Source organism: Hemicordylus capensis, chromosome 4, assembly GCF_027244095.1.
Source record: "Hemicordylus capensis ecotype Gifberg chromosome 4, rHemCap1.1.pri, whole genome shotgun sequence".
NCBI classification, from domain to species: Eukaryota; Metazoa; Chordata; class Lepidosauria; order Squamata; family Cordylidae; genus Hemicordylus; species Hemicordylus capensis.
In genome coordinates this window covers 224,555,234-224,623,618 of record NC_069660.1, presented here as the reverse complement: position 1 = coordinate 224,623,618, position 68,385 = coordinate 224,555,234, and the positions used below count along the sequence as shown (strand labels likewise).

General features: G+C 43.2%; 1 protein-coding gene and 1 long non-coding RNA gene across 7 annotated transcripts; one reads left to right on the top strand and one right to left on the bottom strand.

The window, feature by feature from the left end:
- Window positions 1-20,085: 20,085 nt before the first annotated feature.
- Window positions 20,086-60,613, top strand: GALR1 (galanin receptor 1). 6 transcript variants are annotated; one of them, XR_008306874.1, is made up of 6 exons: window positions 20,086-21,971; window positions 41,298-41,363; window positions 49,889-50,162; window positions 52,191-52,252; window positions 57,799-57,897; window positions 60,074-60,349. XR_008306874.1 is itself a non-coding variant. In XM_053249071.1 (4 exons), the coding sequence occupies exons 1-4, from the start codon at window positions 21,258-21,260 to the stop codon at window positions 57,837-57,839; spliced, it is 1,095 nt and encodes a 364-aa protein (XP_053105046.1). In that variant the 5' UTR covers window positions 20,086-21,257; the 3' UTR covers window positions 57,840-58,491. The 6 variants fall into 6 exon arrangements, 3 of the variants coding, with proteins under 3 accessions (XP_053105046.1, XP_053105048.1, XP_053105045.1); XR_008306873.1 differs by lacking the exons at window positions 52,191-52,252; window positions 60,074-60,349 and adding an exon at window positions 60,595-60,613; XR_008306872.1 differs by lacking the exon at window positions 52,191-52,252.
- Window positions 60,614-61,294: 681 nt separating this feature from the next.
- On the bottom strand, window positions 61,295-64,518 carry LOC128325297 (uncharacterized). Its single transcript, XR_008307355.1, has 3 exons — window positions 64,454-64,518; window positions 63,252-63,301; window positions 61,295-61,367 (listed from the first exon to the last, which is right to left on the bottom strand). It is a non-coding gene; the product is annotated as an uncharacterized LOC128325297 (long non-coding RNA).
- Between the last annotated feature and the right edge of the window lie 3,867 nt (window positions 64,519-68,385).

Below are 68,385 nucleotides of genomic sequence, written 5' to 3'. Positions count from 1 at the left end.
ATTAAAAAAAAATCTCAAAGGAAACCCTAGATGATTTCATACTAGAGCCCTTTAGCCCTGCTGAGTGTGTCACTTTCCACAATTAGCTGCAAGCAAAATTAAAACATAGTTTTATACAGCATTTAATTTAGCATTATATTAACAAACAATGCCCTTCCCTATGACCAAGTTCCTTCTATAATGATTGGTCACAAGTTAGTTACATTCAGCAAATAGCCTTGCCAACTTCAAATACAAGTTTATTTTTTGTGCAGTCTGTTTGTTTTGCTTGTATTGCTCTTGGCTATAAGTGAGTAATTGCCCCTTGAAGCTCTTTGAATTGCCCCATTTTTACTCTCACGGGGAACAGGGAGTTTTGATTACTGAATTACTTCCATATTTTGTGCATGTGTGTGTTTTCTTTTAAAACACTGAAATAGAAATATATCACAAACATCTACTGTAAAATTTCACTATTTTAAAAAATGAGAGATCAGTAATTGAACACTTCCCCTGAAATGAAGCAATTCACGGGGAGACTGTTCAAAGGGCAATTATTAATCTGTCGGCCAGGATAAATGGGAGCAGTAAAATGTGCTAAGTGTACAAAGAGGAAGTGTTTAATTTACAAGCACAGGAGCTTTAAAGTTGCTTTGTCTGGACAGACTGTGGCTTTTATTATAAAAACCCCTCCACAAACCAGATTTGAAAAAATACGAAAGAAGAAGGCAGAAAAAGTAACAATTTGGAAACAACTTCATATGGATGTTCCATTAAAAAATGAATGGACAAGTCTCCATGCAATTGGAGAAAGCAAGTCAAAGATATGCAAACACCTCCATAAAAAGTGAGTGAACAAAAGATGACCATTTAAAAGAAAAGGGATAGTGCAGAAATGTTAACGGATTGAATAAGAGGTAATGGCAGACCTATTATGTTTGAATTCTTGATCCACAAATACTTAATAACTTTAAGCAGTGATCCATTCGATACTGAGAGGCGATGGTTTGAAATCTTAAGGCCCTAAAGAAAATTAAATGTGAAATAAAAATTTCAAGGCTATGTGTCTCTTTTTGTATACTGATATTATTTGGCAAATACTGAAAACAATATTTGTTCCATGTCTTGCAGTTATTTCATTCAATTTGATTTAACTTTTGAACTATGGATCACACACATTCAAATCCATACTTTAAACCTGAGGGATTTCAAGTAATGTTGGTATAGTGCCATGTAACAATGAGTTATTTGCAGGTGCAAATAATATTTCTCCCAACTGGCATCTTTTGGGATGTTTTGTGTCCATCACCGGCCAAAGATTTAACAAGCAAAAAATTGTTGGACATGTAAATTTGCAATGGGCATATACCTCATCTCTGCCTTCTGATATAAGGCAGGGGTTCCAAGAGATACAATAACAAAGATCTTATATTCAAGGTGGGGGATAGACAGAATGTGGGTAAAATTGGAACTAACTGGAGCAGGGTTTCTTAACCTTGGGCCCCCAGATGTTGTTGGACTACACCTCCCAGAAACCCCAGCCACAAAGGCTATGTCTGGGGATTCTGGGAGTTGTAGTCCAACAACATCTGGGGCCCCAAGGTTAACAAACCCTGAACTAGAGGATTAGGCACTAGGCAGGGAAATGAAGCCAAAATAAGGTCGGAGAGGGTGAGAAGACATGGGTAGATTGTGTCGGCTTCCCTGTCCTCTCCTGACAAACAACAGCCATCTCGCCGTGCCAGCACATACCTGACTTGACCAAAGAGGTTTGTTTTTGCAGCCCCGGACCTACTGAAAATTTGCTTGCTTGCAGGTTAATTGCACTCCTGTCCCACTTGTGCCTTCTACCTGAGTGCTTGACTGATTCCACCTGTCCCTGAGGACCAGAGATCTCTCATGAGAGGGGAGATTTCTGGAGCCCTTTGGAGCATAAGCTGGAAGAGAGCATGCCAGAGGTGGAGCCAAAGGTGGAGCCAGCGGACCACCTGCAAGCGGCCACGGAAGCCAGCCACCAACGGCGGCTGGCCTTTGGTGCCAGGCCTTCAATGTAGAACTGGGGTCTGGGGGGAAGACTAAGGTGGGGTTGGAGGTCTGGGTTAAAGTTTGTTCATCCTTTTATTGGGTTGTGCCAGGGCTTTTGTTGTAATGTGTTTGGGTTCTCTTAGGCAGGGTGATGCAGGGTGTGTGCCCAGCAGCTCTGGGGCAGCTGTTACTGTTGTGGGGAATAGAAGAACTGGCATTGGCAGAGCAGCTGGCTGTTACAGGGAAAGGGAAACCAGTAATTTAGCAACTGTTACCACTTCTTGCTGCCCTGTCAGCTCTCTAGCTTCGGGGAGCAGTTCCAACTACCCACAGAACCTAGCTTTGCAATGCCAGATTAGTTCAGAATAAGATTGAAATCGTCCATGACTTGATCATGGATGAGGGAGCTGACCTGGTTTGTATAACTGAGACCTGGTTGAGGGAGGTTAGTGACCCAGTTGTGACCCAGTTTGGGCCCACCAGGCTACTCTGTTGTGGAACAGCCTAGGGGAAGTGAGCAGAGGAAGCAGTGGCTGTGGTCCAAAAGAATACCATCTCCATTGTTAGGGCCCCTGTGAGACAGTTGACTTATATTGAGTGTAAACTTTTGAGGCTGGGAACTAGGGATAGATTGGGGATTCTGTTGGTGTACCGTCCACCCCACTGCCCATCTGACTCCCTAACTGAGCTGATGGAGCTGGTCTCAGAGTTAGTGTTGGAATCACCCAGACTCTTATTACTGGGGGACTTCAATATCCATTGTAAGGCTGACTTGTCTTTTGCAGCTCAGGAGTTCATAGTGGCCATGACAACTATGGGCCTATCCCAACTAGATTCAGGACCAACTCATGTTGCTGGCCATGCACTCAATTTAGTCTTTTATTCAGATCAGGGGGATGTTCCATGGGTGAGGGATCATGTGGTTTCCCCATTGTCATGGACGGACCACTACCTGGTTAAGGTTGGTTTCACAGCCACAACCCAGCCCTGCGGGGTAGAGGACCTAATAAGATGGTCTGCCCGAGACGACTACTGGACCCAGTAGAATCCCAAAAAGCCTTGAAAGGTTTTAATGTTGGTGCTGCCAGTGATTCTGTCTATGCCCTGGTGAGAACCTGGAATAGGCAACTCACCAGGGCAGTAGACACGATCGCTCCTAAGTGTCCCTTCTGACCTGCTTTAAAAGTGGCCCCTTGGTATACAGAGAAGTTGCGGGGTCTGAAGCAGCAATGTAGGTGACTGGAATGTGAGTGGAGGAGAACTCGGCTCAAAATTGACAGGACACATCATAGAGCCCATTTGAAGGTTTATGTGGAAGTGGTGTGTTTGGCAAGAATACCCAATTCTGGTCTGCACACTTTGCTTCTGCAGGTTCGTGTTCAGCAGAGCTGTCCCGGGTTGTGAGGAGTTTGATTCAGGCTCCTTCCATTTTGAACCAGTCCCTGGAAGACTTTGTTCTGCTGCAATGCTTTTAATGGGTTTTTTGTGGACAAAATCTCTTGTATTCTGGCCAATTTGGACTCCACTGTTTTTGCAGAGTCTATTAAGGTAGTATCCAGCAATCCCTCTTGCAGTATTAGATTGGATCAGTTTCAATCTGTGATGCCTGAGGACGTGGACAAGCTGTGTGAGGCGTGCGGCTCCAATCTCCCATGGTTGGGAAAGATGATTGAAAGAGTGGTGGCTAACCAGCATCAGGCAGTTCTGGAGGAAACCAATTATCTAAACCCATTTCAAACTGGTTTTAGAGCAGGCTATGGGACTGAGTCGGCCTGATGGGGATGAGTCAGCCTGATGCATGATCTTTACCAGGGAATCGACAGAGGGGGTGTGACTCTGTTGGTTCTTTTGGATCTCGTGGCAACATTTGATACCATCGGCCTTCTGGATTGTCTGGGAGAGTAAGAGGCACTGCTTTGCAGTGGTTCCGTTCCTATCTCTCAGGCAGATTTCATATGGAGCTTGGTGACAGCTGCTCTTCATAATGGGTGCTATTATATGGAGTCCCTCAAGGCTCCATTCTGTCAACAATGCTTTTTAACATCTACATGAAACCACTGGGTGAGGTCATCAGATATGGTGCAGGGTGTTATCAGTATGCTGATGACACCCAAATCTATCTTTCCTCCTGCTGCTTCTGCTCCTCCTCATCATGAAATGGCATTCACTCCCTAAATGCCTGCCTACGGGCAATAATGGGCTGGATGACGAATAACAAATTGAAACTGAATCCAAGAAAGATGGAGGTGCCCATTGTGGAGGATTGGAATTTAAGGGATGAGATAGATCTTCCTGTGCTGGATGGGATTACACTCCCCCAGAAGGAACAGGTATGCCACTTGGGAGTACTCTTGGATCCAGGCATCACCCTGGTATCTCAGATGGAGGCAATGGCCAGGAGTGCTTTCTATCAACTCTGACTGATTTGACAGCTGCGTCCATTCTTTGAAGAGAATGATCTCAAAACAGTGGTGCATCAGCTGGTAACCTCCAGGCTTGATTATTGCAATGCGCTCTATGTGGGGCTGCCTTTGTATGTAGTTCGGAAACTTCAGTTAGTTCAAAATGCAGCAGCAGACTGGTCTCTGGGGTAACCTGGAGAGACCGTATTATGCCTATTTTAAAACAGTTTCACTGGCTGCTGATATGTTTCTGGACAAAATACAAAGTGCTGCTTATTACCTTTAACGCCCTGAATGACTTGAGTTCAGGCTACCTTAGAGAGCGCCTTCTTCTGTATGATCCCCATCTTATGTTGAGTTCATCTAGAGATTTACCACTGGTATGTCTGGTGGCGACTTGGAACTGGACCTTCCCTGTAGCTGCTCCTGGCCTATGGAATGAACTCCTGGCAGATATCTACAATTTAGGCTCGCTGTTGGCCCTAAAGACTTACTTGTTTGGTTGCCTTCCAAGGTTTTTAAATTGTTCTTAAGTATTCTAATTGGTTTTAAATGGTTCTGAATTGTTTTAAACTTGTTTTTATATTGTTTTAAGCAGTGTATTTTAAATGGTGTTTGTTTTTATGTTTTTTAAACTTGTAGATGGGTGTGATCTAGAAATGAAACAAACAAATAAATATAGACAGAGTGAAAGTGAAAATGTTGAGTGAGAGCGTCCAACCCCAAATGTAAACAATGGCTGCCATCCTTTTTTTTTGCTTTAAATTTTTATTGATTTTAACAATATCTTGAAAATCTCATTACATCCAATTAAACAAAAATTGACTTCCAGCTCACCAATAAGCGCGAATCACTAACTATACTATTAACCCTTGCTATAATAATTCAAAACATATAACAATGGCTGACATCCTGAGTAAATTACTTAATAATAATACTTAGGAGTTACTCTAAAGTATGACTCAATTTCAATAGGACTTCCTCTAGTAAATTTAGTCAGTATGGCAGCCAATGATATAAAAGTGAAATAAACTAATACACAGATGATGGAGATGGAAATCGGCAATAGGAAGGGAATGAATAAATAACATTAAATGCTAAATGCCAAGACGTATGTGTCGTGCCCTATACAGAAAGTACTTCAATGCAGGAAAGAGCATGTATACCATGTGTAGATAATCATATGTGACAATCTATATCTGTTGTAGTAGTAGACCCCTGGGTAACCCCCACCATTATTACCAGTATTATTGTTAGTTTATGGTGTGGATTAACTATAGAGGCTTCCTGAATTTGGCAATTAAAGGGGGTAGTGATCTCCCCTCTCCTTTCTTTATTGGTTGTGGAGCATGTTCAGAAGGACCTTGAAATCCCCTGGAGGTTTCAAGCCCGACAGAAGCAGAAAGCTACAAAACTGAGAGGGAGAAAAGATTTGGAAACCCTGTTTTATGAACTTGCTTCTTTATTGCAGTTCCTCTTCAATCAAGTATACCAGTTTGAGACTCTGAACAAGCCCTATCAGCTCATCACATGTCTGTTTCGTTTTAGCTGCACACCCATGAGACCGCTTATAGGAGTGGTATGAACTGTGGTATGAAGTGCTATTGGGACAATTTTCTTAAAAGAAAGAGACTGGGAGCCGGGTCTCACGATCAGTGAGACCCGGTGCGTAAGAGTGAGCCAGGAGAGGGGGCTAAGCCCGCTTTCCCCGCTCATGATCAGAGCGCGAGCCCTGGGCAGCCAGATCGGCTGCCCACACTATTGCTGGCTCCATGACAGAGCCGGCGGGGGCTGGGGAGCTCGGGGGCCATGTGGCCCCCGGAAGCTCCAGTATGCCTTGCGCGAGCACGCAGGGCATACTGGGGAGACCCCCGGAGCCAGGAGGCGGCTTTTCACCTCCCCTCCAGGGGTCTGTCTACTCGTGAGTTACCACGGCATGGAGGCACGCCGTGGCTACTCGCAATCTTTAAAACCAGGTTTGCGGAGCGCTCGCACAGCAAACCTAGCTTTAGGGCAGGGGTAGTTAGGCAGGTTACCAGCCTAGGAACCACCGGGCTTTCAGCCTCCGCCTACCCGATTTCGCCCCATCGTGTGAATAGCCTCTGGGTATTTGTGTTTGGCTTGGCTTTCTTTATCAAGCCGCATGATGCTACTTTGTGGAAGAGAAGCTATCATAGAATAGCCTTATGATATCATTGTATGTATGGTTTATTATTTGTACAATTTTGTAAACAGGTATTTTACAGTTATCTTCATGTGTGCTTAACAAATTCATATGTACAAAGAAACTTTAAATGCTTATAAATCCTTGATTTTGGCATTAGAATGTGTCTTTATTGCAATTATTGGTGGAAAAACACTATCTCAGAAAAATATAGGGGCTTGGACCCAAATATAGAGACTTGAAAAACCCCACCACCACCTTTATGGAGTAAGAAGTGGGTTACACCAGCACTGAAGAAGGGGTTGAACTAAACCTCCAAGATCCCTCCACAGTCTGAATCCTCAGAAATACAGTTCTTCTTCTTCTTCCAAATAGTGCATCAAATGGTAATAGTGCATAAAATAACTAACGTGATTGTGGTGTGATTGTTCAGGGGCGTACCAAGGTGGGAGTGGGCCCAGGGACGAGATTTTTAAATGGGCCCCTCGCTGTCTTCTTCTCCTCACCTTCTACTAGGTGCAGAACAGATCTCAGTACGTGGGGTGGGGGCACTGGGACAAAGAAAAGTGTGGCTGCCCTACCCCACTTTAATATAAAATCTAGCAGTTAGTTGAATCTATGTCCAGCACTAAAAAACAAAAACAAACCCAGAGTTCTTTCAAGGCAGGCACCAACACCCCCGACTTAAGCCCTATCAGTCTTAACTTCCTGTATGCCATCTCAAGCCTAACACCAGGATTTGGGGCTTGTCCTTGTCTCTCTTTAACATCCAGCCTAAAAAGATAACTTCAACAGTTGCTTGTGATATTTTAGTTGGTCCCAAGGTACTACCTTACTTTGGATGTTTTCCCTTAATAGGCAGATGGCCACCTATGATTTTTGTATGCTACAAAAAATAGTGAGCCTGTATGGAATTGATTCAATGGAATTGATTCAATGTAATCTGCATTTGAGTGCTCCTCTTGAAGGAAGGTGATGAGCACTAATAGGCCGTTCTAGAGAACACAACACTAGACACACACAGTATTTTTAACACATGGATTCTTGAGGGCACAAACAGCAACTGCACTGACAAGAATGTAATAATGCAAAACAAGTATATTTATGCAAATATTCATTAGCAGAAACATTAGAATACAGTGGAGGGCTTTCTCTGTAAAGTTGTGTTAACTGTCTTGCCCATTTGCACATTGCATGAGGTCCCAGTTAGGAACATAGGAAGCTGCCTGCGTCATACCATGGGTTCCTATAGCTCGGTACTGACTGGCAGCAGCTTTCCGGGAATTTCAGAGGCCCTATCCCAAACCTGGGATTCCCCCTTCTGCATGCAAAACGTGCTCTTTTACAGAACTAGAGCCCCATGATCCCTAACAGACAAACGTACACCACAGTTAACACAGATTAGGGATTCTAAGATAAAACACAGAACACTGGAAAGCAGAACTGCACAAACACCCAGTCAAAGGGAACCATGCTGGTAATGAACATCAAGGCTGAAAGCTAAGCAATTAGCACAAGGCCAGCCTTGGTAGAGATGTGGTTGGGGTTTGTTTGTTTGTTTGTTTACTTGCTCTTGTTAAATTAGTGGGAATCATCAACTTTCTGATGCCAGTCTACCCAATGCCTGCTTCTGTTTTAACATGCCACAGGGCTCTTTGTCTGCTCTTTGCCCCTCTGCTCTGATTCTCACCCTGTGCTGCTGCTCTTTTGCTTTGGATGTCAGCCAGCCCTCAGCACCAGTATTCCACCTATTTTCTTTCACCCATGTGCAGAATTAGTTTTGTTTTGGGCAGCAGTGTCAAGGCAATGTGTGCAAATTTTGTCTGCCATTATAGAGACAAGTGTACACACACACATATCCACAAATATGTAAGAAAAAAATGGATTTCCCAGTTTTTTCCTTTCTTCCACTTCACATTGGCATGTATATCTCAACCAACTGACAGGGAACAGATTCAGTCCTGAACAAAAAATTATCTTGAGTTCATCCCAGTGAACACAGGTTTACTATGGAGTACATAAGATTCCATATGTGCCCCTATGAAAAAACACTATTGTATGGTGTGTGTGTGTTAGTTTATGCCAGCCAACATTAATAATGCTTAGTCACTCCAGTACTTGTTTCATAGCTAAAATAAGGAGTTTAGTCTCCTTTGTTTCTTTCCTGCACCTGGTAACCCACTTAGTTAAAAGCCAGTGTGGTGTACTGGTTAGAGAACTGGGGATGAGAACTGGGGAGAATTGGGTTCAAATCCTTCCATACTCAGCCAGGAAGCTCAGGGGATAACCTTAAACCAGATACTCTCTCTCATCCTAGTCTACCTCACAGGATTGTTGTAAGAATAAAAGTAGGAAGAAATAATCATACAAACACTACCCTGAGCTTAGCTATGCCAAACAGAAAGAAAAGCTATCCACCAGCAATCAGTTTAGACAATCTCTCTCTCTCTCCACTAATTCGATTTCAAACGAGACAACAGAATGGAATACATGGAGTCATCCCAGTTTCTTGGGATTTAAGTAGTAAGCATTTCAGGGGCAGGAGAGAAAAGCAGCTTAAAAAAAATCCCCATCAAGTGATTTGCAAAGTCTTATTTTGATGCAAGTCTTTTTAAAAAGCATTTATTCAGCATCTTTAGCCCCTTATCAGATGGGTGACTCAGCCTGCAATATCCCAATATTGAACACCAACTGTTCTCTCTACCTCCATCATGCTTACTTTTAAAAATACAAGTTTCTTTTACCTTCCGTTCCTCAGTACCAAGGCAGCCCCCACCTCTTTCTCATCATCTCTCCCTCTTTTTTTATTTGTCTTCTTCACATTCCACTTGTTCTCTCCAGATGATGGTTACTTTTAAAAACACAAGTTTCTTTTACCCTCCTCCCCCTGCCTTGCCTTCTTGAGGGTCAATCAGCACAGCAGAACAATGTGATTATGCAGCCCTCAGGCAGTTCCTTTTCCTTCACATTCTTCTTCCCCCTCCCCCTGCCTAATACAACTTTCATTTACATTACCCTCTGCCATCTTATGAGTTAGTCTTTCAGCAACGAAAATGAAACAATGCTTTTATGCAGCCCCCCAGGGGGTTTTACAGACAGGGCTCTCCTCACAATCCAATCCTGATTACAGTGTGCCAGTCCACATATTTGCTGGATATAATCTGACCTCCCTGTGGGCTATCAGGGACCAGGACAGACAGGACTTTGATTCTCCCTGAATGGAGGCTGCGAGTTCTGGCTTAGCCCAAGTTATGTCCAGGGTAAAAAAAAATCCTCTATTTCCAGCAGCTTTTTGGAAAAACGCTGGGGTTTCTGCTTTCTCTGAAGGTGTTGATGGAGGTGCTGATGGCTAAGTTGTGAAGAAGCAGATTTGCTCTTCAGATACCCCAAGGCATAGAGCCATGTGTGAAAAACCTCCAGCCAGCAGCTCCGCTTCAAAGCCCCAGCACTCCCTCTCGCTGCTGCTGCTGCTGCTGCTGCCTGATTCGTGTGTGTTTGTGTTTGCTGCGCCTGCGTGAAGTCACTCAGTTGGCATGCTCTCAGTTTCAATGAGTGAGTCTGAGCAGAGCACAGCCGGGAGCAGGCACGCTGGGAGGCAGGCAGGAGGTAAAGGAAAAGTGGGTTTGGGTCACTTTGCTGCTGCTGCAGCAATAGAAAAAGGGAAAGAGGAGACACAGGGGGAAGAGAAAGGGCAAGGACTGGCCGGGGTGGAGGCAGGGCTCAGAGGCTGTGGGTCAGAAGACATTTGTCTCTCTTTGCCTAATTAACGCCCTGTGATTGTTGCTGTGTGGTTGTCAAGATAAAAGTGTCACAAGCACTTATTAAGGCTATTCAAGTGCTCGCTGCGGGGACAGTCAGCACAGCAGGGGTGGGGGATGCACCCACATTCCTCCCAAATGACCTCCTGCTGAACCTTTGGTGCACCAACATGGGCCCTGATGACCCACGCTGCTCTGTGCAGCGGAGATCAGTGGGGTCCAGTACTCATTCTGCCCGCTTCCACGTATCCCCAATGCACCATGCAATGAGCAGGGTCCGTTGCGGGATACTCCAATGCGATGGGCACTCTAGGCGCCTGTCTCTGTGTATGCTCGGGTTTCAAGCCCGATTTTAATAGAGCTTCTTAAATTTTTTTCCGTGTATGTTGACATCTATTTTGATTTTAAAAACACTCTTCTTTAGTGGCTTGTCACTAGCAGCTCCACCTTCTGCTTTTTGTTGTTGTTTTGTTGAAGTCCATGCATTCCCTTCACCAGTGCTGGGATGCCCATCTACTTAAAAAAAAAAATGAATCAGATAGCAGTTTGGTTATTTGCTTAACATAACGCCCATCCATTACATGTGGACAGGATACTGCATTATTTCTCCTTAAATATGGATTTGTGTGACAATCACAAAACAATTTTGTGACAATCACAAAACAGTGATTAACAATCACTGTTAATCTGGTTAACTTGAAGGATGCTTCTCTTCTATGAGGAGGGCGAGGGTCAGCAATATCTTTTCGGTGCTCTGTCTGACCAGAAGCCTACAAAAATAACCTCTGAATCTCTTATTCTAAAATGAAAATTCCCGCCCTTTGAAATATTGTCTATCTTTAAAACAATAACATCTTTTATTTTTATTTTACAAAAATACATTTTCACTGTTTGAACACATTCTTTTATCACCTTGTGGATCTGATCACAAAAAGCCTCACAGCAACATATAAACCTCATTGTGTTCCATTGTGCTGTAATTCCAAACATGAGACTCTTTTTCTTGTAAAATCAATTTACATGAATAATAAAGTGAAAAATAATCACTGAAATGTCTTTGCTTTTTAAAATATACTTTTTATTTTTCATTTTTTGCAGAATTATACAAAACAAAACAAACTTCAGATAGCAGTTAACTATATCAGCCCAGAAATGAACAATTAAACACAACACTCCGTGGTTTCGAGCTATTACTTTGTTTTACCTCTCTATATTTCCTCTATATTTAGAATATTTATTATAAAATAAAACATATTCAACTTTTCATGTCTTGCATAAACAGGTATTTTGGTAATTTAAATTATATTATATAATCTTAGAATGGTAACCAACATTCTAAAAAGAAACACATATAACTGGGATGAGCAGAGGAGGCCTTTAGTTGGGAACAGAGCTTGTCCAGCAAGTCTCCCAGTTGTTATCAAAGCAATATTTAATCTTTGTAGTGTTCTTCCTTTAACATTCTTTGGCAATGCAAAGTTTGGCTGCCAATAATATTCCCTAGATATATTGCCCACATAAAGCAGATATTGGTGGCTCCTAAAATGCATTTGGCAAAATTATTTCATATTTCCACCAGGAGCAACACAGGTATAGTTTCTTTCTTTAACATATTGGATTACTCTGTGCCAAAATAATTTAATTCATGGGGGAAACCGCTACATATGAAGATATTCCCACTTCACCACAAAGTTGTCACCAACACTTATGTAGGAATCATATAGGAATGATATTTGGCAAGTGTTCTGTACCATCTAGACAGATTCTTATAAGCAGATTCTCTTACATTTAAGGAAAATGCGGAAAACAAACCTTTAGACCATATAGCTGCTCATATAAATTCGTCTCAACTCCTAAGCCTGTTCCTAATTTTCTCACATAACCAGTGGAATTTTGTCCCATTTTAACATAACGAGAGAGCTGTAAGTTCTAGTAATAAAAACTTTAAACCCTTGTGATCCGTCTATTTGCAGTTTTTCAAAGTCTGTTAATTCTCTTTTGAACTGCAATAAGATGTTAGCATATTTGGGAGAAATCTAAGCTGGAAAAATTCAAACCAGGAAATATTTTGCTGATCTGCCTGTTCTGTCAAAATAGCCCTAGATAGAATACCATCTCTGTCTATAATTGAATGTAAACAATGTAAGAAATTCAATCTCCAGGATGCAAGAATCGCTTTCAAAAAAAGAACAAATGTTGTCCAAGAAAAGTTGAAGTTGTAGACCTTTTAGGAGCAAGTTATTGTCTCATCAGTCCCAGACACATAGTGTTGAGGAAATAAAAGGGTGAAGTTTTATATCTTTGTGTCTCACATTTTTAGTTTGCCACAGAGATTCCTCTGAAAAACAGCCTCTCTGCTTTTTATGTCCAACCATGAAGGATTCTTATCCTTATGGACAAAATTAAAAAGATTTACCAATTGGCAGGAACAGGGGTGTAGCTAAATTGAAAAAGGGGAAATGCTCTTGGGTCCATGAGGGAGGAGGTCCCACTAGCTGGGTGACAGCTTGTCCTTTATTCTCCCTTTTGCGCCTCTCTGAAGTAGAAGGCAGTGGTGGAGGGCAGGGGCCAATTTTTACTTTTTGTCCTAGGCCCACTATAAGCTTGCTACACGTCTGGACAGGAATCATAATATCGTTGAACTCTCAGACCACCTTATTTTGTGCATCTTCTCACTGCTACTAGCTGATCCAGCGCAGAGCGCCCTAGGTCTCCCTGTCTCTCCTCCCCATTTTCATTCCTCCTCCTTCAGCCCCAGTTCATTTTCCCTTTCCCAGTCTACTTCCCCTCGCCAGCCAGCCTGGCCAGTGCTTTCCCTTCCCACAAGTGGGCTTGGCTGGTGCTTTCCCTCACTGCCCGCTGGTGGCGCTTTCCCTCATCAGCCGGACTGGCCAGAGCTTTCTAGTTCTCCCTGCCGCCATTTCCTCTGCTGCTTGCCCACCCTTCCCATCCCCACCATCATTTTCTCCTACCTGCCCATGCCTTCTCCCGCCTACCCCTGCCTTCTCTGGTCACTGGCCAGCCAGCCACCTTCTCCTCGTACTCGCTAGTGCCATTGTTTGCCCGCCGCCACTGTTATTTCCCTGGCCCACCATCTGGATGGCTGCCGCCACCACCACAATTTTCTTTCCCCCACCCCCGTCCGTTCCCCATCGCTATCTGGCAGCTCTCTGAACTCTCACGAGAGCTGCCACTCATGGGATTAGCCACAGGTATGTCTTAGATAATTATATATAAAGAAGATTCTGGTGTGTTTCTTTTCCTATATGAATTTAGCCAATATAGCCTGCCAGTTTTAAGTTAAAGGCTTGGAAGCAGTATGGGAATAGTCTAGAAAAAGAAATCTGGGTAATATCAGCATTTTAACCACCTGAAAACTTGCCAGTCAGGATAGATGTATTTATTTATTTCTAGTTGTCAGAAATGGAAATGCTCTTATTTCAGCAGGGAGGGCATTGCAGAGTTTCAGGGCAGCAACAGAGAAGGCCCGTCCCTGTGTAGCCACCAAATGAGCCTTTTGACCATTGCAACAAATCCTTCTTGATCTTATAAAATAATTTTGTAAAATTCTCTGAGATCATTTGATTTATCTGTTTTTTTCAAAAGACAATACAAATACTTTTGGGATTTATTTTTTTTTAAATAGCCTAACCCACGCAGAGCATCTGCGTGCTAGTATTTGATTACTCCCCTCACTCCCTGACACAGCCCCCACCACCTCAGAGATCTCTCCACTCTCAACTGAGCCACACTCCTGCTCCTCCTCTTCCATCTGATTGCTCCTATCCCCCTCACCCCTCTTGGTCACGGCTGTAGCATTGCTGGTGCCTATTGGCCAAGCTGCAGCCTCCTATCCCCAGAGACCTCCCCACCTGAGCCCGAGCCTGAGCCCCACTCCCGCTTCTCCCCACAGGAGCAGCAGCAGCGGCAGCATTTGACCAGGCCCTTCCTCGCTACTGACACCATCATGGCCACCATTCCCCTCAGGCCGCTGACAGACCCAGGCCAGTCACTTGCCCGCCTGCTTCCCTCCACCAATGGCCTCGGTAGCCCCAAACAGCAGCAATGGTTGGCTGGTCCTTTCCTTGCTGCCACCGCCCCGACTGCTCGTTCCCTTCAGGCCACTGATAGGCTCAGGCCTGTCACTTGCCCTTCCTTCTTTCTCTCTTCCCTTCCCTTCCTTTTCTGTCTTTCTCTCTCATCCACTCACTCTTCCCCCTGTCTTTCTTCCCCTCCCTTCTTTTTTCTTTCTTTCTCCTGAGTTAACAGATCTTGTTCATCTTGTTTCCTCATCTAATTCACACAACAGCAGCCTCCTTCTCCTGAAGGGGTTCTTTCCTCCATCAGGACCTCGCTCTTCACAGACCCCTGCTCACTAACCTTTTATATAGAGAGATTCCTCTCCTCTACGATCAAGAACATTTTCTGACCAGTAACAGTTGCATTCCAACTAACCTTAAGCATCACAGGCTCCCTATCTGCATATGGAATCCCCACTGCCCAACAACCATGGTGCTTCTGCTCTCACAGGCTCCTCCTCCCTATCTGCATATGGAATCTCCACTGCCCATTCACCATGGTGCTTCTGTTTGTGAACTTTTGCGAGAGCTGCCACACATGGGATTAACCACCGGTATGCCTTAGAGAATTACTAGCTGACCCTGCACAGAGCATCTGTGCGATCGTGCACTGAGCCTGTGGCACACCCCCCCACAACTCTCTCACTTGCTCTTGCCACCCACCACAACTCTCTCGCTTGCTCTCACCACCCCCATAACTCTCTCGCCGCCCCCCAACAACACTCTTGCTTGCTCTCGCTGCCTGCACAATGCTCTTGCTCGCTCTCGCCATCCCACACAATGCTCTCACTCGCTCTTACCGCCCCCACAACGTTCTCGCTTGCTCTCGCTGCCCCCACAATGCTCTCACTTGCTCTCGCCACCTCCGCAACTCTCTCACTCAGTCTCGCCCCCGCAACTCTCTCACTCGCTCTTGCCCCCCACAATTCTCTCGCTTGCTCTTGCCCCCCGTAATGCTCTTGTTCACTCTCATCCCCCACAATGGTCTCGCTCACTCTCACCCCTGCAACTCTCTCGCTCGCTCGTGCCCCCCCGCAACTCGCTCGCACCGCCCCCGCAACTCGCACGCTTGCCCCGCCCCCGCAACTCTCACGCTCACTCTCCCCGCCCCCTCAACTCTCTCGCTCGCTCTCCCCACAGCCCTCGCTCTCTCTCTCACCTCTGTCTTTCTATCTCTGTCTCACCTGACAGCCTCTGAGCTCCCTGCTGCTTCACGGCACAGCTCAGCCAACCGTCTGCTGCCCGCAGCCCCCAGAGCCAACTGTCCAGCTCTCAAAGCTGCCCCTGGCCTCTGAGCTCCCTGACGCTTCACGGAGCCCCCGAGCCAACTGTCAAACTGCTTTGAGGCCACCCCGCAAAACTTCCTGCTGCTCCGGAACTCTCTCCCCCTCTGTCAGCCAATCGCCTCCTTTCTGCCACGTCCCCATACATGGCCCATCTCGGAGAATTTTATCTATCTATCTATCTATCTATAGAGAGAGATGTAACATGACTTCTTTCCTAGTTTGATCTGGTCAAGAGATGTGTCAGTGTTAAAAAGTCTCTCAAGGAACAGAATGTAATTTCAGGAATAGGAAGCCAAAAAGATCCACTTATGGGCGTTTTCCAGATTACATGCTGCAATGTACTCACAATGTATCTGCTAAGTGCCCCTCCATATTGCCTGTATTTCCACATCGGTGTCACTGCATTGTCAGCAGGGTGCCATCCACAATTCCCTTGCCTTGATTCAAATGTTAATGATGCGTTTCTGCCCTACAACCTTGTAAATCCGTTGCAGGAAAACAGCTGTATTTTTCCATTGTGGGGAGCCTTTCTCCTCATTTTATGCGTTGTAGCCTTTTGCAGTATGGACAGTTCTTTGCCCCCACACACCCGACCCTGGGAGACAAACAGGCAGAGAGAAATCTCAGCTTTCCCCTACTTTCCTACCCACAGACCCTAAACCACACACCTCCCTCCTGCTCTGCTTGCTTCCAACATAACTTGAGTTTGTGAACAGAGAAGGGGACTGGAGAGCAGCTGAGCAGATTTGTGAATCTAGCCCTTTCTCGTGCACATTTTACTGAAGAGGAAGCCCATTGAACTAAATCATTTACTTCTGTGCAATCCCACTTGCTTAAGATCCTCTCCATCTCTTACAACCTTTAAAAAGGCAGTCGGGACACATTTGTTCACCCAGGCTTTTAATTAGATACTGTTTTAATTGTTTGATTTTTAATAGTTTTAACATTTTAAATTTTAAATTGTTGTAATGTTTAAACCTTTTTATTTGTTGCTTTTATTGTAAACCACATTTATCATTTGTTAAATAAATAAATAATAAATATTCCAAGGCACTTACTTAAAAGGAAGCCCATTGAACTGAATCATGATTCATTTACTTCTGTGCAATCCCACAGCCCTCACTGGAGGAGCGCTTCCACCCCTTCCATCTCTTCCGCTCTGCTCCCCTCCCCTCCGCCTCTAGGAGTATTTATATTTGACTTTCCTTTCCAGCTCTTTTCCTTGTGGCCATCACACTCCCTTCCTGCCCTCTTGGCAACTGCCGAGTGGGAGAGGAACACAACTCAAGGACAGAGGACCAATAACTGGGCTAGTTTAATCCTATCCTTTCTCAGCAGCTGTCATCCTCCTGCCTGAAAAAAGAGAAACACCTTGCTGGCCATGATTGGGAATCACACAGCTGGAGGGTGGGGAGAAAAACAGCTGGGAGGGTGGGGCAATGTCACTCCCTGGTCATGGGTCTTTAGAGCCTTGTGGGGGCCCTTTACCCTCTGGGCCCAGGTGCAAATGCACCCTCTTATCCAATGGACCCTATGCCCCTGATCAATGGACTTTGTGCATTAGGTTTGCACTGTTTAAATAGGGTTTTGGAGTGCATGTAGAGGGTGATTCAACTGATCACCCCTTTCATGTGATTAAAGAATGCCCTGACAACACATCACAATGTCCTGCAATGAAGATGTAGGGGAAGAATGGCAGTTAAGTCCCCAAATAGCAGAGCAAAACCAGTTTGGTGAGAAAGCAGCAAAGCAAGAGGTCTGGAGACAGACCTACAAGGATTTACTTATAAGTTACAAAAGAATAGGAAAGCTGAGCTTAGGGCTGAAAGAAGAGAGAGACTAAACAAATAGCCATATCTGAAGAGATAAAAATGGAGATTAACACTGGAAGAACAAAGATAGGAGGAGTCCAGCACTTTTATCCATGACCCTAAAAACCCCAAGTGGTCACTATGAGACATTGCAGCTGAGAACTGATGTTGCTAGGGTCCTAGCCCAACAGACGACAGGGTGCGTGCACTCTCACTGTGTCCCTTCGCATATTGCACGATGAGACAGGTGATAGGGGTGTGCACAAACTGCTGGATGCTGAACTGGTTCACCTTGAACCATGCCAACTTGGTGGTTCGATCATGAACCAAACCAGGGGTGGTTTGGTCCATGATCGAACTGAACCAAATCTGGTTAAAGGCAAAACAGTTCAGTATCAAAGGGAGGCTGGAGGGGCAGTGAGAAAAGTAATGTAAAGTGCCTGAAGATCTGCTAGCGCTGGTGCTAGCCCCCTGGTGCAGCCCAAGCACGCGGCAATCTGTGTTTAGCATCCGTGGAGGCTGTAACTGCGCTGCCACCTCATGTGCGACCTGCTAAACACAGATTGGTTCATGCTTCAGCTGTGCCAGGGGGTGAGTGCCAGCAGCTGCACTGGCACTTTAAATTACTTTTCTCGCTGCCCCTGGCCACCCCTTACTAGATCCCCCCACCCCTTACTTGTAAAGGGGAATCCTCACAAGAATCCTCTTTACAAATATAGCTGCTTAAACTGCCAAACTGTTTCAGTGAAACAGACTGGACCGGCCAGTCAATTCAACTGAACCATGTCAGTGGCACATGGTTCAGTTTGAATTAGAACCAAATAGTGACTTTTGGTTCTAGCACACCACTACCATGAGATCATCTGAACCAGTTCATTAAGAAGTAGAGATATGCACAAAAATAGTTTTTTCCAGTTTGATTTTGCGCCCCACCCCAGGGCCTGGCTCAAATTCAAGCCGGTTTGGGTCCAGCTCAAGGAGGGTCGGGCGGGCTTCACTTAAGTGTCGTATTAGTTAGAAAAATGGAAGTATTTACTCCTGCAAGCAGCTGCGGGGGTGCTGTGGTGGCCAAGGGGTTGGGTTGGCAGCTCCCCCTACCCCCGCCAGCCTTCCCCCAAGTCTTCTGGGCCCATTTTGGCCCTCGCACACATGCATGGAGGCCAAAAATATGGCCTCCTCTTGCACACAGTGGGCTGAAATGGGCCTGAACTGTGCCTGGGAGCCTTGGGGGAGTCCGGCAGGGGTAGAGGGAGTTGCCAATCTCCCTATCCTCACAGCTGCCACAGTATCCCTACAGCCACTGCAGCCACTGACAGGAGGAAGTACTTCATTTTCCTAAGTAATATGACACTTAGGGAAGCCCCCCTTCCCCCTCAAGCTAGGACCAAACCAGCCCAAGCACTTTGGCTTGACCTCAGACTGAACTGGACAGAGTTCTATTCAAGGTCGAACCTTTGAATCAAACCGGTTTGAGTGCGAACCTGCAAGATTTTGAGCTGGTTCGCACATCCCTGTTAAAGAGAGAGAGAGAGAGAGAGAGAGAGCTGGTCTTGTGGCAGCAAGTATGAATTGTCCCCTTTGCTAAGCAGGGTCCACTCTGGTTTGCATTTGAATTGCAAACTACATATGTGAGCGCCGCAAGATATTCCCCTTGGCGAATGGGGCTGCTCTGGGAAGAGCATTTGCAAGCTGGCTTGCAGCAAGTTCCAAGTTCCCTCCCTGACATCTTCAAGACAGGGCTGAGAGAGACTCCTGCCTGTAACCTTGGAGAAACTGCTTCCAGTCTTGGTAGACAATACTGAACAGACAATGGTCTGCCTTGGTATAAAGCAGCTTCTGATGCTCCTAAGAAGAACTTCCTTCCTTCCTTCCTTCCTTCTTTGGGCATAGCTGGGGGAGAGGGGGCCTGTGTTCATCCCTCTCTCTGGTGGCCTCCCAGAGTGAGGGAGACAATGAAGAAAATAGAGAGGGATGGAGCTGGAGGGCCCTCAGGAGCTCGGGGCCGTGTTCTTTGAACCCTTTCGCTCAATTATAGCTACACTATGCCCCTCCTTCCTTCCTTCCTTCCTTCCTCCCTCCCTCCCTTCCTTCCTCTTGCTTTTAAACTCCCCATCCAGAGGCTCTGGGCAGTGTACAACAACTTTTAAAAGACATAAACCCCACAATTAAAACAATGCTAAAAACAATATAAAAACAATTCCAAAATGATTAAAACTATTTAAAACCAATTAAATTACATTTAAAAACAACTCTGCTGCCTCCTCCGCTGACCCACTCACATATAAATACTGCTCATGTGGAAGAGAATTTGCAAGAAAACCTGGATGTATATATATATATTTCATCCAATAAAGGTTTTACATTTATACTAGGAACTGTTTTAAAAGAAAGCCAATTGTCAGGCTTCATGTGTGAAGACAAACTTGGACAAGCATAATTTGCTGATAATTTGCCTTTTCTGGACAGCCTTAAAGGTCCAGGAGCTGTTCCCTCCTCTGTTGCATTTGGCATTTCTCACTTTGGAGTCAGAGAAAGGAAAGGCAGCATTTTTGAACGGGGTTTATTTGCTCCTTCAGGGTGTGGAGGGAAGATGCAAGTTCAGGTTTGCACACAGGTTAATACAACAGTTACATAGGGAAGAGCGGAAGAGGCTTGGAGCCAGACACACTCTCTCAGCCTACCTTTCAGGGCTGTCGCGAGAATAAGAAGGAGAGGAATGACATATTCTGGGTGAAATTCTCTGTTGCATCTTGAGTTCTGAATGCACTGAACTGGACTGATTCTCTGCTACCTCCGTGAAGTGAGGATTCGGAATGAGAGGGAAAAGAGAGCGAGCCCAGGCAGGGCATTACCTCCCTCACCAGCTGCGTCCCCTCGCAACAACCCAACCTTTAGACCAGTGGAGGGAAGCCCGGCAGGGAGAGGCGGCAAAATGCTGAGGAGACAGCGCAGAGACTGCCTGACTGGATTTTAGTCGCTGGCGCCAGAATTTGCTGCCAGGGTTAGCGGCACGTCAAGCAGGCTGAGGGAGGAGCTTGAAGGTGGGGGAATCAGGAGAAAAGGCAGCGAGACCTTCTGTCAACACGCAGTCCGTGGCAGCTCTCTCTCACGACCGCTGCGTGGATGTTGAGCTCGCCTCACACACTCCCGAGTCCCGCTGGCTCTCTGCGCGCTCCGCTCATCGGGGAAAGAAAGGCGGGAACGGAGAGAAGCAGCAACGCGGTTCATCACTGGTGCTTCTGAGCACAAGAGGGTGTTCTGGGGTGTCTTCCTCTGATTCCTTTGCTCCCTGCCTGGGACTGAGCCATGGTGGGCAGCATCCAAGGGGCAACTCTGGCAGCCGGACCCAGAGAGAGAAAGAACCCTCTTGGCGCTCAGCCTCTTTCCCTCCCTCCGCCCAGGCTGTGGAAACTTTCCCACTGCTAAGGAGCGAGAAAGCGTGCACACATTCTCTCCCTGGACGTGTTTTTTTTGGTGAGGGACTTGTGGGACTGACTGTTTTGGACGCAGTGACCCCTCGAGGTACTTCTCGTGGGGCTGTTGTTAAATATAGGGGTGGGAGAGAGGATTGTTCGTCTCTCTGGATTCTTTGCGGGTGGAAGAAAGGAACGCCCCGAGTTTGGAAGGGCATCTTTCTGAAGGGGTTTTTGAGGGAAGGAAGTGAATGAACTGGTGTGTTTGGGCTCTCCTGCTTTGCCTAGTTTTCTTTTCCATCTTCACAAACTTGGGCTGGTGTCTGAAGCTGCACAGAGTATGGATGGAGAGGCAGCTGCCACCTCAGTCTGCATGAACCAGACAGGGAAATTGTCCTGGCTGGGCTCCAATGCCTCCTGGTCATTCCCGGAACGGATGGAGGAGGAGGAGGATGCCAACTTCTTCTCTGATATAGGAATTGAGAACTTTATCACTTTGATTGTCTTTGGCCTCATTTTTGCACTTGGAGTGCTGGGTAATTCATTGGTCATCACGGTGCTTGCCAGGAGCAAGTCAGGCAAGCCTCGCAGCACCACCAACATCTTCATCCTCAACCTGAGCATTGCTGACTTGGCCTACTTGCTCTTCTGCATCCCTTTCCAGTCAACAGTGTATATGTTACCTAACTGGGTGCTGGGCACATTCATCTGCAAGTTTACCCACTATTTCTTCACGGTCTCCATGTTGGTCAGCATCTTCACCCTTTCAGCTATGTCTGTGGATCGCTATGTGGCCATTGTGCATTCTAGGCGCTCCTCTTCCCTGCGGGTGTCCCGTAATGCATTGTTTGGTGTAGGGGCCATCTGGTTGCTCTCTATTGCCATGGCCTCACCTGTGGCTCACCATCAGCGTATTGTCTACAAGGAAATCATTAACCAGACTTTCTGTTGGGAAGTGTGGCCCGATCTTCATCACAAGCAAGTCTACGTGATCTGCACATTTGTCTTTGGGTATCTGCTACCTTTGCTGCTCATCTCCTTCTGCTATGCTAAGGTGGGTGTAAAGGTAGAATTGCACCATCGAGTTGATGTTGACTCCTGGCGACCACAGAGCCATGTGATTTTCTTTGGTAGAATACAGGAGGGGTTTACTGTTGCCATCTCCTACACAGTATGAGATGATGCCTTTCAGCATCTTCCTATATTGCTGCTGCCCGATATAGGGAAACTTACCTGTGGGGAATCGAACCGGCAGCCACTTTCTCACTAGGCAAGTTATTTTTCCGCTGTGTCATTAGGTGGCTCAAGGTGGGTGCAGGTATAATGAAATACAAACAAAGGATATATTTCTGAGAGACAGCCACACTCCCATGTTTTTAGTAAAGGGGGAGCAGTTTCAGAACACCATATACATCAGGATTACCATAAACATCAGGATTAAAGAGCACTGTGGACATGCAGGGCACATCTTATTTATGGACAGAGCTCTCTTTCTCTCTGTGCTATACTGTATGTGCATGGAACATACAGATAAGAATGTGCTGTGAAAAGGTGTGTTTAGTGTGACAGATTGCAATGTGTTTGGTCAGGTACAGATATAATTTGCACCATGTCAGACATAACTTTGAAGTTTAAAAATAAAATGCATTTTTTAAGAATACAGACAGAGGCAGAGCTCTGAGAAAGTAATTGCCTTACATACACAGTGAAAAGGGGTGTGTGTATGTATCAGTAGAGTTAAATGATGAATATAAGTCAACACTTCAAAGCTAAAGGTACAGTAATTTTGATAAATCACTCAATAATGTGATTTAGCATTGGTGGAAGTAAAATGGTCACTCGTGTTTACTGATACAGTATGCGTACACTGTGAGAAAAAATTTGGTTAAAAGATACAGTTTCAAGAGCTGTGGCAAGTAAAACTACAGAGTGTTCATTACAACTGGAACGTTAAGGTTACATTTGCAAGGATTTTGTTGAATATGAAAGCTATGTGGAAGTATTGCAAGAGCAAAAGAACAAAGTAGAAGTAGTTACTTCTATGAGAGTGGAAACAGCTTCAAGAGATTTAATTACGAACATTGATCTGATCTGACATATGAGTAATTCATAGGATGACCGCTCCCGCCAAAAATCCTGGGTATTTGACAGTATGAATCACCTGTTGTGGGACTGGAGGTAGGGTGTGGTTAAAAGCAACCCACCTCCCGCTACCAGGACTGATTTCCAGGTGCTGATTGTGAAAATAATCCAAAACTGCCATCTGTGGATGCTTTATGTCTTTTGCTAGCTGGGGGATGACTGAGTGCAGTCCAACACTATTATTTTCAGTAGGAGCTTGCCATTGTCTTAAATGGAATATGGATTGCAGTGACAGAAAGTGACAAGAGCACCAACTGGATATCCTATGCGGCACCATGGATATCAGTGGAAACTCGCTAATTGACTTCAGTAGCTCAGGAGAATGTCTCTAACAGCTAGAAGGCAATCAGTGACAAATAACACGTCCTGACTCCCTGATTGAGACAGAGAGGATCAATAGAGATGTTAGGAGCTGAAGGGATTGAATCATTCTCCCCGCAATTCTTCATTTTGACTGAAGGTTCACTATTTGTATTAATATAGTTTGCACACTTGAATGAAGCACAATTCACATTTTGCTAGAGTTTAGAACTCAACTTATCAACAAGTCAATTGGCTTAAAGCATATTGGACAACCATTATACCTCTCAACATCTACAGTTAATCCTTGTTGCAAGCCAAAGTTTCACCAAAGCCTATATTGTAAAGTGCAATGAATTTTGGAAGTGGTTCTTTAATTAGCAAGATCTTTGTATTATTTATTTACAATATACCACTTTTCAGCAAAAAGTTTTGTTTACATAGTACAGAAGTGAAAAGAAGAGTTTCCCTGTCCCAGAGGGGCACACAATCTTACAAAAAAGAAGACAAGAGAGATACCCATATTTACCCAAATAGAAGATGATCCTGAATTTAAGATGACTCCCTTAAAAATATGGCTTAAATATAGGTTATACCATTTAACCAAAAGGAAGAGGACCTTAAATTTAAGATGACCACCCCTCAATTTCTAGCATCAAAGGGCGGGATCCAGGGAAACCACAGGCCAGTTAGCTTAACTTCTGTGTGGGGTGAATTGATGGAAAGCATACTTAAGGACAGAGTTGTTAAACATATAGAAGAACAGGCTGCTGAAGGAGAACCAGCATGGGCTTCTGCAGTGGCAGATCTTGTCTTACAAATGTTTTGGAGTTTTTTGAGAGTGTCAACAGGATGAAGGTGATTGAATTGATATTGTATACTTGGACTTCCAAAAAGCTTTTGACAAGGTTCCCCAAAGGCTCTTGAGTAAACTTAGCAGTCATTAGATAAGGGGACAGGTTCATGTATGGATTGGTAACTGGTTGAAGGACAGAAAACAGAGGGTAGGAAAAAATGAGGATTTTCACAGTGGAGGGAAGTAAGAAGTGGGTTCCCCCAGAGATCTGTACTGGGACAAGTGTCCTTTAACCTGTTCATAAATAATCTGGAAGTTAACCAGAGATGTGTCTAGATCTGCAGATGACACTAAACTATTTAGGGTAGTCAAATCCAAAACAGATTGTGAGGAGCTCGAAAAGGATCTCTCCAAATTTTATTTTATTTATTTATTTATTTATTTATTTATTTATTCAATTTCTATACCGCCCTTCCAAAAATGGCTCAGGGTGGTTTACACAGAGAAATAATAAATAAATAAGTCGGATCCCTGTCCCCAAAGGGCTTGACAAAATGGCAAATGCGGTTCAGAGTAAGCAAATGTAAAGTGATTCATACCGAGTCAAAAAACCCCAATTTCACATATGGTGTAGTGATGGGGTCTATGCTGTCAGTGACTGACCAGGAGAGACGTTTTGGGGTCCTGGTGGACAGGACAGCTCATTGAAAGTGTTGACTCAGTGTATGGCAGCTGTGGAAAAGGTTTCCATACCTTATTCACAGCTGCCCTTTCATTAGGAAGGGAATTGAAAATAAAAAATGCTAATATTATAATGACATTTGGAGTACTGTGTACAGTTCTGATCACCGTATTTTAAAAAGGACATTGTAGAACTGGAAAAGGTACAGAAGAGGGCAACCAAGATGATTAGGGGCCTCGAGCACCTTCCTTATGTGGCTAGGCTACAGCATCTGGGGCTTTTTAGTTTGGAAAAGAGGTGATTATGGGAAACATGATAGAGGTGTAAAATTGTGCATGGAGCAGAGAGAGTAGACATAGACAATTTTTTCTCCCTCATGGGATGAGGGGTTCATGGGATGAACCAGGGGTCGTTCCATGATACTGAAGGCCAGGAAATTTAGGGCCAACAAAAGGAAGTTCTTTTTCACACACACAGCACATAATTAATCTATGGAATTCTCTGCCAAAGTATGTGTTTATGGCCTTTTAAAGCTTGGATGGCTTTAAAAGGGGCTTAGACAAATTAATGGAGTACAGGTCTATCAGTGGCTACTAGTCTAGTGACTATAGGCTACCTCCAGCCTCAGAGGCAAGATGCCTCTAAATACCAGTTGCAGCATAGAAACAGCAAGAGAGAGAGAACATGCCCTCATCTCTTGCCTGTGGGCTTCTCAGGCATCTGGTGGGCTTCTCAGGCATCTGGTGGGCCACTTAGTGAAACAGGAAGCTGGACTAGATAGGCCTTGGGTCTGGTCCAGCAAGGCTATGATGTTCTTATTAAATAACTTAGAAAAAAACTAGTATTGGATTCGGTATACAATACCAGCAATAAGCACTAGAAAATATGTTATGCTGGAAAGAATAGCAACAGTTGTTTTTCCCTTGCTAAAAATGAAAAAAAGTCACCTCTTGAAAGGTGCCTCTTTGCCCAGTTTGCAGAGATTAACAAGATCACTGGGAAATAACTATTACATTTCCGCTTTTGCCCGGAATCCCTGAACTTTCAAAGTTTCCAATACAACATATTACAAATATGCTCCTGATTCACCAGTTGTGTTAAGCAGAAAAGTATGATAATAGGAATGTCAGCCTCCACTTTTCAGAATGCTGGTCAATGACTTAAGATTTTTAAATAGAAATGTGCAATTAACAAAATATCAGAACTATTGCTAGTCCCCATGGGTAGTGGTGGAATGCATTAGTGGAATAATTTTTTATCAAAGTGTGACATTAACTCACCTTTGTTTCTGATATTGCTCATATCTTTATATGGCGTTGTGTGTGTGTGTGTGTGTGTGTGTGTGTGTATATATATATATATATATATATATATGGATGGTTCTATCACCATATGCCCAGGTGAGTAAGTTGCAACATTAATAGCATAATAGAAAACATGAAATGCAATCTTACATATGTTTACTCAGAAATCTGCCCCACTGCATTAGTAGTGCTTACTCACCAGTGAAAGATAAATGTGCCTAGATTCCAACGGTGATTGTAGGTGATGTATTAAAATAAAGCTACAACAGGAAGTTGTCCAGGGTTGGAAAATGAGCCGTAAACTGTTGTTAACAAACACCCTGAATAGGAGAAATGTCAATACTAACATTACAGCCCAGTGAGATCCTACCCATAAGAGTAATGAAACATTTGACTACCCAATCACACTGCATTGCTTCTTTCTTTCTTTCTTTCTTTCTTTCTTTCTTTCTTTCTTTCTTTCTTTCTTTCTTTCTTTCTTTCTTTCTTTCTATGTTTGGAAGAGATGCTATCTTTCCTGGGAGCTTTATGGCAAGGAAAGCCCCTCAGTCTCCATACAAAAAAGAAGTAGCAATGGTTACATGAAGGGGCTGAAAGAACATAGTATTCAATGACATCTTCAGACCAGATACAAACTAAGATGCATAAAGAATACAAGGAACTCTAATATTTAAAATTGTATAAGAAGGAAAATATTCACAGAACTCATCTATCAAAAGTCCTTATGATCTTTGGACTTTGAAAATTAAGGGGAACCCCCTTAAAGCAGGCTTCTAAATAGCTGTTCATCCACCTGTTACAGAAGAATAGCTAGTAGTCCTAATTACCTTTCCCCATTGATTTCAATAAGAGATCACCAAGACTAACTTTGTTGGATCAGAGCAACTTTCTTTCAATAAAGCTGAACAAATTCATATATTGAACCAGGCAATAATGAACTTTGGTGACATCACAAGTCTGATCCTGCTTTGCTGTACTTTTAGATTACTGGACAAACTTGGTGAATTGCATTAATTTATTGTATACCATAGCTTTCGAAGAGCATTGGCATGGATTTTTACAGGTTTGCTTCTATTACAAGAATGATTCCAAAATAATTATGATATATTTATTATTGTGGGTACTTAAATACTTATGTCAATTTTAAGTTGAGTTATTTGCTTATCTGCTTAATTGTCAGCCAGTTATTTGCTAAATAAAAGTATTAGTAATTAATATATGTGCTTATTCTTGTCTTTGAAAATAGTAAGTTTATCCCCTGTGCATGAAGAGCCTGTCCATTGTAGACTCAGTCAGTGTTAATTTATAGCCTTGATGCCCAGCTCTAAAAAAGTCTAGAAAAGAAATGCTTGAAACTGCTGTTCCTGGATGAGCTCTGCTCTTATGGTCTGCAACTTTAAAGAAGGAAGATAAACTCATACTTACTGATTAAAATAAATATAGGGCTTGATCTAAAGACCCCCATATATGAACAAAAGGGTGTGTGTGTCACCAGTTTTTCTTCACACTGCAGCCTCTCATGCCAAGTCTTTGTAGGGCCTCTTGTTCCTCTAAAGTGGCTATCTGTGGGTGGGTGGGTGGGGCTGCAATCCATGGGGAAAATCTTGAAATTCCCCCAGTGCATGAGTGAAAAGCAATGTGTCCATAATACCATAGGGGTTTTTTAATGGTAATGGCACAGTAATATAAATAAATGAAAGATTCTGTTGTCATTAATTCCTGACATTACCATAGCTAGTACAGTGATTTAATTAAACATATATAAAAATAAGGTTTATGTGATCATTATGATTCAGAATGTAATGGGTTTGCATGTTTTTCTCTGCTATACATTTTAAAAAACACACATTTCATTGTATAATTAGCTTTGATAAGTTTTATTGATGCATTAATTTAAACTGATATTTACTAATATACTAGTTTCTAATTACCATTACATAATGGAAGAATCTATAGGCATAATAATGTTTTAAGTCATACAACTTAAAATATGTAAACATTACTGTGTAGGAATCAATCAATAATGTTGAACACTTGTTGCTTAGATTGGCTTTAAACCTACTCTTTTATTTGTGTTAACATCTTATCATTGTTCACATGGAAGATAAAGTAGGGGAGAGATTTGCAATGTAAATGTTCAAAAACAGATGGAAGGTGTTTGTTATGTACCGTAAATGTGCATTCTGGCTAAGGTAGGTTTTACAGTTACTTTAGAAACCCAGGTGAACAGAAATATTTTCAAATGTGAAAAACCAGCAACCCCAGATGCTCCAAACTCTACTCTTTCCAATTTTTCCTCTCATTCCAAAATGCATACTGCTGTCACAAGAAACAGATAGGAGGATACAAGTTAAGAACTATCTGTCATTTTGCGTTATACCAATTTTCTGTATCATGGACAGCAGAATCCTATGAACATTTTAAGTACCATAATGTTGAGTATCATATTTGCATTTCCACTGGTTGTTGTTGTTTTTTAATTTAATTAAATCAGTCATAGTGGGGAGCTTGATCCAGACTAGGACTATGGTGCAGGGAAAGGTTTTAAAAATCATTTTCTCTTGCATGATCCCAACAAAAATCTGCCCCACAAGGCTGCTCTTTGCCCTGGGAGGCAGAGGTGTCACAAGACATTTTTCATTGGAGATGCAGAGACAAACTCAGGGGAGGCAGGCAGGTTATAGATCAGTATAAAGGAGGTTTCTGCTAAAAGGGTTTTGATAGGTAATGATGACAAAACAACAATAACACCAACACCCCAGTTTGTGCGTTTTAGTTAGGAACTTGAACTTCAAAACTGACATGCTCTGATCAGAAGAGAGATCCACACACTGAGCCACCACTTATTACATGCAGAACTAGTATACAGTTTACATCTTACTCCATGCATTTTGTTTTACTAATTTTCAGAAAATTGGAACATAGTGGCATAGCAAGGTTAGAGGGGGCCTGTGTTCAACAAAAGAATACTGCCACCTCCTCCAATTTGTTTTGTGGTACCACAGCCAGGCACTGCAGTATTTTTTACATTTTTAAAAACATTTTTTTGACAGTGCCACTGCCAATACAAATATCCAACTCAAACATCCCCCACTCACATGCAGCACCCTGTTGCCACTGCTGCTACTCCTCCCACACATCAGCCACTCCTTTGCCCACCAGCTGCTCTTCTCTCCTACTGGGTGCTCCTGCTGCCCACTACCCCACTGTCTGCCACTGCAATCTGGCTCAGACAGCACTTAAGGGGCATCCAGCTTCTTAACAGCATGCAAGTTGGCTGGGAAATGGAAGGTACATGCCCTATGTTGGCATCAGGGTGCATGCACACCCTCTATTTCCCTTTGCTGGAGAGAGAAAAGGGGCCATTTAGCCCCTTACTGCTGTGCAAACTAGCTATTAAGCAGCGGCAGGGCAGCGGGCAGCAGGAGAAGCTGGAGAGTGGGTGGGCAACCGGAGTGGCAGCAACATGGGGTTGGCAGGTGGGCAGCAGGGGTGATGGGAAGCAGGGGTGAAGGAGTGAGCAGCAAGTGACGGTAGCTCATGGGCTTGGAATATCTGCCCAATTAGAGTTATGCTCCTGTATGAATGACCTACTGTATGCCAATAATAATATTTTTATTTGTGGAGTTTTGGAGTATTTGCACACATTCAGGAGTGCTGCCAAACACCTTAGCTTCTGTTAGGATCACACAGTAGAGAATACAAAAGCATGTTTTGAGCGAGGATCCTTTCCAAGTTTTGACTGTGCTTCACTTTAGGGGAGGTGGCAGCCAAGGTACTTTTTGGGAGTTTCTGCTCTGCTCTTGCTTGTATGTGTTTAATTAAATTTTCATTTTAGGAATATATACTAATATAGTCCTAAATAATAATTCACCCTTTTGCCTGCCTTAGAAAGCATGCAACACCAGTAAAAGCTCAGTTTTCTGAGTTTTGGTTGTGCTTCACCTTTGGGCAGATGGTAGCCAAGTTACTTCAATGCATTTCTGCTCTGCAGAATTTATTATTTTATTTTATTTTATTTTGTCATTATTATGTTTAGAAGTATTTGTGCTCATCCACAATTTTTCCTCCCCAGGAAAGCATACTTGGCATAAAATCCCAGTTTTCACCGTTTTGCTTTTGCTTGCCTCCTGTTTTGTTGTTCTTGGTCTCTTTCTTTTTTGCTTGAGAACCATTCATGTCCAGAAGGGGTTCTCCAAATGGCAACAAGAAAACAGGTACTATGTCACCATTTTTAGGTCACCTTCACAGGTGACCTCCCCTACTTGTGCCTGCCATTTTGTGGGCAGTAAGAGTAAAGGTGGGGATGAGGTTCCCAAAGAAAGGTAAGAGCGACCGAGATTTTACTGCTGCCATATGGTTTCCCTTGGCATGCAAAAGAGTCAATGTGTAAAAATACTTTTAAATAACAATAAAGAGAGAGTGGAGCAGATTTCAAAGTGAGACATTTAAGATCGTTCACACCTTTTCTCTTGCATCTGTTAACTGTGTTCATGTTTCCTTGGTATGATCAATTAACATTACCTCTCCCCACTGCCCATTGGATGTCTAAGCTATATTTTTAAAAGCTGAGGTTTTAAGCTGAGGAGCCAGCGTGGTATAGCGGTTAGAGTGCTGGACTAGGACCTGGGAGACCCAAGTTCAAATCCCCATTCAGCCATAATACTTGCTGGGTGACTCTGGGCCAGTCACTTCTCTCTCAGCCTAACCTACTTCACAGGGTTGTTGTGAGGAGTACACTGCTTGGCGACTTGGAGGAAGAGTGGGATATAAAATGCAAATAATAATAATAATAATAATAATAAATAATAAAATAATAATGTTACTGCATAATTAGGAATTTGAGGATTGAATGAACATTTCATTTGGGTAGGCATTGCCTCCTGCTGCTACACCCCTGCTGGGAGGGAAGCTGTTATTTGTTCCCATAGCAGCTTTCTTCCTGGGAGAAATAGGAGATAGGGGGGTTATTTTCATAAGAAAAACATTCTCCTTTAAAAAAATATTTGGGTGGATTGAGGTGGTGGATTTAACTGCTCCTCTTCCCATTCCATACCACAGTCCTGATCTGGGTTGGGTGGCTGATTTTTTAAGAAACCCAACAGATGGAAATGTAAAGACGCATCTGAATGTCTAGTTTGGCTCTCATGGAGGATTCATGAGTGATAGCTTTTATGCAAGAGTTTCTTTTACACAGAATGCAATACTTAGAGGAAAAAATTAAAATCCTTTGCAAGAACAAAGAATAAATGGATGGGATATTTGGATGACTATAACACCAACTTAGTAATGCTACTAAATCTTAAATTCCCTTAAAGCCCTCTATTGTCCACAATTCAATACATCATTGCTATTATCTTATTAAGACAATATGATCAATGTATCATGCCATCTAATTCTGTTTCTCTTAAATGACTGGACATATTTATGAGAATTCCTTTTATGCAATAGGTGAACATGACAGGTAGTAATATTTATTGTCATCTATAATCTATAAGTTGATTTATTTTTCACCTGATCCTATAAATTGTTATCCTGATTTAACTCTTAGGACTGAGTGACAAGATCCCCATAAAGTTCAAGATTTGGCTTAGCCTCAGATATGGCTTCATCCTACATCAGGTGAAGTACCATAAAAATTGAGTGCCTCTGAGCATATAAAGAGTAACTTTTCCTCACCACCAAATCCAACTGCCACACATTTATAATTAGAAAACCAGAGCAGAGGGTGCTGCTTCTGGGCAGGATGAAGCTCCTCCTTGTCCCTATTCAGAAACCATGAAGTGACTACCAGCACAGTATAAAAGCAAAACCTTTCTTTTTTGCATCAGTGCTGTGGCCTTATCCTTGGCCTGGTTGTTTTGTTCAGAAAGAGAGAGAGAGTGTGTGTGTGTGATGGGGAGAGAGAGAGAGACGGGGCCACTGATGGCTATTTGCACTAAACCAAAATGGCTCTCAGCTAGCTCTGGGCCCCTTGCACAAGCACAAATCTGTGCCCCCTTTCTATTCTCATTTAATATATTTTCAGGGGCAAGTGGATCAGAGCTGCATCATGGTTCTACTTTTCTGGCCATTATTAGGTAGCTGATTTAGCTGCAGCATCATACTAAACCATCTCTTTGAGAAGCTACAACTAAGCAGCTGTAGCTGTTATTCCTTTGGATTCGGCTGCTCAAAAGCAATTGTCCTGACATAAGTATTATGATATGGTAGCCGTATGTGCATTCTGGTATGAATCTGTATCTGCATGTAAAATACAAGAACTGAGTGAAGCTTGTTCAAAAATAGCTGACGTTCTTGTTCTGGAAGTTTTCAGAAGCTGCAATTTACAAGACATGATAGCCTCATTCAGATGTTATTAAAAATAAGACTGGACCTGATGCAGCCTCCAGTGATTACCGCAAGTCACGTCTGATGCCTCAATCATTCAGCTCTCCCAGTGTGTCCCACACACTTACAGCATTCATTGGAAGAGGTGAGTGCTGTGAGCATGATGGCAGGTGTTTCTGTGAGCAGGAGACTTGGGCACCCAACCTTCTCACTCACGGAAGCATCCACCATCACGCTTACAGCTTTTGCCTCTTCAGGCGAACACTGTAAACATGTGAGGCATGTTGGGAGAGTTAAATGATTTGTTAAGCTGAACTTCCAGTAAGTTTTCTTACTGTCTGAATGATGCTGATGTGCTAGACAGTAGAAAAGATCACAATCAAGCAAAGATGCAGCATGTTCTTTAGTGGATGTATGCAAATGATGTCATGTTATCAGTGAAGGCAGATCATACAAACTCTTCCTTGGTATGCCATTGCCAGACTTTGGAAAACAAAATATAAATGTATTGAACATTCCTATACATGACCTTTATGGACAGAGAGAACTCTTTTTGGCAGCTTTGCTTGCTATAATAGGGAGAAATTCATTAAAAATCAGAGGATTAGTTGATTTCCTTGAAATAAAAATATACAGAATCCTGACATCTTAGTGCCCCTTTTTGGAACTCTAAGCTCAGCCATTCTGCAAATGAAAATTGTTGGGCAAAGGGGGGGGGGGGCGTGTTGCAGTTTTTTTAATGGAGGCAAAGGGCAGAATCCTTCACACGGGGATGGAATGATGGCACCAGAGGTGGGGTGGGCTTCAGTTCCAGACGTTTTTGTGATTTTTCTACCACTTATAGGACTTACGGGACTTTTTAAAAAATTTTAAATTAAAAAAATCAGTAATAATCAACAGATTGGTCAACAGATGACCAATCCACTTCAAGATCAATACGCAGGATCCTGACTTGTGGCAAATTTCAGAACTCTAGCCCAAGCCATCCTGGAAATATAAAAGGGGGTTAAAGGGGGTGATGTGTACCTTTTTAAAAATAATGAACGAAAAGGGTAAGGTCCTTCATATGATGATGGAATAATTGTCCAAGGGGTGAGGGAGTTTTGGTTCCAGAAATGTCAAATTCTGGAACTCTAGGCCAAGCCATTCCAGAAATACAGGTGAAACTCGGAAAATTAGAATATTGTACAAAAGTGCATTAATTTCAGTAATGCAAATTAAAAGGTGAAACTGATATATGAGACAGACACATTACATGCAAAGCGAGATAAGTCAAGCCTTAATTTGTTATAATTGTGATGATCATGGCGTACAGCTCATGAAAACCCCAAATCCACAATCTCAGAAAATTAGAATATTACATGGAACCAAGAAGACAAGGATTGAAGAATAGAACAATATCGGACCTCTGAAAAGTATACAGTGTACTGTGTTTGATTGGCCAGCAAACTCGCCTGACCTGAACCCCATAGAGAATCTATGGGGCATTGCCAAGAGAAGGATGAGAGACATGAGACCAAACAATGCAGAAGAGCTGAAGGCCGCTAATGAAGCATCCTGGTCTTCCATAACACCTCATCAGTGCCACAGGCTGATAGCATCCATGCCACGCCGCATTGAGGCAGTAATTGCTGCAAAAGGGGCCCAAACCAAGTACTGAATACATATGCATGCTTATACTTTTCAGAGGTCCGATATTGTTCTATTCTACAATCCTTGTCTTCTTGGTTCCATGTAATATTCTAATTTTCTGAGATTGTGGATTTGGGGTTTTCATGAGCTGTACGCCATGATCATCACAATTATAACAAATTAAGGCTTGACTTATCTCGCTTTGCATGTAATGTGTCTGTCTCATATATCAGTTTCACCTTTTAATTTGCATTACTGAAATTAATGGACTTTTGCACGATATTCTAATTTTCCGAGTTTCACCTGTATAAAAGAGGTCCTCTTTTTCCTTAGGAAATATCATGGGGCCCTCTAGAAGAGTGGGCACATGGACATGGACCCTCAGGTCCATGCCTTATGGCGCCCCTGTAGGACGAAGCAGAATATGCTGGACTAATCTAACCCCTTCTTTCCCCTATCCTACCACTGCCCATTCACTCTCGATCCGTGAGAAGAGCTTCTGGCAGGCCTGCAGGGAGAGTGGGCTTAGCCCGCTCTCCCCACAGATGATCATGCCCGCAGCCCTGGGTGGCCGGATTGGCTGCCCACATGACTACCAGCTCATATGTCACTGCGCGCCACAGCAGCACACGAGCAAAAAAATGAGGTTAATAGAGCGCTCGCTCCATTAACCTCATTTTAAGGGGAGGGGGAATTAGGCGAGCTAGCCACCTTGGAACCCCGGACTCGCCCTGTGGTTCCCACGATCAGTAGAAAGCAGGCTAGGCTCCCTTAGCCCGCTTTCTGCTGATCATCGGAAGAGCTTCACTAGCTACCTGACCTCTGCCTCCTGTGTGCATAGGAGACTGATTCTAGTCAGGGTGGTAAACTATTTTAAACCTTTGGGTTAGACAACAGGTGGAATGGATGAGTAAATAAAATGCATTATTTAATATTACATTATTAAATTAAAGTAAAGCTAAATGCATTAGGATACTTCATATTGCTGTAATTTAAAACTGGATGATAGATTTAAATCTCTTTAGTTTTGCTGTGTTCTCAAACTATAAGCTTTCAAGGAACTCTTTCCATCCTTAATTTATAGTGAAACATTTGCAAGGAAGTATGATTTAATCTAGCAATATAGGTCTTGCAAAGTTTATTTTGCTTATGTGAGTTTTCAAGAATCTTGTATCTGATTCTAAAATATTGTGATGGAAATAGAGAATCTGTTAAGAATACAAGCAGCCCACAAGGTGTTATATACATCCAAAAGAAATAAAAAGGTAGATCAGCCATAATGCTAGTAGTCAACCACATAACAATTAAGAACTGGAACACCTATTATGTTTTCTCTATTATATTCAGGATCTAGTAGAAACTAGTCTGGAAGTAGAGGGAAAATGAACTAATTATATCTTTATGTAATTCATGGTTTAATCAGTTTTTCTCATTGGTTTAGCTAGGTCTAATTTACTCAGAAAAATAAAACACTGTACTACAGTTGATAATAAATATAATGCTGTTAAATGACCTGCTATCTCAAGGTTTCATAAAACACTGAAGAAAGCCAAGAGACCAATCAAATGCATTTTGTTCTTGCTCTAGCAAGAACAAAAAAGTCTAATGGCACCCTAAAGACTAACAAATTTATTGATGAATAAGCTTTTGTGGGCTGAAGCTCACTTCATCAGATCCTCGAAGCATTGTCTTCACTGTGTGTGTGTGCATATGTGTGCGTGCACACAGACACATGAAGGAAAAACTTGAAGCAGTGGCGTCATAAGATCGTGCAATGCAAGTAGTATTGTCTGTGTCATTTCTGTGTAAAGTTCTTGCAGCTTTGAACAGATACATCACAGGCAGGAACTCTTGCATTTCATGACCTTCTAGCCCCACAGTACATATTTTTTTTCTCTCTGTATCCATGTGTAAATTATCATAGATGTATCTACAATAGATCAGAACACAGTTCATTACTCAGAGAATCCAACTAAACAGGCAGGCCATTTATCCAATGATTAAATTTGAAATGTTATCACTGGGGATGTGTACTGATTTTTTTGATTAGATTTGTGCCCAAAACAAATCACCCCTGATTTGTTTTGTGTCCAAATCTCCCCCCCCCCACAAATCACCCCAGATTCGATTTGTATTTGCTTTGATTCAAGTTGGATTTGGATTGATTCGGATCACTTAACAAGGTCTAGGGGCACCAAATTTGGGTGGTGAGTAGGTCCCCATGGGTGCCACCTACCACCTAAACCTCAAGGTAGTGGGACACTTGGTTGATGTTTAATGAATTGTTTTAGCTTTTAATGATTTTGAACATTTCTGCCATAGCAAATAATGGGGATTCTACGTCACCATATCCTAACCCTAATATGGATCTCCAGGTTTCTTTCTTTTTTTTTTTTAAAGCTAAGCTCTAGCCCTTTTAGAAGTGGAGTAATGGAGCAAAATGTGCGGTCATTATTTTGCAAGTGTTCAGATTCTTTGTTGTTTAATAACTTTTCCTCATAATGAATACCTATGAGGATTCATTGCGCGACTTCATTTCTTCGGTTCATTTTGACTGTCACTGGACAGTGCCAACTGTCAACTGCCATGTGTCAACAACACCTCCCCCCCACCCCCGACCTGCAAGGCAGTGGGTTACTCATTTTAATTTTTAGGAATATTGAAATGTTTAGATTCTTTGTTGTCCAATAACTTTTCATCAAAATGAATCCCTATGAGGATTCATTATACACCTTCATTTCTTCTGTTCATTTTGACTATCATTACACAGTGCCAACTGTCAATTGCCATGTGTCAACTATCCCTCCCCCCCACACACAGGGGTACTCAATTTATTTTTTTAGGTATTTTTGAAGTGCTTAGATTCTTTGGTGTCTTCATTACACACCTTCATTTCTTCTGTTCATTTTGACCCCACTGCTTTGCAGCTGGGGGTGGGGAATCAGTGGCATCCCATGTTCCAACTACCCTGCAACCCACAAGCCACTGGGTCCTCAGTTTATATTTTAGGAATTTTTGAGGTGTTTAGACTCTTTGGTGTGTAATGAATCCTCATAGGGATTCATTATGAGGAAAGGTTATTAGACACCAAAAAGCCTAAACACTTAAAAAAAAATCCTAGAACATAAACTGAGTAGTACCCCACTGCCTTGCGGGTGGGAGTGGGGTGTAGTTGGTAGGGTTGTGCATTTTTTCCCCTGTTTTGTTTTTGGCCTGAATCTGAAACACCTCCATTTTGTTCTTTGTTCAAAATCAGCCAATCTGAAACACCCCAATTTTGTTCTTTGTTCGAAATTGCAAAATCCAAATCTGAAACGTTTTGGATTTTGAAAAATGGCCCTAGAGCAAAACTAGTGGGTGAGGTGGTAGTGCCCAATGGGTGGGAGCTACCACCCAAATTTCAGAGGAATTGGGCAAAGGGCTGATTTTTTGTGAATTTTTGAAGTTTAAGATTTTCCCCATAGTGAATAATGGAGGTTTCAGCAAAAGTATAGCTTCACATCGGGAGGAAAGGGGTGGCCCAGAGCAGAGTAGGGTGGGTGGTAGTGCCCAGTGGGGGCAAGGAAGCTGTCAGAATTATTTCAAAAGAATTGGGCAGAGGGCTGATTTTTAAAGATTTAATGGAGTTTATGTGTCTTTAAAGTTCTTCCCCATAGGAAATGATGGAGGTTTCAGCAGCCCCATAACTGCACTTGGGGGCATCGGGGTGTCCTATGGCAAGTGGTGGTGTAGAGCACATAGGGTGCCAACCACTCCTGTGGGTTGCTAACTCATGGGGTACTGGGTTTTGTTGTTTCTGAGATGTTTTGAGTGTAGATTCTCTGTTAGCATATGATAGTGGATTCATGGTTTGTCGTTGAAAATCTCATATGCTACCAAAGAATCTACACACAGAACACCTCAGAAACAACAGAACCCAGTACTCCATGGGCTAGCAACCCATGGGGGTGGTTGGCACCCTATGTGCACTACAGCACCACTTGCTCCCGGCCACTCCAGTGCCCCCCAGGTGGAGTTATGGGTCTGCCGAAGCCTCCATTATTCCCTAGTGGGAACCTTAAAGACGCATAAATGTCAACAATTTCTAAGAAATCAGCCCTTTTCCCTAACCCTTTGGAATCTGGGTTGTGAAAGGCACCCCTTGGGGCACTGCCACCCAACCCACTGTTTTGCCCCTCAGGCCCCCTTTCTGCCCTGAATCTGCCCCAAAGGCATGTAAACTTCAGAAATTCTTTAAAAATCAGCCCTTTTCCCAATTTCTTTGAAATCTGGATGGCAGCAGGCACCCATTGGGGCACTACCACCTGACCCACTCTTCTGCCCCCAAAGCCCCATTTCTGCCCTGAATCCACCCCAACATAACATCAACATCACACAGCATCAACAACAGCAGCAGAGCTTTGCAAAGAACCAGGCAGATTTCCAAAGGTCATGCACATACACATCCCCCCCCCGAAATGCAATTGATCTACACACAACAGTGTGAAACAACAACAATGAAATGCACACTGCCCCAAGCAGTGTGCACACCGCCCCACTGGCCAATGAGGGTAAATTTTACCCTAAAATTTCCTTAAAATGAATAAGGAGGCAATTGCCAGCAGATCAGCCCATGCTTTCACTGGACAATCTGCAGGCTGGAAGGGCCGGAAATTCAAACAGATGTCAAAACTCAAAAGAGACTGAAGGAGAAAGACTTTTCACGATTGCAAAATGGAGTTCCAAAACAGACGAAACAACAAAACATTTTGTATTTGAAACAGGGACATTTTGTTTCAGCTACAAAATGTTCTGTTTTGAGCACTGGGTGTTTTGTTTTGGCTACAAAACAGCCGAAATGACCTGTTTTGGGCACAAAATGTTTTGTATCTGAAACAAAACGCACAACCCTAGTAGTTGGCACATGGCAGTTGACAGTTGGCACTGTCAAAAAGACAGTCAGAATGAATAGAAGAAATGAAGATGTGTAATGAATCCTCATAGGGATTCATTGAGGGAAAGTTATTATAGACCAAAGAATCCAAAAACTTGAAAAATAGTGACCATACATTTTGCTCCATAACTCCACTTCTACAAGCTTAGCTTTTTTTTTTTTAAAGAAAGCTGGGAATCTGGGGAAATGAAGAGGAGGGATCTGAACCTTGAATCGATTCAAATCAAATCAAGCACGATTCAATTTGGATCCTAATCTAGCCAATGGACCACAGGGGTGATTTGTTTTGTCTCCAAATCACCCAAATCAGCTAGATTCAGGTACAAATCGATTTGTACCCAAATCAATTTGCACACCCCTAGTTATCACTTTGATATCTCTGAAAGTCTCAACAGTTCAGCCACTTCTGAAGAAGCCAGGATTGGATCCTGAGGCCTTTAATAATTGCAAACCAGTGGCTATTATAGCATACTTGAGCAAAGTGATTGAGTGGGTGTTTGCTGGCCAACTTCAGGCATTCTTGCATGATACTGATTATCTGGACCATCTCTGTCAGGTTTCGGGCCTGGATTTGGTACAGAGACTACCTTGGTTGCAGAGGCGTATCTAGGGAAAATGGCGCCTAGGGCAAGCACTGAAATTGCACCCCCTGTCCAAACATCTGACACCCATCTTTCACATAACTTTACCATAATAGAGCTCAAAAATACAAGTCAAGCTCGTTAATATTTTAATATTTCAAAAACTATTTAGCAGTAGACGTAGCCAGACCAAAAAATGCTGGAAAACTACAAATTTCAGTATGCTGGGGCTCATGAAATACCGAAATACTATGTAGAGGAGTACTTGGAAAACTAAACAGAAGTGCCTGTCTAATTCTCTGCTATGCATTGTAGCATCACTATTACATAAGTTTTAAACATAAATGGAGAATTTGACTTTTCCCAGATACTCTGAAAATAATTAAAGGATATGCAGAGTAAACTGTGTCACTTGGAATATATTCTAGTATTTCAGAAAGACAGTTAAAATGAGAGAAGGAGAGCAAGAAACTCCCAGTGGGCCTTAATCCTAAGGATCTCACACTGATTCAAAGTCAAACTCACCATTAATAGCCATATTAGTAAGACATCACATTTAACTCACTTATCACAAGAACCAAACTAAGAGCAAATGAATACAATCCTAGCTCATAAGCTTCAGCTCAGTATTTACAAGCCCTGATTCTCTGTACACAGTGCCAATTTGAATATGTGTACAGTAACTTATATTATATTATTTTTTTAAAAAAAAAATTACCTGTAGCCCCTTCAGGGGGCTTCCTAAAGGCTGTGGGGGTGTCTTCAAAGGTTCCCTCTGCCCTTGCTGGCCTTTATGGCTTCACAGGGAAAATTTGAGCATGTGTGGTGGCCATTTATTTTTATATATATATATATATATATATATATATATATATATATATATATATATATATATATATATATTGGCCGCTTGAAAACAAAATGGCCACCATGCATGCTCAAATGGCCTCTGAGGTCTGGCATGGCATTTCAGTGGCCATTTAAAAAATAATAATTTAATTTTCAAAAGTGGTGCCCCCCTTCAAGTGGCGCCCGGGACACGTGCTCTGCCTGCCCTACCCTAGATACCCCCCTGCTTGGTTGCCCTGTGGAATGACCTTTGCCAAGAGAAAGATAGCGGGAGTGTATCTTGTTAGTTCTTTTGGACCTCTCAGTGGCTTTCAATACCATCGACCATTGGGTAAAATAAAGTGTGCTGTCAAGTCGATTTTGACTCCTGGCACCCGCAGAGCCCTGTGATTTTCCTTGGTAGAATACAGGAGAGTTTTACCATTGCCTCCTTCCGCTTGTTAGTCAAGCATTTCCCTGCTGCACCACTTAAGGTGACCGACCATTGGGAGAGACACCTTTTAAAGTGGTGATTCTCTTATATTTAGCAGAGAGAAAGCAACTGGCCCTAATCATCCCCAGCACAGCATCACTCCAGTAGCTGTGATGGTGTCTACCTTATGTTTCTTTTTACATTGTGAGCTTTTTGGGGAGAGGGCACTATCTTATTTAAGTATTTATTTTTCTATGTAAACTACTTTGAGAATTTGGTTGAAAAGTGGTATATACATTCGTAGTAGTAGCGGAAGCAGTAGCTGTAATAGTTGGAGAGACTGTTTTACCAAGTAGAATGTTACCAAGACTCTGAATTTTTACAAAGGAAAAAGTAAAAGGTGCACATTATTTTTTCAGGTCATCAACCATCTGCATAAAAAGCTGAGGAACATATCAAAGAAGTCAGAAGCATCCAAGAAAAAGGTGAATAGATTTTCTTATTTAATATTATTTTCATTATTTTATTATAAAATAAAGAATGCTTTTACAAAGATGCAGAGACATACAGAATTATTCTGCTTGCTTTATTTGCATATCCCTGAATCCATATCACTGAAAATCAAAGGTTGAATTTGCAGACATGCATCATAGACATAATTTATCTCCTAGTCCTAGTTAATTTGGTTCTAGAGTTTTACTGAAGGTGAGTGTATGGAAAATACAGCCTTTACAGCATATGCATCTTTTAACTGTAATGGGTGTGATTTAACTTTTGTAAACTACCTTGGGATCTCTTGTGAAAGGTGGTATAAAAACTGAACAAATGAATGAATGAACAAGTGTTGAATCACACCCATTACTGCTGTTCAATCTGTATTCATACATATGGCTCATGTGCAAGTTCCATTGAAACAATGGAGACTATTCATCAGCAGTGATGCTACTTTAAATCTTGTTAAAGGCTGTGTGTGGCAGAGTGTAGTTTTTTTATTATTAATTATTATTAATTATTATTATTAATTCAGTTTCTATACTGCCCTTCCAAAAATGGCTCAGGGCAGTTTACACAGAGAAATAACAAACAAATAAGATTTATTTATTTATTTATTTATTTATTTATTTATTTATTTATTTATTTATTTATTTATTTATACATTACATTTTTACAAGATGGATCCCTGTCCCCAAAGGGCTCACAATCTAAAAAGAAACATAAGATAGATACCAGCAACAGTCACTGGAGGTACTGTGCTGGGGTGGATAGGGCCAGTTACTTTTAGATGCTGCAGCATAATATTATCATTTTTAATTTTTTTTAGCAGAACTGACCGCATGTGCAGCATAGCCCTATACATATTTACTCAGAAGTAAGCCCCTTTGTGTTCAGTGGAGCTTAGTCTCTAGAAGTATATTTAGGATTGCAGCCTCCAACATGCAAACAAATACATTTCAAGGCTAAGCAAGACCCCTTTGCTTAGAATTTTATTCTCATACCTGTTCTAAAGAATGACTTTAACCAAGGCACATTAGTAAATGCAGAACTGATGATACAATGCTTTGTAACATTTACAGTACATATTAGGAGCCACCAAATCTCTTCATTAAATTGTTTACAAATAAAGGATGGCATTTTCCAAGAAAGTCTAGGAAATACGTGGCGTTGCAAAATATCCAAAACTGTGAATAATTGAATTTCTTTTCAAACCTTCCCTCTATCATTATGATTTATTTAAATTGATTGCAGTGATTTTATTCATTCTAGCAAATCAATGTCAACACACAGTTTTTGCAACTATTATTTTTTTTAATTTACCAATAAAAGTTTGGTTAGAAGGAATTGATTATATATTTCCTATTTTGCTTTAAGTCAGATGTGACTGAAGGGGTCTGTTTGTCTCCATTAGGGATGTGCACAAAACCGGCTTGGCCTGTTTGATTCGAATTTGAACCAGCTTTGAACCAGGGTGGGCAGGTTTGGTTTTGGTTTTGCTTGAACATGCCCCACCCCCGGTTCGGTTCAAATTTGAACCCAGTTCAAATCGGTTCTAAAAGGTTCTACAACATAGGGTATAATGGAGACTTGAACCAGCCCATCACTCCCTATGTAGAGCACCTAGGGGAACAAAACTAGGGTGGGTGGTAGGCACTCAAGGGTGGCAACCACCCACTGAGCCCCAAAGCAATTGGACACTTCTGTGAGATTTAATGAATTTTTGAAGATTTTTTTTCAATTTTTGCATTTCTCCCATAGGTAATAATGGGGATTTGAACCAGCCCTATTCCCCCCTTGGGGTGTGCCAGGGGTCTGGGGGTATGGGTGGGTCTGGGGGTATGGGTGGGTTGTACCACAGCTCCCCTCAGGCAGCCCCAAGCAGATGGGGTTCATGATTCCCCCCCCCGGAATTTTTTCAGTTACTGTCCTTTTAACAAGTCTATATCTATTAGAGTAGCTTCTCTGGTCTGTATATATTCGTGTGTATGGGAGATCTTCATAGGGATTCACTGAGAGAACTCATACAGCCAGCAACAATCCAATTTGTGTTTGGACTTGCTGTGTATGAATTCTCTCAATAAATCCCTATGAAGATCTCCCATACACACACATATATATACAGACCAGAGAAGCTACTCTAATAGAGATGGACTTGTTAAAAGGAGTGACCTCCTCTTCCCTAACTCTTTCGACCACGAGGTCCCTCCACCTGGGCAAGTCATCCACGCAAATGACATTGCCTTTGATGGTCGGGTCACAGAGTCAAGCCAGGACATACTCCTTTCTGTCACCCAATTCATCAACCAGCCTGTGGACAACCCCAGCCTTCAGCCTTCCAGCCAGAGCATGTCCGTCTGGCATGGTCAGTGAAGTCCGGAGTTCACCCATCAGCTTTTCCAGGAGGAAAGCTGTGGGCAGGACCTGGCTCAGAGGAGTGGTGTTGCCACACAAGCTCTTCATGGCAAACAGGAAGGGCTCGAGTGCTGACATCATCTCAGACATGAGCTTCCACTCTGCACTGCATAGGTCGCACACGCCCAAGGAATAGTTCCTCCCTAGGTCATCAAGGGCCACCTCCTGCTCCAGCAGGCGCTGGAACAAGAGGAAGGTGGAGTTCCGTGGGGATGAGACGTTGTGGAAGCCCATGGACATGCTGCGACTCATCAAGCTGGCACCTGGACTTCTCAGTCAGTGGAAGTGTGCTGTAATCTTGCGGGACTTCTCCACAAGCGCAGCAGTGGCAACAGCACCTAACACGAGGCAGCCATGTTCCCTGGACACCTTCGCCTCCTTGAGGCCAAGCGCATCCCTGACAGTCAGGTGGGTTAGGGAAATGGGCCAGAGAGAAGCCTCAGACCAAAGGGCCTGGGGCCCCCTGGCCCAGAGAAGAGGAGAGGAAGAGAGAGAAAGAAAGAGACACTCACTCACTCACTCGGGGGGGGGGAGCAGCAGAACAAACACACACACAGTCACACCTGGGGGAAAAAGGTTTAAAGCAGGGGAGAGAAGAGCAGGGACAGAGAAACAGGCAGAAGGGAATAGGGGATTGGGAACAAAAACACAGCAGCCTGCCTTGCAGACTCTCACCACACCAGCAGCACCAGCACCATCAGGCCAGAAGGAAGCCAAGCAACAACTGCAGCCAGAGTGCTTTTGCTAGGCCAGAAGCTTGGCTTTAAATAGGATTTGAAACTCCCTCCTTTGGGAGTCCCCACTTTTGTCCTCCCCCCTGGCCAATAGGGTGCCAGTTCTCAAGGACTCAAGGACTGGCACAGTGCAGAGCCTACCAGAGAGCCAGACTCATCTGGCCAATCAGGGAAGCAAGAGCTCAGCCAATGAAATCAAGCCACACAAGTCACACAAAATGGAAGACAACATCAAAAATGGCCTCTAGAACCTTCAAACCAGCTCGAACAGGCTCGAGCCAAACCTGGCTTAATTGGTTCATACTTGGACCAGCATTAACTGCAATGCCCTGTTTGGTCCGAGTTTGAACCTTTGAACCAAACCGGTTCAAATTCAAACTGGTTTGCACGTCCCTAGTCTTCTTCTTTTGGTTTGACAGAGGCACCATGCAATGAGGAGCAGGCACTTTGACCACTGTAACCTTCAACAAGGCAGAACATATTTTATTAGTTCCTCTCAGCCAAAGTGCTCTTTCATTTTGTTTGTTCTTCTAGACTGTTGTCTTTCATTTGCCCCTCTCTGTTCTTGTGCTGGTTTTTTGCCTGTGTGCTGTACATCTATACAAAGAACTATACAGAAACAATTAAGGGGGAAAAGCCACAAGGAGATATAAGCAGAAGTAGGGATGTGCGAACCGGTTCGGATCCGAACCGGTTCGGGTCCGAACCGGTTCCGGTTCGGAGGTTCGGATCGAACCGAACCACCCCTGGTTCGGTTCGAATCCGAACCGAACTGGGGGTGGTTCGTTTCGAACCGGTTCGGACCGGTTTGGATCGGTTTGGAAAGCTGAAAATTGGTCAGATGGTAGCTGGCACCCAGGGGTACCTGTCACCCAAACCCCAAAGCAATCGGACACTCGTACGATTTTTTATGAATTTTTGAAAAATATTTTTATTTTTCTCTCATAGGATATAATGGGACCCGAACCAGGCCATTATTTCTTATTGTGGAGCACTCATGGATGCCAACAACCATGCAAACCCTGAAGCAATCAGACACCCCTATGATTTTTTATGAATATTTGAAATATTTTTAATTATTTTTCTCATTGAGTATAATGGGACCCGAACCAGTCCATATCCCCTGTTGTGGAGGACCTAGGAGCACAAAAGCAGGGTGGGTGGTAGACAGGCATGGGTGCCTACCACCCAAAAAATCTCAAGGCAATTGGACACTCCTCTGATTATTGGTGAATTGTTAAGTGTTTTTGAATTCCTCATAGAGAATAATTAGGATTGCAGCAAATGTATAGCTTCACATCGGGGGGAAAGGGGTGTCATAGAGTGCAGTGTGGTGGGTGGTAGTTCCTAGGGTGGGCAAGGAAGCTATCAGAATTATTTGAAAGGAATTGGGCAAAGAGGTGATTTTTAAGTGATTTTTGAAGTTTACGCGTCTTTAAGGTTTTTCCTCATAATAAGTTATAATGGAGCTTTCAGCAGCCCTATAAGTGCACATGGGGGTGCTGGGGTGGCCCAGAGCAAGTGGTGGTGTAGTGCACATAGGGTGCCAACCACCCCCATGGGTTTCTAACCCATGGGGTACAGGGATCTCTGGTAGGGGCACCCCCATGGGTACAGGGTTCTCTTGTTTCTGAGGTATTGAGTGTGGATTCTATGATAGCAAATGAGATTTTCAATGAGACACCATCAATCCACTCTAATATGCTATCATAGAATCCACACTCCGCCTCCTGCTTCTTCTCTGTGTGTGTGCTTAGTAGGGGTGTGCAATTCGGGATTTCGGGTGATTTGGCTCGGACCCGAACCGAATCACCCCTGTTCTGTTTTGTGCCCAAATCTGGGTCACCCGAATCACCCTTGATTTGGTTCGGATTTGGATTTAATCCGAATCTGAATCCGAATCGATTCGGGGGGGTAAAAAGGGGCCCAGGGGCAAAATTTTGGGGTGGGGTGGTAGTGCCCAATGGGTAGAGTCTACCACCCCAATTTCAGGGGGATTGGGCAAAGGGCTGATTTTTGGTGAATTTTTAAAGTTTTAGTGACTTTGGGGCAGTTCGGGGGCAAAGCATGGGATCTGGGCAAAAGGAGTGGGGTGGGGTGGTAGTGCCTAATGGGTGCAGGCTACCACCCCAATTTCAGGGGGATTGGGCAAAGGGCTGATTTTTGGTAAATTTCTGAAAATTTCATATCTTTGGGGCATATTGGGGCATATTGGGGCAGAAAGTGGGGCCTGGGGCAGAATAGTGGGGTGTGATGGTAGTGCCTAATGGGTGGAGGCTACCACCCCAATTTCAGGGGGTTTGGACAAAGGGGTGATTTTTTGAGAATTTTTGAAGTTTTAGTGACTTTGGGGCAGTTTGGGGGCAGAAAGTGGATCTGCCCCAAAATAGTGGGGTGGGGTGGTAGTGCCTAATGGGTGGAGGCTACCACCCCAATTTCAGGGGGATTGGGCAGAGGGCTGATTTTTTGAGAATTTTTGAAGTTTGGGTGTCTTTGGGGCAGATTGGGGGCAGAAAGTGGATCTGCCCCAAAGGAGTGGGGTGGGCTGGTAGATAGTGCCTAATGGGTGGAGGCTACCACCCATCCCCAATTTAAGAGTGATTGGGCAGAGGGGTGAATTATGGTGAATTTATTTGTATGAGGTTTGTCTTCATAAGGTGAAGTGTGCTAAATTGATTACTTCCTCATATTATTCATAGTAAAGGAAAGTGTGAAAAAGTGAAAGTGGGGTCATGAGAGTTGTTTAATTGAAAAATATCTCATTTGCTATGATAGAATGAGAATTCACACCTTTTCTATTCACCATAATTCACCCCTCTGCCCAATCACTCTTAAATTGGGGATGGGTGGTAGCCTCCACCCATTAGGCACTATCTACCAGCCCACCCCACTCCTTTGGGGCAGATCCACTTTCTGCCCCCAATCTGCCCCAAAGACACCCAAACTTCAAAAATTCTCAAAAAATCAGCCCTCTGCCCAATCCCCCTGAAATTGGTGTGGTAGCCTCCACACATTAGGCACTACCACCCCACCCCACTATTTTGGGGCAGATCCACTTTCTGCCCCCAAACTGCCCCAAAGTCACTAAAACTTCAAAAATTCTCAAAAAATCACCCCTTTGTCCAAACCCCCTGAAATTGGGGTGGTAGCCTCCGCCCATTAGGCACTACCACCACACCCCACTATTCTGCCCCAGCCCCCACTTTCTGCCCCAATCTGCCCCAATCTGCCCCAAAGACATGAAATTTTCAGAAATTTACCAAAAATCAGCCCTTTGCCCAACCCCCCTGAAATTGGGGTGGTAGCCTGCAACCATTAGGCACTACCACCCCACCCCACTCCTTTTGCCCAGATCCCATGCTATGCCCCCGAACTGCCCCAAAGTCACTAAAACTTTAAAAAATCGCCAAAAATCAGAGGAAGGTCCAATCGACTTGAAATTTGGGTTGCAGGTAGAACACAAGGTCCCCTTTCAAACCAGCTATTTTTTGAGATCCGAACCGGTTCGGTTCGGATCCGAACCGGTTCGGATCCGAACCGAACCGGGGGGGTGGTTCGGCAAAACCAAAACCGAACCACCCTGGTCCGGTTCGGACCCGGTTCGGATCCGAACCGAACCGGGAGAACCGGTTTTATGCACATCCCTAAGCAGAAGACCTTAGAGTCCTCTAAGGTCGTACGCTTGGCTAGATCTGCTTCTGGATAGTTGCTGTAACTGCCACTTGCAATACCATGCTAGGGTGCTTACTTGCTGATAGATACATATGCGAACAAGCACTTTAGCCTTCTGCTTGAAACAGCTGGCTAGAGTATTTATCAGTTCACAAGTATACTTGTGTAGCACACTGTCTTTTAAAAAGACAAACCAGATCCGAAAGGCCACATGAAAGAACTGGGGAAACAGTTTCAGCAGAAGCCTGTGTGAGTGGATGAGCCTGCATGATCGCCTCATGGGCTTGTACAGTCCTAGTCCTAAATTGAACAGAAGATAGAGTTAGATAAATTGAGCTTTTAAAATTTTAACTAATCTAAGTTCTATTTGCTGGCTTTCTCCAGTATTGTTAGAAGAGGTCTGCTTTGTGTAGCTGTTCTCATATATTCATAACAAGTTAGCAACTTATGATTCTGCTTCAAGGGGGAGGTTGGCAAGCCTACCACAAACACATCATCTGCTTATGTGTAAATGCCACAGGCTGTCAAGAGGCAGGGTGAAGAGTTTATAATATGTATTTATGATGTATTGGAACCACAAAAAAGACATTAGAATAGCATATCACATTTGCTGAAATTATATTTCATGTACCTTTATTTTCTAAGGACCACCCTTAAGAGCAGTTCCATTAAATAAACCAGACTTGTAGTGTTTCCTTGGTTGCAAATTATATCTATAACATTATAAAGGTTTCTGAGATATAATGGAATAAAATGTTGCAAGGGATTTTTCAGGCTATTATGTACAATTATTCTTGCTGAAAGCTCCATCTATCATAAGTATGATAGATTTAATAGATAGAGGGTCAAACCCTTTCATCAGCTGCAGCCAAGGTTGCTTGGATATAATTTTTAAGTCTTGTAGCTGTTAACAAACAAGGGCAGGAGGAACTTGAGAGAAATTAATATGTAATAGAACTATATAATATATGTCAGGAACTACAATTTGTTTTAGTTAGGTTCATGGACCGAAAGAGTTGCTGTTGACTGATATTAGAAAATGATACAACAAAAACCTCTTTTTTTCTTATTCTTTAGGAAAATAAAATAATTATGAATTATATACTTCTAGTCTAGGATTAATTTTATTTCTGATCAGCCTGATAATCTAAGGTCAGTTCACATATCCTAAAATGTGCCCCAAGTGTGTGATGACTATGATATAGGATAGAAAACTGAATGCTAGTTTTTACACGCCTGCTAAATTTTCAGCATTTAAGGAGACAAATAATATCTTCCAGTTACCTCATATCATCCTGAAAATCTGTCTGGCTTCCTAAGGGAGCAATCTGACTTCTGATTCTGTGAGCATTTCTAACATACAATTTATTCACTATGCCTTTGTCACATGAATCTCCCTTTGAATCCTAAATTCAAAGAGGGGGATGGGTTAGATCTACACAAAGGTGGATATTTTAGTCATTGATGGGGTCAAAAGATGAATTCCAAACACAAGGGAACCCATTGGCCTAATAATTTTTGGTAAAAAATTGTCACTGGTTTAGTGTACTTGAACAGAATACATGAAAATCAGTTGTGCTTAGGTACACTCTCTTTTCATAGGTGTTCCTATGTATTTGTAATGACTTCGAACCTATATTATGAGGCTGTTTGTCTAATTGTTGAGAAATAATCTATGCTTTACTTTTCCATTTTAGACAGCTCAAACGGTCCTGGTGGTGGTTGTGGTCTTTGGGATATCCTGGCTGCCACATCATGTTGTACACCTCTGGGCTGAATTTGGAGATTTCCCCCTGACTCAAGCCTCGTTTCTCTTCAGGATAACAGCGCATTGCCTAGCTTATAGCAATTCTTCTGTGAATCCCATTATATACGCATTCCTCTCTGAGAATTTCAGGAAAGCCTATAAGCAAGTATTCAAATGCCAGATTGGTAACAAATCATCTCTGAATGAAGTTAAAGAAAGTAAGAGTAAGTTTGAAACACCACCAACTACCAATTCTACCCATGTGTGAACAACAACAATAAATGTCTTTATAATGCTGGGTTTTGATTTGAGTGGACTTGTTTAAAATGAAAAGCACAAGAGTTCCAAAAGTGAGCATCGAGATCTATGTTAACAATCATATTCAGTTTATTGAAGTTTAATTTGTAGTAACAGCTGGTGAAGAGGAGTATACCTTGGTTATGAGAAAAAATGGGTTCAGATCAATAAAAATCCAATATCCTTTCATGACAGATTTTTCAAATGGAGACCATTTTAGTCTAAAAATTCTGCCAGAAAAGTAAGCAAGTCTTGTGTGTAAATTCACCATCATTATGCATTTTATACCCACCATATATTTTCTCATATACAAACAAATCCATTAAAATGAGATTTTTGGGGCATATTTTACAAGGAAAGGGGATAAAAATAAAATGCACATGATGTGGTAAAATTGGAACGTATTTCAGAGGTGATCTGTTCACTATGCAATGGCCCATGGAATTACTATTACTGTAGTTATATAATCAGCCTAATCCAGAGATCCACCAATTTAACACAGCAGGATCCTCCTATGCAGACCTCTATATACATAAAGCAGAGCAGTCATCCTTCTCTTATAGGTAATACATAGCAGATTACCATAAGAGGCTGAACTGCTGTTCCACACATACAGGATCTTGTGGATGGTAATCTGCTGTGTAGGATAATTGAGAGCAGGTTGACTTCTCTGCTTTCTGTCTATGGGAACCTGTATGGGATCCTGCCCCGCCTGGTTAATAAACAGGCCATCTTGGCAGATCCACATCCAAATATGTAAGAAGCATTTGGAAATAGGCATAACAGTGATGAAGTGCAAATGTCCTGCCAGTCTATACATATCTACATTTTGTTTCCAACAAATCTATACCCAATCAAACAGTCATAGATAAATTTTTAAATTTTAAGAGAAGCGGCTTACATTTGCTAGACAGCAGAAAATTACTAGAAAATATATTCAAAATAAAATTATTGGTTTACACACTGCACAACAGGCCATGCATCCAAGAAAGATGCAGGCTCACTGCTTCTTCATCACTCACCAGCATATGTACATTCCTAGAGATGCTCCACGTGAACAATGTCATGCATCATTGCTGCAATGCTTTATTCCCTTCATTCCCATTGGGAGTAGTACACTGCAGCGATGATGCATAGAATCGTTTGCAGGGACCCTCCCCTACCATCAATAGGAATGAATATGGGCTGGTGAGTACCATGGTAGCAGTCAGCCCACATCCTTCTTGGATACATGGCTTGCTGTGCAGTATGTAAGCCAGTATGTGCAGTATGTGATTCTATATTCTAATAATTTTCTGCTATCTAGTAAATGTAGGATCTTACATAACTTCACACACAGAAGGAAATATATTTATTTCCTAAATTTATATCCAATCATTTGGTTTGCTTCTCAGCTAGCCATTTTAATGTCTTGTTTTTGAGAAGAATGTATACCCACGTTTGTTTCTTTTTCATATGTTTTTCTGTTTTCACAAACTGTATAACTTCACAGGCACCAACACAGAGAAATGAACCAAATGACCCCATCCCCCAGGTGGATTCAGATGACAGGCTTTGGTTGTGATGGAAGTGATGCAACCATCAAACGATTATTTCTTTTTGGTGTGATGATGGGCTCTTCTCAGAGAAAAGTTCATATACCACAAATTACTGCTGTCTGTGGCCCAACTCCCCCCCCCCCCAATTTCTTAAGTAGAAAACTGAATTGGCTCTGTTCAGGTATTTATTCTAGATAGGATGAATGTGTATAGCTTGAGGACAATGCCTGCCATCATGATGCTGCCCTCTCAGAATGAGCACTGAAAAGTATGAAATCCCCATGAAAATGTATTCATTTTCTGGACTAGAGCTGCAGATTTTCATGTGAAATATGTCTGAACTATTTCTTACACTTTCCCCCCAGTGTAATTTGCCCTTCACTTATACCCCAATATTTTCTCCCAATTCTGTTTTAGGTGAAATTTGACAGCAAAGATCTTTCCCAGGCTCAACTTTGCCATGAAGAATACTGAACATGGTAGTGCCTGGATAGGATCAATATTTTGCTCTGGAGGGGGAAAATGCTAATTTTAAGTCCCTCTTCCCTTTAATAGTTTGTTGTTGCTTTTTGTTGCTTTTTTCTCGCTGAAGTCCTCATTTTATGACACATCTTTTGCACATTGCATCCAATTTATTGGGATGTGCCCATATGGCATTATTTTACGGGGGGGGGACCCCCTGCTTTAGCTCATGTAAGAGGCTTTCTGTATCTCAGTGGAATTCTTGACTTTCCCCTCTTTGAGTGCACACTACATAACAAACCACTTTAAAACTCCCATCAGTTTCAAAAGCAGTCTGCCATGTGACACTGGAGGTGGGGGTGGTTGGGAAGGAAATTCTGTTCCATAAGAAGTCTAAAGGTTATTTAAGTTCATGGAACCAGTTTCATGAATGTTTGGATCCTGGCTGTCCAGGATCCAAAGTATTTCCAAATTGATATGGCCACCTATTGAAACATTAAGATAATGGGTAATCTTATGGAGAAAGGTGCAGAAGAGAAGTTAAAATCTTGCAATCAGAAAATTTAAGCAACAGGAGCAATCCAATTGACTATGCAAATTTTTCCATACTAATTTTTTAGTGGTATGAATCAGTTGGCACTGGAATGATCTTTTTGAGGAGCTGGTTTCATTTTGCATGTATCAATCAACTACAAATATATCTTTCAATCAACTACAAGTATGGCACAAAATCATCTTTGTATCATTCCGTGATGGGCTAGAGGCCAGGAAGCAACTGTTGTTACATGAAATGTCCTATCTAGGCTTGGCACATTTTTTAAAAAATAAATCTATATCTGCTTAGCCTGTACATGAGCACTGAGATTCAGGTTTGATTTTGTGGGGTTGAGGAGCAGACTTGCTCTGCATTGACCTGCAGGTGGTCAGGTGCTGCTTGTCCATTTCCTCCCAGTCACCACTGTTTTGAATGCAGCATACATTGTATATCTTTGTATTTAGAGTGTGGCTCAATGGTGATTGAATGTAAGGTTAAAAGGCTGAAAATACAAATGCAGCAGAAAGCCGTCAACAAGGGGCCATGCTGGAGAGCAATGTTACCCAATAATATAATCATGATAGTCCTAATATTTGCACATCAATTTCATGCACTTTACTTATACACAAGCTACAAAAAATTTCCTCAGTTTCTTGATCAGTATATATTATCTTCTCTCTTTTTGTATATAAAAAGCATTTTCATTCTCACTGCTTCAAAGATGCATTCAGCTGAAATTGTTTAATGTTGTTAGCCTATGTAGAAAATGGGTAGTATGAATGGAATTTTGTGATCCAGCACAGCAGGTTTGACAAGACAAATTCTGAGTAGTGAATAATAATGCATGCCATTTTCTATTATTATTATTTATTATTTTCACACTTTTGTAAATTTAGCACAATCACAAAAAAGTTTCAAAAATATCTGATTTGAAGACTTAACTGAAAGTCAAGAAGTGACAATACTGAAGGAAGGCATGTATAAACAGAACTGCCTAAAATTTGAATAGGCAGATTTCCCACAGAAATCTACTTTTCAGGACCAGGGAAGCACTGAAAGAACTGAAAACAGAATTCCACTTTTAGAGTATTTGCACATGCTTAATACTGCGTTAGTCAGATGAGCCTGCCATGAATTTTACTCATTAATGAATGATCATGGTAGCCTTGGGGTAGATCACTAGGTTGTTCTTAGTGAGAGTCTGTGGCCCTATTTGGATGTGTTCCCAGGATGAAGATCATGCTTCCATGGTAGAGGAATGAGCAATTTCTGCCCCTTCTCTCTGCTCATAACATTTTTGAGGGGGAATGTACATGTCATTCAGAAATCTGTACGTACAGGCAACAGTGTGGAAATTGCATATCACATGCTGCATTACAAATGGATGTGAATGCATGTCTGCTCTACCACCCCCACCTCCACCACCACCAGAATGGGATCTTTGCCTGGATAAACATTTGGGTCTCTGTTACAAGGGGTAGGATGAAATGATGAAACTGCAACAAAGTTCATTAATTGACTCCTTAGTAAAATGGAACCAATTGTTGAAAAGAAGGATTGGAGAAAAACGGGAATATGGGTTATAATTGTTTAAACAATTGTTTAAATTGTTTTCAATTCATAGAATTACTAGGCAGCAAACTAAATGTGTGGTGTTTTTTTTAAAAACAAAACAAAACACTACACTTCTACATGGATTCCCTCACTGAACTCTCTTATGATAATATAACACGCCTATCAGTCTAGAGCTTCGATCCTCCACTGGCCAGTTGGTTAAAAGTGCATAACACTTTTAGAAAAAGTGTTAGAAAAGCTGAATTTCCCCAAACCTACCTAGTTTAAGACTTATTGCTGTCTGCAGCTAGATTGTGAAGACTGAATATTCATTTTTTTTTATTTTATATGCATTTGTAACCCTCCTAATTCCAAGGAATTAAAGGTTCAATATGCATTTTTTACTTATTTGCATTTGTAATATTCCTAATTCCAAGACTTTAAAGCAGACAACAGTAAAGCAATTAACACCAATAAGTAAAACTAGCTTAACCTGCCCAGAGCATCTGCATGCTAGTACTTGATTGCTCTCCTGCCACAGCTTCCCTCACTTCAGAGATCTCTCCACCCTCACCTGAGCCCCACTCCTGCTCCTCCTCCTCCATCTGGTTGCTTCCATCCCCCTCACCCCTCTTGGTCACTCCTCCATCCCTTTATTTCATCCCCCTCACCCCACTTTGTCGCAACTGTAGCGTTGTAACTAGGGGTGTGCAATTTGGGTTTTCGGTGATTCGGTTCGGGACCCAAACCAAATCACCCCCATTCTGTTCTGTGCCTGAATATGGGCTACCCGAATCACCCCTGATTCGGTTCGGACTTGGATTAAATCCGAATCTGAATCTGAACCGATTCAGGTAAAAAAATGGGTCCCAGGGGCAAAATAGTGGGGTGGGGTGGTATTGCCCAATGGGTGGAGGCTACCACCCAAATTTCAGGGGGATTGGTCAAAGGGCTGATTTTTGGTGAATTTTTGAAGTTTTAGTGTCTTTGGGGCAGATAGGGGGCATAACGTGAGATCTGGGTCAAAAGAGTGGGGTGGGGTGGGAGTGACTAATGGGTGGAGGTTACCACCCCAATTGCAGAGGGATTGGGCAAAGGGCTGATTTTTGGTGAATTTCTGAAGTTTACATGTCTTTAAGGTTTTCCCCCATGAAGGGTGTATCGCTTCACGTCGGGGGGAAAGGGGTGTACTAGTGCTGGGTGGGGTTGGTGGTAGTGCCAGGTAGGGGCAGGAAGCTACCTGAATTTTTTCAAAGGATTTGGGCAGAGGGCTGATTTTTGGTGAATTGTTGAAGTTCACGCGTCTTTACGGTTTTCCCTCATAAGTTATAATGGAGCTTTCAGCAGCCCCATAAGTGCACTTGGGGGGTGCTGGGGTGGCCCAGAGAGAGTGGTGGTGTAGTGCACATAGGGTGCCAACCACCCCCATGGGTTTCTAACCCATGGGGTACAGGGTTCTGTTGTTTCAGAGGTTTTCTGAGTGTGGATTCTATGATAGCAAATTAGAGTGGATTCATGGTGTCTCATTGAAAATCTCATTAGCTATCATAGAATCCACACTCAGAAAACCTCAGAAACAACAGAACCCTGTACCCCATGGGTTAGAAACCCATGGGGGTGGTTGGCACCCTGTGTGCACTACACCACCACTCGCTCTGGGCCACCCCAGGACCCCCTAAGTGCACTTATGGGGCTGATGAAAGCTCCATTATAACTTATTATGAGGAAAAACCTTAAAGACGTGAAAACTTCAACAATTAACCAAAAATCAGCCCTCTGCCCAAATCCTTTGAAAAAATTCAGGTAGCTTCCTTCCCCAACCCGGCACTACGACCAACCCCACCCCGCTCTAGGACACCCCTTTCCCCCTGACGTGAAGCGATACACCCTTCACGGGGAAAACCTTAAAGACGCGTAAACTTCAGAAATTCACCAAAAATCAGCCCTCTGCCCAATCACTCTGAAATTGGTAGCCTCCACCCATTACGCACTACCACCCCACCCCACCCTTTTGGCACAGATCCCACATTATGCCCCTATCTGCCCAAAGACACCAAAACTTCAGAAATTCACCAAAAATCAGCCCTCTGCCCAATCACTCTAAAATTGGTAGCCTCCACCCATTACGCACTACCACCCCACCCCACCCTTTTGGCACAGATCCCACATTATGCCCCTATCTGCCCAAAGACACCAAAACTTCAGAAATTCACCAAAAATCAGCCCTTTCCCCAATCCCTCTGCAATTGGGGTGGTAACCTACACCCATTAGGAACTACCACCCCACCCCACTATTTTGCCCCTGGCACCCAAAATTCGAGCAGACATCACATCCAACCTTTTTGCATTGAAGTCAATGGGATGCAAAAAGGCGGGAAATTCAAATAGACGTCATAGCTCAAAACGGAGGGGGGAAAGAAGGCAAAAAAATGGAGGTCCAAATCACCCGAATTTTCAGGCCCGAAATTTGGGTGATTCGGCTCGTGCCCGAAATTTCTCGGATCTTTTCATGGGTGATTCATTTCGGCCCTGGATCTCCCGAAATTCGCTGTTTCGGGCACAGATCGTTCTGTGCCCGAAACATTTTGCACATCCCTAGTTGTAACACCTATTGGCCAAGCTGCAACCCCCTATCCCCAGAGACCTCCCCACCCTCACCCAAGCTCCACTCCTGCTCCTCCCCCACAGGAGAAGCAGCAGCAGTGGTTTACTGGGCCCTTCCTTGCTGCTGCCACTGCCATGTCCTCAGGCCACTGACAGGCCCACTGTTCCCCTCAGGCCACTGACAGGCCCAGGCCCATCCCTTGCCTGCCTGGCTGCCTCCCTCCACCAATGGCCTCAGTAGCCCCAAACAGCAGTAGTGGTTGACTGGGCCCTTCCATTCTGCCACCGCCACCACCATGGCCACTTGTTCCCCTCAGGCCACTGCAAGGCTCGGGCTCATCCCTTGCCCTTCCTTCTTTCTCTCCCCCCCTTTCCTTTCTCTCTTTCTCTTTTCTCCACTCACTCTTCCCTTGACTTTCTTCCCCTCCCACCCCCTTCATGAGGGATCCATATGAACAGATCTTGTTCATCTTGTTTCCTCATCTGATTCACACAATGGCAGCCTCTTTCTCCTGAAGGGGCTCTTTTCTCCCTCATGACCCCTCTCTTCACATACCCCTGCCTACTACATCCACACACACACATATATTCCTCTCCTCTACAATCAAGAACATCTTCTGAACAGTAACAGTTGCATTCCACCTGACCTTAACCATCAAAGACTCCTCCTCCCTATCTGCATATGGAATCTCCACTGCCCAGTCACCATAGTGCTTCTGCTCATGAGCACTCTCGAGAGCTGCCACACACGGGATTAGCCACGGGTATGCTTTAGAGAATTATATATAGAGATATATAGATACCCATAGAAAACAGTGAATAATTACATTGAATTTAATTGCCCACTTAACCTTTGTTTGTGGTCCTCAGACTCTGACAAGCCCTCCACAAAAGGAGATCATATGTTCTAGGGAGAGATAGGATCCGGAGGCAGATGGAGCTTTCCTGCCTACAACAGCCAAGATCTAGGTGGGTTGAATGAACTTTGCCAGTGAACCTATGATAGTGGCTCACACACTGCACAAGGCAATGCAGGAGGTTGGAGTGCCGCATAAACACCAACAATGATGTTACACAACAGGGCAGTTCTGCTCCATTGTGAAATTGTGCAATGTAGTTTTGTGACATGCATTGGATATAATGGTCATTGATCCATTTTGTGCAACTTTGGTGGAGGGAAACTGCCTTGTTGCGCAACACAGTGGTGTCTACACAGAAGGTATGTGAGCCAGTATTTGCATTGTCATATGAAGCTGTCAGACTACTGGTATTGTCTGCCCAAGATGGCAATAAGTCTTCAAGGTCTCAGGGAGAAGTCTTTCCCACCATCTCTAGGGATGTGCACAAGCCGTTCGTACAGCTGCTGGTGGGGCGAGGAGTGGTTCCCTTTAAAAGCAGGTAAGGAGCTCCTTACCTGCTCATCCCTACCCCACCACTTCTTCACCAGTGGCACCTGCTCTCCAGAAGGCCATGTGCGGCTGTGGCACTGTTCCCTGCAGCCTCCATGCAGTATTCAGTTCAACCCTGAACTGTCGAACCGAACAGGTTTGACATTGAACACGTTCGCACATCCCTAGCAACTTCCATGAGGCATGGCCATGTGCATGCCAATGCCTCATAGAAGCAGCTAGGGATGTGCGAACATGTTCAATGTCGAACCTGTTCGGTTCGACAGTTCAGGGTTGAACTGAACCATCCCCGGTCCGACCCTGGACTGAACACCCCCCAATTGTTTGGCCGCTGCAGCAGAGATGGTGAGTCGGCTGAATCGGCTGGTTTGGGCTTCAAGGAAGGCCGGTGGGGGGAGAGGGAACCTCCATGGACTCCTGCCTCCAACAACTCCCTCGAGGGGGGTAAGGTAGGTGTGTGTGTGTGTGTGTGTGTGTGAGTGTGTGAATGAAATGGTCCGCAAACGACCACCCCCCAGACTGAACTGAACTGGGGGGTGCTGGACTGAACTGGCCTGGTCCGGTTCGAGTACAGACTTGAACCGAACTGGGCCAGCCGGTTCCGTGCACATCCCTAGAGGCTGCAGGGAACAGCGTTGCACCCACACACAACCTTTTGGAAAGCAGAGGCTGCCAGCAGAAAAGCGGTGCGGTTGGGCTGAACACATAAGAAGCTCCTTACTTGCTTTTTAAGGGAACAACTCCCTGCCCCACCAAGCCAGTTCAAAGACTGGCACCTGATCTGGCTTGGCACATCCCAGAGGAGGCACCAAACCAGCTTGTGCACATCCCTAATCACCTCCTATTCAATCCATTGCTTTTAAATGGAGATGCTAGGGAATGAACTTGGGATATTTTGAATGGAAAACCTTTCCTCTACCACTCAGTTATGGCACCAGTATTATCATCTCACCCTTATTTTAAAAATCCATGAAGTAGTATGTAGTTTAGATTGAAGCCAGATATGTCCTATTTTATTCCTTCTCTAAGGGCAGTATTTGACTGGTGTGGTATTCCAGCCCACAGATGTTCACATGCAGCAGTAGGCTCAGACTGCATAAAGTGTTCAGAAAATCTCTGTACAAACACCTCTGAATCAGATTATTGATACTGATTGTGGAGGGAACAAGGCAGAGCTTGTTTTGAAAGGGAGGTCCAGTTTTTAAAAGTCTGAGAAGCACTAGTAGTATTTCAAATAGTTACTTGGAATAGCAATTGCTTTTATTGGCATTTCGTAAAGATTTTAATTATTACATCATCATAATTGGTAATCCTGAGCTATTTAAGCAATTAGAATTAGAAAGAGGAGCCCCTCATGTTCAATTTTGGACAATTATATTAAATTTCACACATCTATTGGCATCTCATAGACCCTACAAGGAATACTCAGACAAGTGGGAAAAGGGGTGGGGGAGGGGAAGAAATACTGCAAAGGTGGGATTCATTCCAGGGCTGTGGCTGAAATATCTGAGGATGCTTCAACTGTGACTTTCAGCTGATTGAATCAGACCCTCCACTATAAAACAAAACTCTTCTTGTGTTCTTATTGTTAACCTGCTCATGTGGCATTTGTCTGAGCATTTCCTATTAGCAGCCACTAAACCTTTACAGGTTTAAAAAAAAAAAGAGCCACAATCCACCCCATGTCCCTTTCATGTGCATAACTTTCTTCTCTCCCTCCTCATCCTCATCCTCAGCTCAGTGTATGGTGATGTACCTGGCCACTGTGTTCAATGGGAGACCAACTCACTTCCCATATACTGAATGATCCAGCCATTACACACTCCTCTCCAGGACTGAGTGTGCCTGTAGTGCTCCATAGTTTGTAATTTTCATTATTTTACACATGTGCATGCCTTTAAAGTTAATATCTTATAGCCTGTTGTATTCTTCTTTTGGCAAATGAATGTTACTGTTTCTAAGAGATGCACTGTATTTTAAAGTGTTACAATAAAGAAATATTACTTTCCATATTTAAACTGTGTGGAGAATCAATGCACTCGATCAATGCATAATGATGATGTTATGAATACATTTGTTTTATGACATCCAGACTAAATTACTCATGAGTAATCCCACTGAAATTGATGGGACAAGTTAGCCACCATTAACATGTCCCATTAATTTCAGTGGGGCTGCCTGTGAGTAATTTGGTCTGGATGTCAGCCATAATTATCAGCTGCTAGAGACTCTCTTTCTCTGATATATATTTTTTCAGTACTGGAAGCCAAAAGGACTTTTTCAACTTGCAATATAATTTGACAAAGGCGAGCGCAGCAAGTAAAACTTGAATCATTATGTGCTAACAAAGAGTAAGTCTGAGAGTTGTGCTTTCTGTTATTCCCATTACTGAAGAGATAATGTTAATAAAACAGCTCCAAGGTTATTGATGAATACCCCTAAATGTGTTTGGGCTTTGTGTGGGGAATTAGCAAGCTGGGGTGGAGCAGTCAGAATACTTTCACATCAGAATACTTTTTGTGTAAAGCTCTGGTCCCAGGAAAATGAACTGACAAAGAGGTTGAAGTACAAAATAAAGTAGGGTTTTATTTAAGGGGTTAGGGGTGCAGTGGAATAAGATAATTGATTAAAGCAGTATTACTACTAAAAATACGTTACAAAGATTAACCAGCCAAAGAGACAATTTAGCTTAGTGTCCGAATTAAATGACTTCCAGGCTGGCTAGAGAAAGGAGGCTGTAGAGAAACAGGTTTTTGGATTCAAGAAAGAGCAAGGATAGGGAGAGCCCAGAGGGGCACAGTGATCATCATACAACCTCGTCCTTCCATTTAGTGGCAACTGGACCCTCATGGCTCAGAAGCAATCAAAGGACTTCTTTCCTCAGGGATGGAACCAGGCAGCAGTGGAGAACCAAAAGCAGCTCGGGGGCCAGGTAGCAGGAGTAAATCCCAGAGGTGTCTGTTTTCATGCACCCAGCTTCTTGTAGCAGTGAGGTGAGCTGGGTAGGTTAGGCCAGCGAGGAAGGCCGATCTGGAGGTTGAGAACATGAATGGTGTGAAGAGCAAGACATGGCCTAGTGTTATGGCTGATGTCAAGTCAATCACCCATACAGTGGGTGACTCCATGGTGTAGAGACCAAATGAAGCCCATTGGTTCAAGAAACCAGGGCCAGTTATAGCCCAAAATCGTCTCTGAGGCAAAAAACAAACAAACCAAAACACACACACACCACACACACACCCTGCCTCAGTTCCTTCTTCCTGAGAAGGGAAATTCCAGTGGATCTCAAAAGGATCCATTGTCTTTGTTTGTTGTGCTTGAGTAAGACACAATGGCATTAATGGTAAAAAACAAACTGTATGTAAACGGACTGAATGGATGTGCAAGGATGATGTCTGTTAGGTAGGGATGTGCTAATTGATTTGGGTACAAATCAATTTGTACCTGAATCTAGCTGATTCGGGTGATTTAGAGACAAAACAAATCACCCCTGTGGTCTGTTGGCTAGATTTGGGTACTAATCGAATCATGCCTGATTAGATTCAAATCGATTCAAGATTTGGATCCTGCCTATTAATTCCCCCAGATTCCCAGCTTTCATTTAAATAAGTAAGTAAGTAAGTAAGTAAATCAATCAATCAATCAATAAAGCTAAGCTCTAGCCCTTGTAGAAGTGGAGTTATGGAGCAAAATGTGTGGTTACTATTTTTCAAGTGTTTGGATTCTTTGGTCTATAATAACCTTCCCTCAATGAATCCCTATGAGGATTCATTACACACCTTCATTTCTTCCATTCATTTTGACTGTCTTTTTGACAGTGCCAACTGTCAACTGCCATGTGCCAACTACACCCCACTCCCACCTGCAAGGCAGTGGGGTGCTACTCAGTTTATGTTCTAGGATTTTTTTCAAGTGTTTAGGCTCTTTGGTGTCTAATAACCTTTCCTCATAATGAATCCCTATGAGGATTCATTGCACACCAGAGTCTAAACACCTCAAAAATTCCTAAAATATAAACTGAGTACCCAGTGGCTTGTGGGTTGCAGGGTAGTTGGAACATGGGATGTCACTGATTCCCCACCCCCAGCTGTAAAGCAGTGGGGTCAAAATGAACAGAAGAAATGAAGGTGTGTAATGAAGACACCAAATAATCTAAACACTGCAAAAATACCTAAAAATAAACTGAGTACCCCAGTGTGTGTGTGTGTGTGTGTGTGTGTGTGTGTGTGGTGTAGTTGGCACATGGCAGTTGACAGTTGGCACTGTACAGTGACAGTCAAAATGAACTGAAGAAATGAAGGTGTGCAATAAATCCTCATAGGGATTCATTACGAGGAAAAGTTATTATACACCAAAGAATCTGAACACTTGCAAAATGATGACTGCACCTTTTGCTCCATAACTCCACTTCTCCAAGGGCTAGAGCTTAGCCTCTTTTTTTTCTTCAATGAAAGCTGGGGATCTGTGTTAGGGTTAGGATATGGCAACTTCAAATCCCCATTGTTTCCTATGGTGGAAATGTTCAAACTCAATAAAAACCTATATAAATTCATTAGAAATGAAGCAAATGTTCCACCGCCTTGAGATTTGGGTGGTAGGTGGCACCTATGGGGACCTACCCATCACCCAAATTCTGTGCCCCTCAGACCTTGTTAAGTGGCCCAAATCCAAATTGAATCAAAGCAAATACAAATCAAATCTGTGGTGATTTGGAGGGGGTAGATTTGGATACAACAAATCAAGGGAGATTTGTTTGGGGCACAAATGGAATTTAAAAAATCAGTTTGTGCACATCTCTACTGTTAGGTTGGAAGGACCCAGTAAACCAATCAGTAATTTTAATGAGCGCACCTCTTGAGTTCCTATTGCTCACTTAGCTCTTTTATGATGGGAAGGGAGTTGTGTTCATAGTACCTTATCTGGCTTTCCTGCTGAGGTGATTAGTGTTAGCTTGTTTGAGGCAACTGCAAAGAAGGGGGAAATAAAGGGTCAATCTTTGGACAGAGAGACCTTGAAAGTGGAGTTAATTCAAAAGCTAACTTTGGTCTGCTTTGATATTCTCTAATACAGGGAAAGCTGCGAGGATAATCCCCTTTCAGTTCACTTGGCAGTAGCTGAATCCGAGGTTGATCGTCCCACTGCCTGCTAAGTGACCTGTTCCCATATGCCAACAAACGGGGAGCCCACGATCCTGTGAGACTCCTGAGCATGTTAAGAGTGGGAGTTACAAGCCTGTAGTCCAAGACATAAGCAGAGAGGGTTCTGGGAACCCATCAAAGGGCAGTACTGGCAACAATAAGTCATTCTCCATGTTAAAAAGTTGTTTGTCCCTAGCCAGGGGAACATCAAACAAAGCTGAAACCATTAGTTCTCACATGTACATATTGCTGGCTTTGATTGCAGGCCAGTACTGCAGTTTGTTTTAAGAAACACCCTGGCTGACAGCCAAACTAGTTTACTCATGAGTAGTGCAATTGAAATTAATGGAAATTCCCCATTAATTTCAGTGACACTATTCAGGATGTAAACTAGTCTGTCAGCCAGCATTAAAAAACAAACAAACAAACAAAAACCCTTCCCAGAAGTCATATTCTCAGTAAAGATACTAATTAAGATATGTTTTAATCACCATCTCTGTTAGCATGTATATTAATCTGCACCAAAATGAATTGGAACTTCACTCTCATAGGCTGGAATTTCTCCAAGAAATAAAAACAGAAAAATCCAACACTGATATAAATGATGTAAATATTAAAATATTATTGGGGAGGGGAGAGAAATCTAAATGCCATTTTCTATTGACTTAGGCTGCACGTCAGTTACTCAGGAGACATTTCAAAAAGGATATTCCAGAACCGTTTCAGAGCGAGTGGCTTCAAGCCCTAACCTCTAATCGTGTTTGACACCATTTACCACAGAATCTTTCAGGACTACCTATCTAGTTTGGAAGAATCAGTCATGACCAAAACATTTAGCAGTAGGTAGGTTCTTCTAAGTGGTCTCTGTCCATCACTCAGATGGGCTTCATGCCTGCATGAAGAGACCTTCAGAACACTTGCAAGCTAATCTTTTTTTCCTGGTCCTCTGATAGGTAGATAGGCCCCTCCCCCCTGTACCTTGGTCATGTGATCCACACCCTCCTCCTCAGTCCTTTTTTGTCCGCCAGAGAGGAAACACCTTGGGACATCCTTGCAAGCTTTTCCTGTCAGACAAAATATAGGGTTTTTTCTCATTTTATTTCATGTGTATTCATTCTGGTCTCTCCTCTTTAGATATTCATATACTTCTCTTGGTTTAGTCCAATCACCCCCCCTTTTTTAAATAAACAAATGAGATGACAGAAATTTCAAAATGAATAAGTAATAATAATACTTTTTTTAAAAAGAAAGGAAATGACGTGAAGGAGAGAAGAAAGTGGTGAAGTGTAAGGCTGACAAGACAACCTTTAAATGTTGCCCTCAGTGCTGGTCAGCTTTCCCCTCATCGGATGGCCACAGCCTTTGCCTATTTTGCTTAGGAGAATTGCATTTGTCTGCCTCCTGCCTTCACTGGCTTAACTTCTCCCAGAAAGCGAGATGTAACAAGGCCTCCCATCTGTACCTCTACCTGTGGGTGCGTGCCCTGTCAGCCCCACCTATTATGGAGCAAGTCTGCAGCGCTCCAACAAAGACCTCCGTGGAGGGGCCAACAGCGTTGTTAGTGGTGGTTCCGCCACCAGGAGGGCCTGGGACTCCCTCTGCCTCCTCCATCCTACCTGCACCCTCTGTCCCACTGCCTCTGATGCAGACAGCCTCAGAGCGGCCAGATGTCATGTTAACACTTCCTTCTGCCCCCCCCCCCCAATATCTCCGGTCACGCTCCTTCGATCAAGCCTGAGATCTCCTGTCAAAGGCATAAAAAACACAAGAAGAGGAAAGTGAAAGCCCCTAACGCGTCGGCCCAAAAGATGAAAAAGAGCTTGTCAGCACTGGACAGCCAGAGGTCGGGCAAACTGTCCAGGTAGGAGCATGTGCAGAAAGCTCCACAGACATCGACACCAGCGGAGACGCTCCCGAAGCCATCAAAGTCGACAGCTAAGTTGAAGTCCTGCACAGCAGTGCAGCAGCCACCACGGCAAGTGGAGCAGGAGGGCAGGTTGGGACCAAGAGTGGACTCTGCTGAATCCCCAACCCAAACCTCTATGGCCTTCTCTAGCCCAGCCTCTAGCCCAGCTTACCAGACACAGCCTTCTAGGCGAACCCTCAGAGAGTCATCTGACAAGGCTGATTTTATCAACCACATGGGTCTCCAATACGAATCTGATGTTGACCCCTGGCACTCTGGTGACTCCAGGGATAATAATTATTCTGACCGGTACACGCCCAGAGGAGCTGAATCCTCGCCATACCATTCCATCAAATACTACCCCTCCTTTGACTATGACCAGGATGAGGAGATCTTTACTGACATAAGCGACCCAGATATGAGCACCTCTGATAGACACTTCTATAGCCATCAGGCGAGAGGCGATGGTCACCAGGAGTGTGACCAGTTTTACAGGAGGAACACCTACAGAGAATATTCCAGAACACACAGTAGATGCTACAGATCAAGGTCTCACTCCCCCTATAGACAACATGTGAGGCTGGCAGCCCAGCCCAGGGGAAGATCCCCGCCATCGATGCATTGTCGCCAACACCTATATGATGTGGTCGATCCCGTTGTCTTCCAGACAAGTGGCCATGTTGAGCACCTGGTTAAGGCAAGGGCACCCTCTCAGGGCACTGCATCTCAGATGGCTCAATCCCTTACATGTGCCCAACTGGTATCAACCCCTGTACCAGTGCCCCGGGTAGAGAATGCTACACCTGCCGTTGCTCCAGTTCAGATGGACACTTCTAGATCGGCATCGAACCTGGAGGTTATTCACTCGGTACCGCCGGAAAAGATCTTTGAATCTTCGGACTCTTCTTCAGATTCAGAACTGGGGTCTCGTGTTTCCTCGGCCAGCCGTGACACCTCCAACTCGAAGTGTCAGGGATAAGAAGTCAAAATGGTCCCTTCGTCCTCTTTGGGGGACCTGAGGTCATTTTCTTCTCATATGTCTAAAATGGCTCAGTCTCTTGGGATTCAGCTACAGGAGGATGCCAAACCCTCCTCTAACCCCCTATTTGATGCATTAGAGGGAGATTCTTCTAAGCTGGTGGCAATTCCAATGAATCAAGCTCTGCTGGACATTGCCCAGAGCTTCTGGGAGAAGCCATCATCAGTTACGCCAATTTCCAGAAAAGTGGAGAGTCTGTATAGAGTTCAGAGGGCACCGTGTTCTTACAGAAGCACCCAATTCCGAACTCGATAGTGGTGGAAGCGTCTCAGGCCAAGTCCAAGAACAAGATGCTATCCACCCCCGTGGACAGGGAGGGCCATAGGTTAGACTCTATGAGCAAACACCTCTATTTCAGTTCAACCATGCTAATTAAGATTGCTAACTATCAAGCTTTCATGACTAGGCAACCATCTATTGTGGGAAAGGTTGTCAGATCAGCTGGAACCCCTCCCTTCCCCACAGAAGGAAGCTATTCTTTCCTTGCAAAAGGAGGGATACAAATTAAGCAAACATCTATTGCACACTTCCAGGCATTCCATTGACTGTGCTGCTAGGTCTGTAGCAGGAACTATCTCCTTACGCAGACACATGTGGCTCTGGTCTTCTGGACTGAACCCAGAAGCTCAGACATGAATTGAAGACCTGCCATTTGATGGCCTCACCTTATTTGGGACACAAATGGACAAAATGATGGAACAGGTACAGAAGATGAGAAAGACTTCTGATCATCCTCCTCTAACTCCAGATTTATTAGGCCTTTTTGTTCGCAGAAGCCCTTCCACTCCCGTTCTTCTTCATCCCAGCCTTACGACCATACCTTTCATCAATGTTGATACGCCCTCTTCAATACGCAGTACAGAAAGTGACAGTTTCCAACCACAACACCTGGCCAACTGAAGTCTAAGTCTACCACCTTCCAAAAGAGATCCTGACTACCCCTGGAAGGGATAGTGTTTAAGACCTTACCTGGATCACTTGGAACGTATCACGGCGGATGCCTGGGTTCTGACTATCATTTGCCTAGGCTACGCCATAGAATTCATAGAACGACCACTGGATTCGGGGAGAAGGATCAAATGCTGCCTCTCCTTACCCATAGGCATAAAGACCCACAATTCCTAGATTTGATGAGGACAAGGTATATGAAACTTGCATTTCTCCCATGCTTTGAGGGTTAAGTCTTGCCTATGCTGCATTCTCATGACCAGCACAATTGTGTTTAAAGTGTTAACTGCAGTCAGTGAGCCCTGCATGCTCCCATGGAGTATGTCGTCGTGAGAACCCAGAATTTCTGTGCAATCCCATTTAAATTGCTGCAGTTAACCAGCATTTAACTAGGACTGCTAACTAGTGATCAGTTAAATTCCAGATAAATGCTGGTTAACAACAGCGATTTAACTGGGACTGCTGGGAAATGCCAAGTTCTCGTGATGCATTCCATGGGAACATGCCAGGCTTGCTGTTTGTAGTTAACTCTTTAACTGCAATCATGCTGGTCATGAGAATGCAGCCTTAATGACCAAAACCTGATTGCAGTTTTATTTAAAGAAGTACAGATGTACAGACAAAAAGGAACACTTCATTATTTTTGTAACTTCAGTTTGAGTTATAAAAATAGAAGTGCTGAAATTTCATGGGAACCACACCAATGGAATTTAGTGTTCCAATACCTGATTACATCTTATATGTTAATGGAAATATTAACAAAACATTCTGTGATAGTGCAATGAGTGACTATAATTATCTCCACATTTGACATTTGTTATCTTTTTACAAAGCTTGCATTGGCTGAACCAGTTTCCACTATTAGCGTGTCTGATATCTTATGTTTTCACTTCATATATCATATTTAGTCACAGCATAAAAAGAGTCTCTGAAACTCCATGCCTCTTAAACTGTTATTTTTAAAAGGCTGGGTTTGGTTTCTTCCCCATCAGATTAGCACATTCAAATGTTCGTGCA

Coding starts and splice junctions, on each gene's coding strand:
- GALR1 (XM_053249070.1), top strand. CDS start 21,258: ATGGATGGAGAGGCAGCTGCCACCTCAGTCTGCATGAACCAGACAGGG. Junction 21,972..41,297: donor TCTCCTTCTGCTATGCTAAG/GTGGGTGTAAAG, acceptor TTATTTTTTCAG/GTCATCAACCATCTGCATAA. Junction 41,364..49,888: donor CAGAAGCATCCAAGAAAAAG/GTGAATAGATTT, acceptor TTTCCATTTTAG/ACAGCTCAAACGGTCCTGGT.